Here is a 72,089-nt window from a genome sequence, read left to right as displayed (position 1 = left end):
AAGATCTTGAGAGGAACCAACATCTTCCTCCACGAGGACTTCTCTGAAGCTATGCGCCAGAGGCGGAAATAACTTATCCCAGCTATGAAAGCTGCCAGAGAGTGTGGGCACATTGCTTACATCCGCTAGGATAACCTCATTGTGTTCCCTCCCTTCCTCCCAAATGCCTTGGAGGTGTGAGAGAGCCAAGCTTCCAGGTCAGTAACATCAGCCCAACATCACACACATACACCAACTGACACTCACAAGTACCTGATTGACTGACTGTATTAGATAAACAATGTTTTTATTTTTTATTTTACTTATAAAAGACAAGAATGCCTAAGGGAGAGGTGTTGCTGTACATGTTTAGAGCCATATTCCTGTAAAGCTTAGAGAGGATCTCATGTCAAATGTTGTTGAAGTGTTGTGGTTGCTAATTCACCTGCCTCATCTAAAGCCTCTTCTTTTGGGGTGCTGCTATAGGCCACCAAGTGCTAACAGTCTGTATTTGGATAATGTGTGTGCAATGCTTGATAGTGTGTGTGATGTTAACAGAGAGGTCTATTTTCTGGGTGACATGAACATTAACTGGTTAGCAACTAGCTGGCCTCTCAAGAGAAAGCTTCTAACTGTGACTAATGTCTGTAATATGACCCAAGTTATCACTCATCCAACTAGAGTGAAGACCAATAGTGTTGGATCTGTGACATCCACTTGTATTGATCATATCTTCACTAATGCTGCAGAGATTAGTTCCCATTGGCTGTAGTGACCGTAACATTGTGGCAATAACAAGGAAAGCCACACATTTATGTAAAACATGTATGTTGGTCTGATGTGTATGAGGAGGTGAATACAGATGCAACACTGGAAGTATTTGTAAAATTATTCATGACAATTGTTGAGAATCATTCACCTGTTAAGAAATTAACTGTGAGAACTGTTAGAGCCCCCTGGAATGATGATTAATTAAAAAACATGTATGGAAATGATGCAAAAGATGATGCAAAAAAGGTGGCTAACAAGTCAGGCTGCTCAGCTGATTGGTTGACATACTGTAAACTGAAACATGTTGTGACTAAACTTAACAAAAATAATAAATAATAATATTACCAAACTAAGATAAATGACATAGAACACAATGGAAAAAGACTTTGGAGCACTTTAAACGATATCATCGGCAGGAAACCCAATTCATCTCCATCGTTCATTGAAGTTGATGGGTAATTTATAACAAAACCTTTCGATATTGGCAATAATTTAAATGACTATTTCACTAGTAAAGTGGAAAAACTTAGAAGGGAAATGACAACATTGAACAGTGAACCATCATCATTTTGTATAAAATATATATATTTTTATTTTGTATTATTTCACCTTTATTTTGACAGGGAGTCAATGCTTAGACCATGGTCTCATTTTCAGATGTGCCCTGTGTGAAAGACAATGATTGCTGTTTGAATTTGGTCAAGTTAGTGTGGGAGAGGTGGAAGAACTATTGGTATCCATCAATAATGGTAAGCCACCAGGTATAGACAGCCGTGATTGGTAGCAGACTGTGTTGCCACCCCTATTTGCTAAATCTTTAACCAAAGCCTAAAGGAGTGTGTGTGTCCACAGGCATGGAACAGTGGTGTAGTGGAGGGTATACGCCATATACCCACTTATTTTTCACATGCGAGCGGTTTCATGGACAGAGATGGAATTTTATCCATTAGAAATGTAGACAGAGGGGAGATTTAAAGATGCAACAACTATCATGGGTTGCTAATATGACTAGGATAATGCCTTTGGCTGCTAGACAAGAAAAGAAAGTTGAAAGAAAACCAGTAGAACAGGATGAGGAAGTCTTTATAAAATAATTGCCTCCACATTTCTATGGTGGGATTTTGGCTACAGGCTACTTTGAAGCAAGGTAAGACATGACTCATAATATAAAGTAAAACGTCCAGGTTTCAAACAATTAAGGAAAAGGAAAAATATAGCGATGCTAATGATAGACCTAACCGTCTTCTGGTAGATGGAAAGGCTTTCCCAAAAACCTTCTCTATTAAATGTTAACTACAAAGTAGCCTGATGGCAGAACGATAGCATGATTATTTGCATCAATCCAGTGGCCATTTGTTTTGTAAACTCCATCTCATGTGCTACAGAAACACCACTAACCAAACAAACAGCTGTGCACTTGAATTAAGGGGTTACTACACAAAAAATGCATATTTCTTAGATTTTTTCCAGACCTCAAAAGTGGTCTCCTGGTGTGGTTTAATCATTGTTATGGACTTAGAAAATCAAATGTTGTTGTTTTTCTATAAAAGTGTGACTTTGTAAGCAAAAACCTGAAAGAAATTGAAAAAATCAGAAACCTGTGAATTTCTGACTCAGTTGACAGCCTCATTTATCTGTTTCAATAGTAGGCCTACTATTAACCTACTGCACAGTACAGCTTGGGTTGGCCTGACTGTGAAAGACCAATATGGGATTTATCATTTTAGATAATTTAGAATGTATGTTAATGTTTTTCATATAATTTTTCACACAGGGCACCTTTCCTTCACCACCTTCACCAGGTGGGCCGTTTGGGAAATTTGAAAAAAATTGCAAAATTAAAAGTATACCCAGTTCTCCAGGCATCATTACACCACTGGCGTGGAAGGAAGCTAAAGTAATTCCACTGCCTAAAAATTGTAAAGCATCCTTTGCTGGCTCTAACAGCCACCCAATCAGTTTGCTGCCTGTTCTTAATAAACTGATGGAGTACAATGTTATTTTAAGAGAACAAGTTAACTACTGACTTTCAGCATGCATAAAGAGAAGGGCATTCAATTTGTATTGCACTGACTCATATGACAAATTGGTTAAAATAAATGGATAATAAGATAATAGTTTGAGCTGTATTGTTAGATGTCTGTTATAAAAAGATGTTCTGTGTTTTTTACACAAAAATCAATTGTACTAGTTATAATCAAATAAAATTCAGCTCAAACAAACATACATACCCCACAAGACATGCCACCAGGGGTCTCTTCACAGTCCCCAAGTCCAAAACAAATTCACAGCAATGCACAGTATTATACAGAGCCATGGTCACATGGAACTCCCTTTCATCAATTGCAAACATCAAAATTACCTTTAAAAAATTGATTAAACAACATCTCATGGAACGGCGGGAACTGTGAGGGGACACACACACAAACACACACACACAGACACACTCTTATCACACACATTAGTTTGTAGTTGTATTGTTTGTATTCTTTTTTGTTGTTGTAATGTTTGTATATTGTTGTATTTAAAATGTGTCTATCAGTGTATAGTATCAGTGTTTTGTTACTTGTCATGTTTTTGTGGATCCCAGGAAGAGTAGCTTCTGCAAAAGCTAATGGGGATCCAAATAAACAATTTACCTGAGTACATCTTTACAATTTTGTTATGCACATTTCAGTTATATTATTTGTCCCTCCTCTCTTATTAGCAGATAGAGTCCACACAGGCTACTTTAGGATACTTTCTGAATGGACAATAGTTTTTCCAAACTACCCCCTGTAATTCTATTTTTATTTTCATTCAATTGAGTCTATGACGGAAGCCTGGTTGTTTTTATTCTAGGCGTGAAGATATTTCAACACCATGTCTAGACGATAAAAGGCTGCACTGATCACTCGTGCTTGACTTCCAAATGTATAGGTGTCCCCATAGGCCTAATATTTAAATTGAGTAAATATGATGATTTTCATTATTTTAGCGCTCCACAGTAGACGTCCATCCTAATAAAAAGGCCCCCCATCCTGCTAATGTGAGCTGCTGGACAGCGCACTTGCACTTGATATGCGTTTATGGATGAGAAAGTGAGATTGACATTTCCTAAAATGACCTCAGTAGGGAATCTGGGATTTCCTGCTTTGAGATCTGTTGCCTATGTCAACAGCCAGGGTTTCATAAAAACATGAATGGAAGTATATAAGGAAGGAGTTTAGTGCCTAAAAAAAGGGGTTAAATATTTTTTTTTAAATAAAAAAAGAACACCGTTTCCTGATCTGATTATATCTCGCAGATATAGGACAGACACTTCAAAACAAACTTCCCTGTTTTGCATGTATACATCTGTTATTCAATGTGTTTCTATGGGCTAATAGTAGCATAGCCAAATTCAATGTTTTATCCCCCCCAAAAATATCTATATATATTTCTTGATACCTAAAGGGTTCCTAAAATTCAAAACCCACCCCCCTTGCTAAGACTCGAGAGGGTTAAACTGGTACCCGGCTACCTTCAGACAAGTCTTGTGAGGCTTGTACGTGTTCGTGAGAACACATGCACGTGTTCGTGAGAGTCTCATCTTTCCATACAGTGGTCATATTAGTTTGTAGATCAAACCGTTCGGACGCTACAGACGTTTTAGTAGGAATACCAATTTCCGGGATGTCTCATGGTCTGACAAACACTGCTGTAGCTTGGCCACCTTCCACCGCAGATGCGGAAGGCTGCCATTGGTGGATGTGGTGGATATAGAGACACAGCCCATGCAACAAACCAGATATCTCTAGTTTAGGGATGGATTGAAATGTACAGAATGGGTACCTGGAGGAAAATGGGACAGAGTCATGCTTTTTTATTTTCAGTCAAGGGGAGGGTTTATTTTATTTTATCTTGACCAGTGGAGGGTTATGTAATTTGTAATTGATGAAATTTCAACATTTCTGAGTGTTTCAGAATTAGTTGCTTAGGCTATGTGTGTCCGATGCCGCCCCTTATCGCTGATTCTCTGCTGGGCACGCAATATCAAGTGCGCCTATAGGCTATTTAGTGTGGTCTCAATCAAATGATCCATAGGCTATAGGCTATGAAGTGCATGCTAGGAGAAGCACAGAGCAAAGTTACAGTTGAAGTCGGAAGTTTACATACACTTAGGTTGGAGTCATTAAAACTTGTTTTTCAACCACTCCACAAATTTCTTGTTAACAAACTATAGTTTTGGCATCTACTTTGTGCATGACACAAGTCATTTTTCCAACAATTGTTTTCAGACAGATTATTTCACTTATAATTCAATGTATCGTAATTCCTGTGGGTCAGAACTTTACATACACTAAGTTGACTGAGCCTTTAAACAGCTTGGAAAATTCCAGAAAATGATGTCATGGCTTTAGAAGCTTCTGATAGGCTAATTGACATCATTTGAGTCAATTGGAGGTGTACCTGTGGATGTATTTCAAGGTCTACCTTCAAACTCAGTGCCTCTTTGCTTGACATCATGGGAAAATCAAAAGAAATCAGCCAAGACCTCAGAAAAAGAATTGTAGACCTCCACAAATCTGGTTCATCCTTGGGAGCAATATCCAAACGCCTGAAGGTACCACGTTCATCTGTACAAACAATACTATGCAAGTATAACCACCAGGAAGGAGACCCATTCTGTCTCCTAGAGATGAACGTACTTTGGTGCGAAAAGCGCAAATCAATCCCAGAACAACAGCAAAGGACCTTGTGAAGATGCTGGGGGAAACAGGTACAAAAGTATCTATATCCACAGTAAAACAAGTCTTATATCGACATAACCTGAAAGGCAGCTCAGCAAGGAAGAAGCCACTGCTCCAAAACCGCCATAAAAAAGCCAGACTATGGTTTGCAACTGCACATGGGGACAAAGATCTTACTTTTTGGAGAAATGTCCTCTTGTCTGATGAAACAAAAATAGCACTGTTTGGCCATAATGACAATCGTTATGTTTGAAGGAAAAAGTGGGTGCTTGCAAGCCGAAGAACACCATCCCAAATAGTGTAGCACGGGGGTGGCAGCATCATGCTGTGGGGGTGCTTTTCTGCAGGAGGGACTGGTGCACTTCACAAAATAGATGGCATCATGAGGAAGGAAAATTATGTGGATATATTGAAGCAACATCTCAAGACATCAGTCAGGAAGTTAAAGCTTGGTCGCAAATGGGTCTTCCAAATGGACAATGACCCCAAGCATACTTCCAAAGTTGTGGCAAAATGGTTTAAGGACTACAAAGTCAAGGTATTGGAGTGGCCATCACAAAGCCCTGACCTCAATCCTATAGAAAATGTGTGTGCAGAACTGAAAAAGCGTGTGCGAGCAAGGAGGCCTACAAACCTGGCTCAGTTACACCAGCTCTGTCAGGAGGAATGGGCCAAAATTCACCCAACTTATTGTGGGAAGCTTGTGGAAGGCTACCCGAAACGTTTGACCCAAGTTAAACAATTTAAAGGCAATGCTACCAAATACTAATTGAGTATATGTAAACTTCTAACCCACTGGGAATGTGATGAAAGAAATAAAAGCTGAAATAAATAATTCTCTCTACTATTTGTCTGACATTTCACATTCTTAAAGTGGTGATCCTAACTGACCTAAGACAGGGAATTTTTACTAGGATTAAATGTCAGGAATTGTGAAAAACTGAGTTTAAATGTATTTGGCTAAGGTGTATGTAAACTTCTGACTTCAACTGTATATTTCTCAGACAATGTACTTCCTTCTGCTGGGATGGTCTAAATCAGTGGTCACCAACCTTTCCTGAGTCACGATAAAAACAAATTGGAATGCAAGACTATTGTTGGGTTTTTTACAGAAATGTTTGGTGATCGACTAGGAATGCCTTCGCGATCGACCGGTTGGTGACCACTGGTCTAAATAAACTAGGCTGCATTACACACTGAAATGGATATTCCAACCCTGAGCCCCAGCCTGCTCTGCTCTTGCTAATCAAAATTGTGCTGTGTGCTGCCTAACCAATGTCTTGCTGTGTAGGCCTTCAGTGGCAGTTCAGGAGGAGAGTCAAAGAATTCTTAAATTTTTTTTGTTGTTGATTAGACATAATCCCCAAAATGCAATATCTATGTTCTGTTCTGTTTGAGAAGGAGAGCACAAAGATGAGAAGGAGGACCAGAGGTCAACTTTGATTTCTTTATAAAAACAATATGTTTTTTGCCCATGATATATTTATCAGAGTTATTGACCTCACAATAAGCCAAATTCAAGTAATTCAATTGTGGTGCTGAAACTTGAAGCAGCAGCCGCAGCTCAATCAATCGAAAATGGAGAGCTCATGGTGCTGAAAGTAGGCAAATCTTATTTTTAATTAGATGAACAACGAAAGGGCTTTGTGTTGGAGCCTATTTCTTCTTGTTTAAGAAAGAAGAGGTAGTCCTACGTGTTTGACAGACAAAATTAGGCTATAGGCTGCTACAGTGAGGGAAAAAAGTATTTGATCCCCTGCTGATTTTGTTTGTTTGCCCACTGACAAAGAATTGATCAGTCTATAATTTTAATGGCAGGTTTATTTGAACAGTGAGAGACAACAACAAAATCCAGAAAAACGCATGTCAAAAATGTTATAAATTGATTTGCATTTTAATGAGGGAAATAAGTATTTGACCCCCTCTCAGTCAGAAAGATTTCTGGCTCCCAGGTGTCTTTTATACAGGTAACGAGCTGAGATTAGGAGCACACTCTTAAAGGAAGTGCTCCTAATCTCAGTTTGTTACCTGTATAAAAGACACCTGTCCACAGAAGCAATCAATCAGATTCCAAACTCTCCACCATGGCCAAGACCAAAGAGCTCTCCAAGGATGTCAGGGACAAGATAATAACTTTCTTCTGAAACTTGTCAGTCTATTCTTGTTCAGAGAAATGAAGGCTATTCTATGCGAGAAATTGCCAAGAAACTGAAGATCTCGTACAAACTGTGTACTACTCCCTTCACAGAATAGCGCAAACTGGCTCTAACCAGAATAGAAAGAGTAGTGGGAGGCCCCGGTGCACAACTGAGCAAGAGGACAAATACATTAGAGTGTCTAGTTTGAGAAACAGGCGCCTCACAGGTCCTCAACTGGTAGCTTCATTAAATAGAACCCGCAAAACACCAGTCTCAACGTCAACAGTGAAGAGGTGACTCCGGGATGCTGACCTTCTAGGCATAGTTACAAAGAAAAAGTAATATCTCAGACTGCCCATCTTAATCTTTTATTTTTATTGGCCAGTCTGATATATGGCTTTTTCTTTGCAACTCTGCCTAGAAGGTCAGCATCCTGGAGTCGCCTCTTCACTGTTGACGTTGAGACTGGTGTTTTGCGGGTACTATTTAATGAAGCTGCCAGTTGAGGACCTGTGCCAGTTGAGGACCTTTGAGGCGTCTGTTTCTCAAACTAGACACTCTAATGTATTTGTCCTCTTGTTTCTGGCCATTTCTAGCCTGTAATCGAACCCACAATTGCTGATGCTCCAGATACTCAACTAGTCTCAAGAAGGCCAGTTTTATTGCTTCTTTAATCAGCACAACAGTTTAATCAGCTGTGCTAACATAATTGCAAAATGGTTTTCTAATGATCAATTAGCCTTTTAAAATGATAAACTTGGATTGGCAAATACAATGTGCCATTGGAACACAGGACTGATGGTTGCTGATAATGGTCCTCTGTACGCCAATGTAGATATTCCATTAAAAATCAGCCGTTTCCATCTACAATAGCCATTTACAACATTAACAATGTCTACACTGTATTTCTGATCAATTTGATGTTATTTTAATGGACAAAAAAATTGCTTTTCTTTCGAAAAACAAGGACATTTCTAAGTGACCCCAAACTTTAGAACGGTAGTGTATATTCAAGAAAATTAGCATCTTGCTCTTGCTTGCTGGATATAAAATAGGCTACAGCGTTCACACAGTGAACTGGCGGCGAAGTTTGAATGGCGAGAGCTTCTCTGGTGTGATATGATCACATTTGGCAGTACGTCCAACCGGCCTCACAACCGTGTGTAACTGCGCCAGCCCAGGACCTCCACATCCGGCTTCTTCACCTGCAGGATCGTCTGAGACCAGCCACCCGGACAGCTGATGAAACTGAGGAGTATTTATATCTGTAATAAAGCCCTTTTGTGTGGAAAAAACATTCTGATTGGCGCCCCTGCCCAGTCATGTGAAATCCATAGATTAGGGCCTAATTTATTTATTTGCATTTGACAGATTTCCTTATATGAACTGTAACTTTGTAAAATCGTTGAAATTGTTGCATGTTGCGTTTATATTTTTGTTCAGTATATATAAAACACAGGAAAATCACGTTTTTGCCTGCACTGGGCCTTGAAGTTAGAACGTTTTCCTATCAGTGTAGATTGCCAAAAGGCCAGTCTCTTTGGCAAATGAGTGGCAAGGAGTGGAATGTAATAGCTGAACAGAGACAGCAACCAGGCTACTCAACATGGTGGGTACCCCACATCTCAGAACATTGCCTTGAATGGAAATGTATTTTCACATGGTGGTGCTGTTCAGTTGGGTCCCTAGCCAGTAGCCACCATTCAGAAAACATAGGGAAAGATTGCCCTCATGTGGTGAGTTAATGCAACCGCACCCAAGCAGAGATGCCAGTTGTATGAGACCAGGCCATAGAGAGAGGGAGGGAAAAGAAAGAGCAGGAGAGATATGAAAGACAGATATGAAAAAAAGGTAATAAGAGCAGTGAAACCTTCCTTATCAATTTGGAGATTATTTGAATATGCTCCCAATAGCCTAAAACAAGGCTTTAATTTTCCTTGTGCCAAGACTATAAAATATACCAACTGTCCACATAATGGACAAATTGCAAATACCTTACTTGGTATTAAACTTGAGAGCTGTTACAAAGCAGCCTGTACCCTGTAAGGATCTTATTTTAAACCCTGTTTGCATTCAACTCATTTACAGATTATTAGTCTCTTTGCATAACAGGGACGGCGTCTGGGGTCTGGGTGTCACGATCGTCGGATACAGAGGACCAATGCGCAGCGTTGAAGGCGAACATACTTTTATTATTTAGAATGAACACACGAACAAAAACAACAAACGATAACGTGACGTCCTCGGTTCTAGCACAAACCTATACTGGAACAAGATCCCACATAAAACAATGCCAAACGGCTACCTAAGTATGGCTCCCAATCAGAGACAACGAGCTACAGCCGTCTCTGATTGGGAGCCACCCTGGCCAACATAGAAATACTAAACTAGAACAAAACCCAATGAAAACTCACACCCTGGCTCAACATACTAGAGTCCCCAGAGCCAGGGCGTGACACTGGGTTGAGATATACAGTGGGGTCCAGAATTATTGAGACCCTTGATAAAGATGAACAAAAATGACTGTATAAAATAAGTAATTGAAATACTGAGATATATTGTACGCAAAAAAAATAAGGAAATTATATTATTTTATGCTAATACAATTGAGTACCACATAATGAGTCAAACCTAGCGGTAAAACCCGGAATTGGTTCCAATCTTTTTTGCACCAATAATTTTTGTGTCTGAACATTTTAACTACTTCATATAAGGTCTGTGTCTTGTGTAGGCTTACCCCCTGCATGACACTTTGATAAACGTGCAAATCGCTCTCTGACAAGGTAACTTTTATCAATATATTCGCCTGTAATTACCCCCCGAAAATGAAATGCTAATTTAGCTGCTAAGGCCCATTTCTCCATGCAGTAACCTAGCAATTATGTAGATATTATAGCCTTTTTAGTTTGATATTGTGTATTTCTCGTGTGTATTCTTTTTAGCATTTTTCTAACTACCTAGCTTGCTACCTTAGCATTTTTTAATTAGTAGAATTACCCTCTGGCCTTTGTAGCGAACTAGCTAACCTTAGGTCTCTCCATTGATCTGAAACCAGCTGCCAGGATGGTTCTGTGCTATGTACCGGATTGTAACCACTACTCCGAAAAGCACACGTGCTCTGTAAACGACAGGCATCGCTGAAGCCGTGTGATAAGGTAAGCCCTGTTTGCTGGCTGCTAACAAGCTGTTTTGATTAGGTCAACGATCTGTGGGTAGCTAGGAGCTTATGAAAATTTGCTAGATAACCACCGACTGTAGTTACATGTATAACACACGTTACCTTCCTTACAAGTAAAAAGAAAACCAACATAAGCTAGCATAATGACTGTTAGTGAGCTAGCCAGCTAGTTAACGTTAGTTCACGGTTTGGTAGTCATACTTTTTCACATGGTGACATGCTAGCTAGCGTTACCCCACAAGGGTAGGCATATTTAGCTAACATTAGCTAGTTAACGTTAATGCACCATTTGTCTAGTCAGACTTGCTTGCTAATGTTAGGCCGGCACCATGGCAAGGATAGTTGGTTAGCTAGCATGTCACCACTTAAAAAAGTCTGACTACATGAACGGTGAATTAATGTTCACTAGCTAGCTACCTAAATATCACCTGGTGGGCTAGCTAGTTAGGCACCTTGGTTAGCTACATTAGCTAAAGTTGGCTAGCTAGCTCACAGAGGAGTTGTGGGCTCAATGTTTTCCCTATACAAAACACAAACTTATCAAATATGATAAAATATTGTGTAAAACATCGAATTTGTAGAATTTGACTTCATGTACCTTTCCTCCAAGTTTTAGACATGAGGCGTGACACGCGGAAACATCAGGCTCACCCCACGAGAAGCAGTGCATGATCAATGCCACCCTCAGCAAGGAGATCTGCTGGAATATCTTTCACTCTGGGGGTAAACATATTTTAAACATCACAGATATACATTTACATTTACGTAATTTAGCAGACACTCTTATCCAGAGCGACTTACAAATTGGTGCATTCACCTTATAGCCAGTGGGATAACCACTTTACAATATGTATATATATATATATATATATATATATATATATATTTTTTTTTTTTTTTTGGGGGGGGGGTGGTAAGGGGGGTAGAAGGATTACTTTATCCTATCCCAGGTATTCCTTAAAGAGGTGGGGTTTCAAGTGTCTCCGGAAGGTGGTGAGTGACTCCTCTGTCCTGATGTCGTGAGGGAGCTTGTTCCACCATTGGGGTGCCAGAGCAGCAAACAATTTTGACTGGGCTGAGAGGGAACTGTGCTTCCGCAGGTAAGGGGGCCAGGAGGCCAGAGGTGGATGAACGCAATGCCCTCGTTTGGGTGTAGGGACTGATCAGAGCCTGAAGGTACGGAGGTGCCGTTCCCCTCACAGCTCCGTAGGCAAGCCCCATGGTCTTGTAGCAGATGCGAGCTTCAACTGGAAGCCAGTGGAGTGTGCGGAGGAGCGGGGTGACGTGAGAGAACTTGGGAAGGTTGAACACCAGATGGGCTGCGGCATTCTGGATGAGTTGTAGGGGTTTAATGGCACAGATAGGGAGCCCAGCCAACAGCGAGTTGCAGTAATCCAGACAGGAGATGACAAGTGCCTGGATTAGGACCTGTGCTGCTTCCTGTGTAAGGCAGGGTCGTGCTCTCTGAATGTTGTAGAGCATGAACCTACAGGATCGGGTCACCGCCTTGATGTTAGCGGAGAACGACAGGGTGTTGTCCAGGGTCACGCCAAGGCTCTTCGCACTCTGGGAGGAGGACACAACGGAGTTGTCAACCGTGATGGCGAGATCATGGAACGGGCAGTCCTTCCCGGGGAGGAAGAGCAGCTCCGTCTTGCCGAGGTTCAGCTTGAGGTGGTGATCCGTCATCCACACTGATATGTCTGCCAGACATGCAGAGATGCGATTCACCACCTGGTTATCAGAAGGGGGAAAGGAGAAGATTAGTTGTGTGTCGTCTGCATAGCAATGATAGGAGAGGCCATGTGAGGATATGACAGAGACAAGTGACTTGGTGTATAGCGAGAATAGGAGAGGGCCTAGAACTGAGCCCTGGGGGACACCAGTGGTGAGAGCACGTGGTGCGGAGACAGATTCTCGCCACGCCACTTGGTAGGAGCGACCGGTCAGGTAGGACAATCCAAGAGTGAGCCGCGCCGGAGATGCCCAGCTCGGAGAGGGTGGAGAAGAGGATCTGATGGTTCACAGTATCAAAGGCAGCAGACAGGTCTAGAAGGACAAGAGCAGAGGAGAGAGAGTTAGCTTTAGCAGTGCGGAGAGCCTCCGTGACACAGAGAAGAGCAGTCTCAGTTGAATGACCAGTCTTGAAACCTGACTTGTTTGGATGAAGAAGGTCATTCTGAGAGAGATAGCAAGAGAGTTGGCTAAAGACGGCACGCTCAAGAGTTTTGGAGAGAAAAGAAAGAAGGGATACTGGTCTGTAGTTGCTGACATCAGAGGGATCGAGTGTTGGTTTTTTGAGAAGGGGTGCAACTCTCGCTCTCTTGAAGACGGAAGGGACATAGCCAGCGGTCAAGGATGAGTTGATGAGCAAGGTGAGGTAAAGGAGAAGGTCACCGGAGATGGTCTGGAGAAGAGAGGAGGGGATAGGGTCAAGCGGGCAGGTTGTTGGGCAGGCGGCCGTCACAAGTCGCAAGATTTTATCTGGAGAGAGAGAGGGGAGAAAGAAGTCAAAGCATAGGGTAGGGCAGTGTGAGCAGGACCAGCAGTGTCATTTGACTTAACAAACGAGGATCGGATGTCGTCAACCTTCTTTTCAAAATGGTTGACGAAGTCATCCACAGAGAGGAAGGAGGGAGGGAGGGGGGGAGGGGAGGAGGATTCAGCAGGGAGGAGAAGGTGGCAAAGAGCTTCCTAGGGTTAGAGTCAGATGCTTGGAATTTAGAGTGGTAGAAAGTGACTTTAGCAGCAGAAACAGATGAAGAAAATGTAGAGAGGAGGGAGTGAAAAGATGCCAGGTCGGCAGGGAGTTTAGTTTTCTTCCATTTCCGCTCCGCTGCCCGGAGCTCTGTTCTGTGAGCTCGCAATGAGTCATCAAGCCACGGAGCTGGAGGGGAGGACCGAGCCGGCCGGGAGGATAGGGGACACAGAGAGTCAAAGGATGCAGAAAGGGAGGAGAGGAGGGTTGAGGAGGCAGAATCAGGAGATTGTTGGGAGAAGGATTGAGCAGAGGGAAGAGATGATAGGATGGAAGAGGAGAGAGTAGTGGGAGAGAGAGAGCGAAGGTTGCGGCGGCGCATTACCATCTGTGTAGGGGCAGAGTGAGTAGTGTTGGAGGAGAGCGAGAGAGAAAAGGATACAAAGTAGTGGTCGGAGACATGGAGGGGAGTTGCAGTGAGGTTAGTAGAAGAGCAGCATCTAGTAAAGATGAGGTCAAGCGTATTGCCTGCCTTGTGAGTAGGGGGGGACGGTGAGAGGGTGAGGTCAAAAGAGGAGAGGAGTGGAAAGAAGGAGGCAGAGAGAAATGAGTCAAAGGTAGACGTAGGGAGGTTGAAGTTACCCAGAACTGTGAGGGGTGAGCCATCCTCAGGAAAGGAACTTATCAAGGCGTCAAGCTCATTGATGAACTCTCCAAAGGAACCTGGAGGGCGATAAATGACAAGGATGTTAAGCTTGAATGGGCTAGTGACTGTGACAGCATGGAATTCAAATGAGGAGATAGACAGATGGGTCAGGGGAAAAAGAGAGAATGTCCACTTGGGAGAGATGAGGATTCCTGTGCCACCACCCCGCTGACCAGATGCTCTCGGGGTATGCGAGAACACATGGTCAGACGAGGAGAGAGCAGTAGGAGTAGCAGTGTTTTCAGTGGTAATCCATGTTTCCGTCAGCGCCAAGAAGTCGAGGGACTGGAGGGTAGCATAGGCTGAGATGAACTCTGCCTTGTTGGCAGCAGAACGGCAGTTCCAGAGGCTGCCTGAGACCTGGAACTCCACGTGGGTGGTGCGTGCAGGGACCTCCAGGTTAGAGAGGCAGCAGCCACGCGGTGTGAGGCGTTTGTATAGCCTGTGCGGAGAGGAGAGAACAGGGATAGACAGAGGCATAGTTGACAGGCTACAGAAAATGGCTACAATAATGCAAAGGAGATCGGAATGAAATTAACTAAACATCTGGGAAAGGAGAGAGCGGGGCCTCCCTCACTTACGTTTCACTGAAACACCCAAATATAACTCTCCCAACTTCCACCTCAGAAACTATAATTGTTGTAAACTACAGCGGTTCAATGTTTTCTAGGAATAGACTAACTTAGTTTATTCAGCTAGCTAACTTGGTACAGTATTCTTCCGTGAAAATCGTCCAGGGCACCTAGTCATATGACGACACAGCCAACTAGCATGCAGGACTCCAACAACACGGTTTAGCACCAATACTCGGCCACAACAAACCACCAGTGTGTCAACACGCCAAGCAGATCATTCGTGTCCGTGTCTAACGTTGTGGGTTAGTCCCGACAGCTTGAGTGAGTCCGTCGTCAACTTATTCAGCCAGTTAGTTAGCTAGAATAGTTAGCATACTAGCTAGCCATTGCTTTCAGACAACGAAGAAACCCCTCCTCCCACAGCACGAACACACAGAGAGAGCCAAGCTAACGTTAACTAGTCACCCATGTCCCGAATTCCCTTGAACGACTCTGGCTACCAGTATGTAAAAACAAAACACAAATGTAGGTTATAACTTACCCCTAGCAGCTACTGTTAGCTAGCCAAGTGCAAAGCTAGCCACTGAATTGACTCAGCCAGTTCGCGTCTGTTCACTAGGTCGTTCCAGCTATTGTTTAGTAGCCATCCAGGTAGCAACAAGCTAGCTACATTTCAAGCACAGTAGCCACTTACTACCTAACGTTAACGCTTCAGACAATGAGGTTAGAAAAACAGCTGAATGGTAGGCATTATTGTATGTAATTATTGTAGGCAGCTAGCTGGTGTAATTACAGGTACTCTCAGGCGTGAAACAACTATCCACAGTTGCTAATAGTTACCAGTAGCTACCCGCTAGCTAGTCCAGGTAATGGGTTAGCTACCTTCGTGCTTCACCGGGCTCAGCCGAATACAATACTAACCTACAATAATTACATACAACAACCCACGATAACTACCTACAATACCTAAATACATAGTTTAAGCTTTACTCGACAAAGCCCAAACTATGTATATAAGCCATTAAAGCCAAGCTTACCTCCCGCCAGAGAGAGACACAACCTCACCCGACGACGACGACACCAATATACATTCCCACTGTGCCCATGATAAAATGCAATGTGGATTGTGTTGTACTACTGAATTAAACTGTGAGGAGATGCACTCAGACCAGCCTTTGTGATTGAACTTATGCTAACTACATTACTTTAGTTGGCTGCTTCGACCAAAACCTGAATGTAATATAACCTATTCTAGGAGTCTATTGTTTGCCTATGATCTGTATTCATTGTTCGCTTGTTTTTCAACAATGTCCGGTACAGACAGGGAGGGTAGCGTTGTTCTGGTTCAGGTTCAAGGAGTCTTGCCATTCCACTGAACCTGCCCCAGAGATGGTTCCTTAGCCACTAAATATCCTCCTCTGTGGGCTCTCGAGACAGAGGGTTGTAGTCTTCAGCCGGGTACAGGTCCTCCACTGACTGCACCAGGTTGGGCACGGCTGGCTTACTCCACTAGCGTTCCACATCCGTACAGCCGATATTGTGAACCGCAAAAAATATCCAATGCAGCCACATGGCTTCACCTAGAAACTCCATGGGGGCATTTGCATGTGCTAGAGAGAATCCCCTGGTCACCTATAGAGACCTGCCAAGAGGAAGGATGTTAAGTGCCACATGCCTTTCAATGCATGACTTTGAATACCTTGAAATACATTTGTTGTAATAAATGTGCTATATGAATAAATGTTGATTTGATTGATGACATTACAGCTGTAGAATATTTAATAAACTGTAATTTTCACATTAGGACAAGTGCAGTTTTTCCATAAACTTTTAATTGATAATTTGGGATTTTATCACTTGACATAACAATTATATAGTGGGAAGGATCATATAAATCAAGACTGTGTGAATGCATGTATGTCACGATCGTCTGATGAATGAACGGACCAAAGCGCAGCGCGTTGAGTGAACATGATAACTTTAATAAAGTAAAGCACGTAAATACAAAACAAACGACGATTCGTGAAGTCCTCTGCTAAACTGACAGAAACGGAACAATAACCCACAACCCCCACAGGAAAACATACAGAAATAAATATGGCTCCCAATCAGAGATAACGAGCCGACAGCTGACACTCGTTACCTCCGATTGGGAGTCATTGACCAAACCTAGAAATACAACACTTTGACACCCAACATAGAACAAAACCACATAGACTGCACACACCCTGGCTCAACATAATGAGTCCCAGAACCAGGGTGTGACAGTACCCCCCCCTAAAGGCGCGGACTGCGACCGCGCCTCAAAACCCCCAAACAGGGGAGGGCTGGGCGGGCATACCTCCTCGGTGGCGGTTCTGGCTCCGGCCTAGACCACCACCCCACCATCGTCACTACCCGCTTACGTAGGTTCCTCCAAATGACCCCCACCGGTTTAAGGGGCAGCACCGGACTAAGAGGCAGCACCGGACTAAGGGGCAGCACCGGACTAAGGGGCAGCACCGGACTAAGGGGCAGCACCAGACTAAGGGGCAGCACCGGACTAAGGGGCAGTACCGGACTAAGGGGCAGCACCAGGATAAGGGGCAGCACCTGACTCAATGGCGGATCCTGGCTGGCTGGCTCTGGCGGATCCTGGCTGGACGGCTCTGGCGGATCCTGGCTGAACGGCTCATGGCTGGCTGAAGGATCTGGCTGCTCATGGCTGGCCGACGGATCTGGCTGCTCATGGCTGGCCGACGGATCTGGCTGCTCATGGCTGGCCGACGGATCTGGCTGCTCATGGCTGGCCGACGGATCTGGCTGCTCATGGCTGGCTGACGGATCTGGCTGCTCATGGCTGGCTGACGGATCTGGCTGCTCCTGGCTGGCCGACGGATCTGGCTGCTCATGGCTGGCCGACGGATCTGGCTGCTCATGGCTGGCTGACGGATCTGGCTGCTCATGGCAGGCTGACGGATCTGGCTGATCCTGTCTGGCGGAAGGCTCTGGCTGATCCTGTCTGGCGGAAGGCTCTGGCTGATCCTGTCTGGCGGAAGGCTCTGGCTGATCCTGTCTGGCGGAAGGCTCTGGCTGATCCTGTCTGGCGGAGAGCTCTAGCGGCTCCGGTCTGGCGGACGGCTCTGAAGGCTCATGGCAGACGGGCGGCTTTGCAGGCTCAGTACAGACGGGCAGTTCAGACGGCGTTGGGCAGACGGACAGTTCAGACGGCGTTGGGCAGACGGGCAGTTCAGACGGCGTTGGGCAGACGGGCAGTTCAGGCGCCGTTGGGCAGACGGGCAGTTCAGACGGCGTTGGGCAGACGGACAGTTCAGGCCCCGTTGGGCAGACGGCAGACTCTGGCCGTCTGAGGCGCACCGTAGGCCTGGTGCGTGGTGCCGGAACTGGAGGTACCGGGCTGAGGCCACGCATCTCAGGGCTAGTGCGGGAAGCAGCAACAGGGCATGCTTGGCCCTGGGGACGCACATAAGGCCTAGTGCGGAGAGCAGCAACAGGGCATGCTGGACCCTGGGGACGCACATAAGGCCTAGTGCGGAGAGCAGGAACAGGCCGGGCTGGGCTGGCGACGCGCACCGTATCCCTGGTGCGAGAGGCCGGAACAGGCCGGGCCGGGCTGGCGAAGCGCACCGTATCCCTGGTGCGTGGAGTAGGAACAGGCCGGGCTGGGCTGGCGACGCGCACCGTATCCCTGGTGCGAGTGGCCGGAACAGGCCGGGCCGGGCTGGCGAAGCGCACCGTATCCCTGGTGCGTGGAGTAGGAACAGGCTGGGCTGGGCTGGCGACGCGCACCGTATCCCTGGTGCGAGTGGCCGGAACAGGCCGGGCTGGGCTGGCGACGCGCACCGTAGGCTTCGTATGAGGCTCAGGAACAGGCCGGGCTGGGCTGGCGACGCGCACCGTACACTTAGTGCGAGGGGCCGGAACAGGCCGTACCGTACTGGGGACACACACTACTGGCTGTACCTCGGGATTAGGAACGGGCCGGACCGGACTGGTTACACACCCCAGTACCTCTCGCCGTGCCTCTACACCTTCCTTCCCTGCCTTTCCCAGTCGCCCCCTTAACCTGGTAGCCTCCTGAATCCGTCCCTTCTCTGCCTCCGTCAGCCCCCTTAACCTGGTAGCCTTCTGAATCTGCCTTGTGGCAGCCTCCTGCTGCTCAGTCGCCCAAGCCATGTGCCCCCCCCAAAAAACTTTTTGGGGTTGCCTCTCGTCCTTCCGATGATGGCCCTGCCGATGCCGTTGCTCCTCTCCTGCCAGGTTCTCCCCCTTCATCGCCCTCCGGTACCGGACGGCCTCCTCCTGGGTAATATGTCCCCAGCCGAGGAGGACATCCACCAACGTTCTCTCCTGACCCGGCGCCTCCTCCCATGTCCAGACCCTTTGCTCCTGGACGCGCTGCTTGGTCCTTTTGAGGTGGGTTATTCTGTCACGATCGTCTGATGAATGAACGGACCAAAGCGCAGCGCGTTGAGTGAACATGATAACTTTAATAAAGTAAAGCACGTAAATACAAAACAAACGACGATTCGTGAAGTCCTCTGCTAAACTGACAGAAACGGAACAATAACCCACAACCCCCACAGGAAAACATACAGAAATAAATATGGCTCCCAATCAGAGATAACGAGCCGACAGCTGACACTCGTTACCTCCGATTGGGAGTCATTGACCAAACCTAGAAATACAACACTTTGACACCCAACATAGAACAAAACCACATAGACTGCACACACCCTGGCTCAACATAATGAGTCCCAGAACCAGGGTGTGACAATGTACCACCCCAAATAAATAAATACTGTGCCTTTGAAGATTTGTCCCTGGTCATGAAACTACAATACAGGCTGGATGTCTAAACAAAGTAAATTCTGAATGTCAATATATTTTTTGATTAATTCTCCTCAATGACAACATTCTAGAACTGAGTTATCACTCATCTAAGTCTGGTATCCGGGGTAATCTGTTGAATGTTTATATAATTGATTAAGTGGCTCTTTCATTGTAGAAAGTTGATAGCTGTATAGAACATTGTATTGCTAAGATGCTCAAACTTAACTTAATAGCTACACTCACCGAAACATGATAAACTTTATCCCTCATGATGGCCCTGACCAAACTGGCAAGTTGCCCCTAACTATAGCTGCACTTCTCCACATGGCCAGACTTATAGTGGTCTTCTCCCCTTTTAATGCTCTTATGCTCATCCTTGAAAAATGCCATAAGGTCTGAAATAGACACCAAAGTCGACATACTGTACAAACAGTTCTCTAGGCTAAGTAAAACCAAACAATGTTTTGATCTACTGCTCTGCTAACTAGATAACTAAAGTGTAGTCAGTGGCTAGCTAAGACAGAGGAAAGGGACGAAAGAAGATCATGGATTGGACACGGCTCTCTGATCGCGCTGGTGAACGGTAGTTGACAGTGTCGGCTAGAGATGACGTGCAGGAGCTTCCTGCAGGAATTTGTAGTCTTGCTTAGGTCTTCCCTGTTGGTAATTAGCATTTCAAATTTTTTAGAGTAAATTGAGGTGAATATATTGATAAAACTCACCGTGTCCGAGAGAGAATTACATGGCTATCAAAACACCATGCCAGGGTAAGCCTACACATAACACAGACCTTATATGAAGTAGTTCTAAAATCCCACATGCAAAAATTAATGGGGAAAAAATGATTGGAACCATTATTGGGTTTTACCGCTATGTTTTATGGGTATTATGACACGTCCACTGTGCCGACTATTGCTCAGACAAAGAGATTTTGTTTAACAAGTAATATTTTTTATTCAAAAAATGTTAGGGGTCAAAATTAATGACACCCCTGTTTTCAATACCTTTCAATACCTCACCTTGCGAGGATAACAGCACTGAGCCTTTTTTAAAAATGATTTGGAGGGATCTTAGACCATTCCTCCATACAGAAACCTTCCAGATCCTTGATATCCTTCGTCTGTGCTTACCCATATGAAAAAAACACAACATTTACAATATATATTTTTATACTTTTTTTAGGATACATGCAAAATATTGAAAATGTGGTTACGAACGCACCATAACACCGCTAACCATCCACTCTATAGCCGTATAATACAACTCATTGGAAGCATAAGACCTAGACCTACACTTTGACATATTGTGGAGCATTGTAGAATGTATAGTTTTTGTTTAAAAAATAAATAGGAAAATAAGAACAGCCTAGTGCCCGATCTCTCATTATTTAATTAAGCTGAAGAAAGGCACTTACTATAGACATTTTTTTTAACCTGTTGAGATGGGAAAACATGTTTGTTTTTTATATAGTTGAACATGTGCTCATTAAGACAGAATGTTAAAATTAATGTAATTAGTGTAATCCAACTGCTTTTTTTCTCACCATCACAATTTAAATGATGTCACTGCCAAAGTTTTGGCTTGGTGGCCCAACAAATTATCTCCATACAAATTATCTATATACACTACCATTCAAAGGTTTGGGGTCACTTAGAAATGTCCTTGTTTTTGAAAGAAAAGCAAATTTTTTGCCCATTAAAATAACATCAAATTGATCAGAAATACAGTGTAGACATCGTTAATGTTGTAAATGACTATTGTAGCTGGAAACGGCTGATTTTTTATGGAATATCTACATAGGCGTACAGAGGCCCATTATCAGCAACTATCAGTCCTGTGTTCCAATGGCACATTGTGTTTGCTAATCCAAGTTTATCATTTTAAAAGGCTAATTGATCATTAGAAAACCCTTTTTAAATTATGTTAGCACAGCTGAAAACTGTTGTGCTGATTAAAGAAGCAATACAACTGGCCTTCTTGAGACTAATTGACTATCTGGAGCATCAGCAATTGTGGGTTCGATTACTAGATTTTTTTTCATTATTGAATTAAGCTGAAGAGAGGCACTTACTAAAATAATTGTCTCCATTGATCAATACGTAAAGAGTCAAATTAGGAACCACTTTAGTCACCCTGTAGACTAGATGTCATAGCCATGCATTTCTGGAATACATTTTAAAGCATTACATGCATTTGAGCAAAGATCCAAATGTACAGAGCCTTCAGAAAGTATTCACACCCCTTTACTTTATCCACATTTTGTTGTGCTACAGACTGAATATAAAATGGATTAAATTGAGATTGTGTGTCAATAGCCTACACAATATCCCATAATGTCAAAATGGATTTTTTTTTTTAGAAATGTTTACAGATTAATAAGAAATGAAAAGCTGAAATATCTTGTGTCAATAAGTATTCAACCCCTTGTATTGGCAAGCCTCAATAAGTTCAGCAGTCACATTTAAAGTTGCATGGACTATAATAGTGTTTAATGTGATTTATTTATGGCTACCTCATCTCTGTACCCCACACATACAATTATCTGTAAGGTCCCTCAGTCGGCAGTGAATTTCAAACACAGATTCAATCACAAAGAGCAGGGAGGTTTTCCAATGCCTTGCAAAGAAGTGCACCTATTGGTAGATGACATTGAATATCCCTATGAGCATGGTGAAGTTATTAACTACACTTTGGATGGTGTAGTATCTATACATTCAGTCACTACAAAGATACAGGCGTCCTTCCTAACTCAGTTGCAGGAGAGGAAGGAAACCGCTCAGGGATTTCACCATGAGGCCAATGGTGACCTTAAAACAGTTACAGAGTTTAATGGCTGTGATAGGAGAAAACTGAGGATGGATCAACAACATTGTAGTTACTCCACAATACTAACCTAAATGACAGAGTGAAAAGAAGGAAGTCTGTACATAATACAAATATTCCAAAACATTCATCCTGTTTGCAGTAAGGCACTAAAGTAATACTGCAAAAATGTGGCAAAGAAATTAACTTTATGTCCTGAATACAAAGCATTATGTTTGGGGCAAATCCAACACTACTCTTCATATTTTCAAGCATGGTGGTGGCTGCACCATGTTATGGGTATGCTTGTCATCGGAAAGGACTAGGGAGGTTTTTACGATAAAAATAAACGGAATAGAGCTAAGCTCAGGCAAAATCCTAGAGGATAGCCTAGTTCAGTCTGCTTTCCAACAGACACTGGGAGACATTCAGCTTTCAGCAGGAAAATAACCTAAAACACAAGGCCAAATATACACTGTAGTTGCTTACCAAGACAACATTGAATGTTCCTCAGTGGCCTAGTTACAGTTTTGACTTAAATCAGCTTGACAATCTGTCTAGCAATGATCAACAACCAACTTGACAGTGCTTGAAGAATTTTAAAAAGAGACTTACCCACAAAGACTTGCAATTGTAATCACTGCCAAAGGTGATTCTAACATGTATTGACTAAGGGGTGTGAAAACATATATAAATGAGATATTTATGTATTTAATTAACAATAAATTTGCTAACATTTCAGAAATCCAATTTGAATTCAGGCTGTAAGACAACAAAACGTGGAATAAGTCAACGGGTATGAATACTTTCTGAAGGCACTGTATTGAAAGACTGTGAGGAAAAGAAAATGGAGGTGTGTATTCTGAGTTAGAATTATTATTTTGTTGACTACATGAAAAAGCTGAGTAGGCGACTGTGTAGGCTTCTGTGGGCATACTGTAATATGACCTAAAACAAGGCTAGGCACCGCACATCAAATCTTAATCGAGGCCTTCTTACCACAGATAGCTCATATGGAAATCCAAAGAGATCCACCATTGTAAAGATCTGATCACTACATAGTTTGCAGAATTACCATCTATGCCATCAGTCTCTTTGCATAGCTAGCCCTCTATGCACTATGCACTTGTGGAGATCTGAGAGGTAAAAGCACTTTGGCGGAAATTACACCTAGCCTATCAGTAGGGAAAGTGGACCTACATGAAATTGTAATACCTCCCCTCAGATCTCCACAAATGCATAGGGGATAGGGGCTATAGGGTTACATTTGCGATTGGTAGATGTTTCTCTCTGACCTCACTGCCGTTTTACTGAACACAACCCAGTGATGAGATAATCAATGGAAATTAAATGAAACAAAATACAATACAATGTTGATCTGCTTGGCTACTCATCTGGCTACTCTACCTTTTTTATTATATTAATACATGGGAAGTGACAATAAAGGAGCAGTGTTTAGGGTTTAATTGATGAATTGACATTGTTGATTAACAAACAAGCTAAGTGAATCACAGTTGTTTTTATTATGGGCAACCTATAATTGAGAATGAAAATCTCATTGTGAGGCGACACACATGTTTCAGTGGCAAAAGTAGCAGTCAGACAGGCAGACAGACAGACAGTTGATACAGTCAGGTACAAGCAAACAGACCCTCATTTATCGGGCCATCTGCCAATGAATCGTTCAGTCAAGACAGCCTCTTACTGGTGTCAGGATTGAGATAGCAGCTAATGTTAAAGAGATAGCGAACCAGAATATAATGAACAACTCCCACTTCCCATCCTTCCTTTCCCCACCCCTCACACTCTTCTCTGTCTTTGAATTGCTTTATAAAATGAATACTTTCTCTTTCCCCTTCCTCCCTCCCTCACCTCTCTCTCCCTCTTTGCAGACCCCCTCCCTGCCTCCCTTTCTGCAGAGCTACTCCATTCCTCCCTCCATGCCACCTCAATGCCCCACTCAGTGGCTCCCGATAGGCATGCGAGGCAGGCAGATGTAGGAGGAGGCGTACAGGTTGATGTTGACAGGGTTTCCATCCAGCCTGATGTCCTCCAGGGAGCGTCGTATGTAGTTACGGTCATGGCTGTTACAGAATGTGTCCACGTGAAGATTCTGGATGTTGTTGTTCTGGTGGGGAGAGGAGAGGGGGAGAGAGTGAGACAGAGAGAGACAGACAGACGGACAAACAGAGAGCGGGGGGGGGGGGGGGGTTGTGTGTTACTATGATGAGGTAATTAAACTGGATTAAGCAGAGACATGATGGCAGATGTCATTAGATTAATTCACAGACACCATTGAATCTGGAGAGTCGTTCTCTCATCCTGTCATTGCTCTAATTTGACTCTATGCTAGTTATGAATCCATTGACTGCATAGGGGAGGAGAGAGAAACTAGGTCGTCACTATCTGGCCAGGTTGCAAAGTCGGAAGCTCCTTCTAGTTCTACAATTTATCTTGTTAAATGTAGATTTTAAACCTAACTCTAACCCAAACCTTAACCACACTGTTAACCTTATGCCTGCCTAACCCTAACCGTAAATTAAGACCAAAAAGCTAATTTTTGTTTTCAGAAATGATTATGACTTTGCAGGCCATTTAGTGGGAATTCGAGAAACCAGGTTATACTGGGTCTGAAACAATATGGGGGAGAGCCTGAGGATTGGAGTAGAGCTGTGGGGGTGAAAAGTTAGTCTCCTCTATTTTCAGCCCTCAAAGAAGACTAGGTTTGAGACAGTGTCTGCAGCAATGTGTATGCTAATCTTGTTGTGCTGAGTGTGGGGAGTCCCACAGGAAAAAATATTTACGTATAATGTAGTAGTATTACTATATTTCTATACTATAGTATTCACTGTAGTGTTTGAGCAGTTTTTGCACAAAAACACTACAGTAAATACTGTAGTATTTAATGTAATGTTTTAACGGATATGACTAGTATACTGTAGTGTTTATTGTGGTGTTTTTTGCAGACATTACTGTAGTATTTACAGTAGTATTTTTGCAGACATTACTGCAGTATACTGTAGGACAGTATGCTGTATTATTTACTATAGCCTTTTATCTTATTTCTTTACTATATTATTTGGGCTTTCTCCATGAGGTAACCTACTGGACAAATACGTGGGTCAAGGATCAAAACGCAATTGGCTAACTTATTTCCCAACATGATTTTAATAAAAACAAACTTTAATAAACTAAAAGATAACAACAATAAGAAGTGAGAACTTTTAAAACAATCTTAGATGAGATTTTTTTTTAATTAAAGGAAAGAAGAGTGCCAATGTGATGAGTGAAACGTAGTTAGTGGGAGAGTAGTTAAAATAGTAAAGGAGTTTAGAAAAAAACAAGTGTAAAAAACTGTTAGTAGATGCCAGTAGTCAGTAATGTTTAGTAAGAGGGAGGGGAGGGGGAGGATACGGACCCAGATTAGGGTAAGGAGAGGGGGTAGGGGATAGGTTTCATGTTAATTGCGATTATGTTGTGTTTATAAATTAGGTACAGTGGGGAGAACAAGTATTTGATACACTGCCGATTTTGCAGGTTTTCCTACTTACAAAGCATGTAGAGGTCTGTCATTTTTTATCATATGTACACTTCAACTGTGAGAGACGGAATCTAAAACAAAAATCCAGAAAATCACATTGTATGATTAATAAGTAATTCATTTGCATTTTATTGCATGACATAAGTATTTGATCACCTACCAACCAGTAAGAATTCCGGCTCTCACAGACCTGTTAGTTTTTCTTTAAGAAGCCCTCCTGTTCTCCACTCATTACCTGTATTAACTGCACCTCTTTGAACTCATTACCTGTATAAAAGACACCTGTCCACACACTCAATCAAACAGACTCCAACCTCTCCACAATGGCCAAGACCGGAGAGCTGTGTAAGGACATCAGGGATAAAATTGTAGACCTGTACAAGGTTGGGATGGGCTACAGGACAATAGGCAAGCAGCTTGGTGAGAAGGCAACAACTGTTGGTGCAATTATTAGAAAATGGAAGAAGTTCAAGATGACGGTCAATCACCCTCGGTCTGGGGCTCCATCCAAGATCTCACCTCGTGGGGCATGAATGATCATGAGGAAGGTGAGGGATCAGCCCAGAACTACACGGCAGGACCTGGTCAATGACCTGAAGAGAGCTGGGACCACAGTCTCAAAGAAAACCATTAGTAACACACTACGCCGTCATGGATTAAAATCCTGCAGCGCACGCAAGGTCCCCCTGCTCAAGCCAGCGCATGTCCAGGCCCATCTGAAGTTTGCCAATGACCATCTGGATGATCCAGAGGAGGAATGGGAGAAGGTCATGTGGTCTGATAAGACAAAAATATAGCTTTTTGGTCTAAACTCCACTCGCCATGTTTGGAGGAAGAAGAAGGATGAGTACAACCCCAAGAACACCATCCCAACCGTGAAGCATGGAGGTGGAAACGTCATTCTTTGGGGATGCTTTTCTGCAAAGGGGACAGGACAACTGCACCGTATTGAGGGGAGGATGGATGGGGCCATGTATCGTGAGATCTTGGCCAACAACCTCCTTCCCTCAGTAAGAGCATTGAAGATGGTTCGTGGCTGGGTCTTCCAGCATGACAACGACCCGAAACACACAGCCAGGGCAACTAAGGAGTGGCTCCGTAAGAAGCATCTCAAGGTCCTGGAGTGGCCTAGCCAGTCTCCAGACCTGAACCCAATAGAACATCTTTGGAGGGAGCTGAAAGTCCGTATTGCCCAGCGACAGCCCCGAAACCTGAAGGTTCTGGAGAAGGTCTGTATGGAGGAGTGGGCCAAAATCCCTGCTGCAGTGTGTGCAAACCTGGTCAAGACCTACAGGAAACGTATGATCTCTGTAATTGCAAACAAAGGTTTCTGTACCAAATATTAAGTTATGCTTTTCTGATGTATCAAATACTTATGTCATGCAATAAAATGCAAATTAATTACTTAAAAATCATACAATGTGATTTTCTGGATTTTTGTTTTAGATTCCGTCTCTCACAGTTGGATTCTTTGCAGTCGGTTCATTTGTGGTGTGGAGACTGTGATCCAGTACTCGAAGAGTGATCTGATGTAGCTAAAATATACTTTTAAAATGGTTTCCGGTGGTGCTCCGTGTTTCCTTCCACAAAGTGGAAGTGAGTCGTCCACAACATGTTGCTCTTAAATGTAACACTTTTGAGGGTTATGGGTTTCTTTGGTTTGAGGTTTGTGTTTCTGGTGAATAGAATGCACTGTGTTTGAGAGTTTAGTTTCACTCGCCACTCATTTCACCACTTTTCTATCTGTTCTATGCACTTGTTGATTTTTCTGGAGGCTATTTGTGGACACTAAGAACTGGTCCAGTAGCATAAGTCGTCTGCAAATTGTGATACCTGTCCAACAGAGGGTGGGGGGTAGCAAATGTCTTGGATGTAGATTATGTAGATGTAGAAGTCGCCTGAGGACTGCACCTTGAGGGACTCCAGCTTCTGGAGTGAATGGTGGAGAGATAGCTGTGGAGACCTTGACTTTGATTTGGCGGTTATGGAGGAAGCTTGGAGGTTGTCTTCTGCTAGTCTGTGGTGCAGTCCATTGTGCCACATTTTATCTAATGCCTTTCTATGGCAATGAAAACAGCAATTTTTTCAAATTTTCTTTAAATGTTCTCTGATTGTCTTAAAATATTGTCTGTTGTTGATTTGTTTCTTTGGAAGCCTGGCTGGTGTACTCCAAGAAGGCCCCTGTCTTCTACATCGCAATTTATTCTGGCGGTGAGTACACTTTCAAATAGTTTCCCACATGGCTGAGGAGAATGATTGGTCGATAGCTTGAAACATTCTGTGGGTCTTTGCCAGGTTTGTGGATCATGGTGACGACTGCTGTTTTTCAGGGTTGAGGGAAGTTGCCGTGGGTGAGACATGAGGTGAAGAGGTTGGAGAGAAAGTGCAGGTATTCATCAGGTGCTTGTTTTTGTAGTATGGTGTCAATGTTGCCTTCCCCAGGTGCTTTTCTTTTCATTTTCTTTAGGTGAGTCCTGATTTCTGTGACTGTTACAGCTCGGATGAGTGGCTGATCTGCTGGTGCCGGGGGAAAGGTAAGTGTCGGTTGAAAGGTAGTGGGGGTTTTGGGATTGTTACAGCATGGATGAGTTGGTGGTCTGCTGGAGCCAGGTGAGTGGTGTTGCTTTTCGTATGTCTCTATCCACAATTTTTTTCCCATTCTGAGTCAAAGTTGGGGTCATTGTTTTTTTGTTTTAACAGTATGGCCTTTTCTTAGTTATTCTCTATGGGTTGACCCTGGGACCTTAGTGTCGGAATTGTGTTGTTCTTTGTGTTTCTATTAAGACTCTTTATTTTCTGCCAGAAGATGCGTGGGTTGGAGTCTTTGTCAAGCTGTTTGTAGAATGCGGTCCATTTATTCTGGTGGTGCAGGGTAAGTTGTTATTTGATGTGGTTCTGGAGCCGACTTATTTCTGTTTTGGTGTGGGGGGGGATCTGGTCTTGATTTATTCTCTCCTTAATTTTCTTTGGATAAGGTGGAGGAGGTGTGGAAGTTGTTGCTTTGGTGGCCTGACGGTGGTTAGAGAGATGGTATCCTCCCGGGCCTGGATGAGGACATTCTCCAGCCTCTCCACCAGCTGATCCAGCACCTGGGGGTTTTCTGTGACTTTAATGTTTGCTATGTTGCTTGCAACACAGAAGATATAGTCTATACTTGGCATGTATGTTTCTCACTCAAGGGTGGCACAAATTGGGATATGGGAAGGGGAATGGGCAGGGAATATGCTAATGTAATATTAGCATATCAATACAGTGTGTAGTATAGTATTCTACAGTATACTTCAAAATGATATAGTAAGCACTACTTGATTGAGGGATACTACAGAGTGTAGTATATGATTTTAAAGTATACTACAGTGGCTTGCGAAAGTATTCACCCCCCTTGGCATTTTTCCTATTTTGTTGCCTTACAACCTGGAATTTTTGGAGGGGGTTTGTATCATTTGATTTACACAACATGCCTTCCACTTTGAAGATGCAAAATATTTTTTCTTGTGAAACAAACAAGAAATAAGACAAAAAAACAGAAAACTTGAGCGTGCATAACTATTCATCCCCCCAATGTCAATACTTTGTAGAGCCACTTCTAGCCACTGGGATTTTTGCCAATTCTTCAAGGCAAAACTGCTCTAGCTCCTTCAAGTTGGATGGGTTCCGCTGGTGTACAGCTATCTTTAAATCATACCACAGATTCTCAATTGGATTGAGGTCTGGGCTTTGACTAGTCAATTCCAAGACAATTATATGTTTCCCCTTAAACCACTAAAGTGTTGCTTTAGCAGTATGTTTAGGGTCATTGTCCTGATGGAAGGTGAACCTCCGTCCCAGTCTCAAATCTCTGGAAGACTGAAACAGGTTTCCCTCAATAATTTCCCTGTATTTAGCGCCATCCATCATTCCTTCAATTCTGACCAGTTTCCCAGTCCCTGCCAATGAAAAACATCCCCACAGCATGATGCTGCCATCACTCCGAGATGGTGTTCTCGGGGTGATGAGAGGTGTTGAGTTTGCGCCAGACATAGCGTTTTCCTTGATGCCAAAAAGCTCCATTTTAGTCTCATCTGACCAGAGTACCTTCTTCCATATGTTTAGTGAGTCTCCCACATGCCTTTTGGCGAACACCAAACATGTTTGCTTATTTTTTTCTTGAAGCAATGTCTTTTTTCTGGCCACTCTTCCATAAAGCCCAGCTCTGTGGAGTGTACGGCTTAAAGTGGTCCTATGGACAGATACTCCAATCTCCGCTGTGGAGCTTTGCAGCTCCTTCAGGGTTATCTTTGGTCTCTTTGTTGCCTCTCTGACTAATGCCCTCCTTGCCTGGTCCGTGAGTTTTGGTGGGCGGCCCTCTCTTGGCAGGTTTGTTGTGGTGCCATATTCTTTCCATTTTTTAATAATGGATTTAATGTGCTCCGTGGGATGTTCAAAGTTTCTGATATATTTAAAGAACCCAACCCTGATCTGTACTTCTCCACAACTTTGTCCCTGACCTGTTTGGAGAGCTCCTTGGTCTTTATGGTGCCGCTTGCTTGGTGGTGCCCCTTGCTTAGTGGTTTTGCAGACTCTTGGGCCTTTCAGAACAGGTGTATATATACTGAGATCACGTGACACTTAGATTGCACACAGGTGGACTTTATTTAACTAATTATGTGACTTCTGAAGGTAATTGGTTGCACCAGATCTTATTTAGGCACTTCATAGCAAAAGGGGTTAATACATATGCACGCACCACTTTTCCATTATTTATTTTTTAGACTTTTTTGAAGCAAGTTATTTTTTCATTTCACTTCACCAATTTGGACTATTTTGTGTAAGTCCATTACATAAAATCCAAATAAAAATCCATTTAAATTACAGGTTGTATTGCAACAAAATAGGAAAAAACGCCAAGGGGGATGAATACTTTTGCAAGGTACTGTACAGTTTATTACAGAATGCTATAGTATTCTATAGTAACCTGTAGTATTTTGTGTGTGGGGTGTATGAGCGGTGTGTGTGAGATGCATGAGGAGTGTATGAGGGGTGTGTGAGCGGTGTGTGTGTGAGCTGTATGAGGGGTGTGAGTGAGGTGTATGAGGAGTGTGAGCGTTGTGTGAGGTGTATGAGTGGTGTGTGTGAGGTGTATTAGGGGTGTGTGTACAGTCGTGGTCCAAAGTTTTGAGAATGACACAAATACTAATTTTCACAAAGTCTGCTGCCTCAGTTTTGATGATTGCAATTTGCATATACTCCAGAATGTCATGAAGAGTGATCAGATGAATTGCAATTAATTGCAAAGTCCCTCTTTGCCATGAAAATGAACTTAATCCCCCAAAAACATTTCCACTGCATTTCAGCCCTGCCACAAAAGGACCAGCTGCCATCATGTCAGTGATCTCTCGTTAACACAGGTGAGAGTGTTGACGAGGACAAGGCTGGAGATCACTCTGTCATGCTGATTGAGTTAGAATAACAGACTGGAAGCTTTAAAAGGATGGTGGTGCTTGAAATCATTGTTCTTCCACTGTTAACCATGGTTACCTGCAAGGAAACACGTGCCTTCATTTGCGTTGCACAAAAAGGGCTTCACAGGCAAGGATATTGCTGCTAGTAAGATTGCACCTAAATCAACCATTTATTGGATCATCAAGAACTTCAAGGAGAGAGGTTCAATTGTTGTGAAGAAGGCGTCAGGGCACCCAAGAAAGTCCAGCAAGCGCCAGGACCGTCTCCTAAAGTTGATTCAGCTGCAGGATAGGGGCACCACCAGTGCAGAGCTTGCTCAGGAAAGGCAGCAGGCAGGTGTGAGAGCATCTGCATGCACAGTGAGGCGAAGACTTTTGGAGGATGGCCTGGTGTGAAGAAGGGCAGCAAAGAAGCCACTTCTCTCCAGGAAAAACATCAGGGACAGACTGATATTCTGCAAAAGGTACAGGGATTGGACTGCTGAGGACTGGGGTAAAGTCATTTTCTCTGATGAATCCCCTTTCCAATTTTTTGGGGCATCTGGAAAACATATTGTCCGGAGAAGACAAGGTGAGTGGCTGTGGTCGGGAGAGGTTGTGTTTTCTCTAGCAGGAGGTAAGCTTGGCTTCTTATATGGTGTTGAGTAAAGCTTAAACCATGTATTTAGATCGTAGGTAGGTAGTTGTAGTTAGGTATTGTAGGTAGTTTATTTAGGTAGTTATTTAGGTAGTTATTGTAGGTTTCCGTAGGTAATTATTGTAGGTAAGTATTGTTTACGGCGGAGCCCGGCGAAGCACGAGGCTAGCTAGCTAGCGGGTAGCTACTGGTAACGTTTAGCAACGGTGGAGAGTTGTTTCCAATGTTATTTCACGCTTAAGAGTACCTGTAATTAAGCCAGCTAGCTACCTACCATTCAGCCGTTTTTCTAACCTCATTATCTGAGCCATCAACGTTAGGTAGTTAGTAGCTACTGTACTTAATTACACCTATGGTGTCATAGTTAGGCATCGTGGGCTGTTGTGGGTAGTTATTGTAGGTTAGCATTGTTTTCGGCGGTGCCGGGTGTAGCACGAAGCTAGCTAGCTAGCCGTTTTTCGAACAGAGTCAACACAGTAGCCATTGTGTGCTGTACTGTGGCAGCTAAATACAATTTATTTGTGCTAGCTAGCCAACGTTTAATTATTGCTGCGTTATGAAAGGAACTAGACACGGACACGAATTATCTGTTTAGTGTGTTAACACACTATTGGTGGTTTGTTGTGACCAAGTGTTGGTGCTAAACTGTGTGTTATTGGATGCTAGCATGCTAGTTAGCTATGGTGTCATAGTTAGCTAGCTGAATAAAGTGGGTTGAGTCTATTCCTTGAAACATTGAACCGCTGTGGTTCACAACAATTCTGATTTCTAAAGGTGGAAGTTGGGAGAGTTTTTGTTCGGGTGGTTCAGTGAAACAATTATAGTTTCTGAGGTGGAAGTTTTGGTGAGGGAGGCCCTGCTCTCTCCTCTCCCAGATGTTTAGCTCATTTCATTCCGATCTCCTCTGCATTATTGTAGCCATTTGCTACAGCCTGTCAACTATGCCTCTGCCTATCCCTGTTCTCTCCTCTCTGCACAGGCTACACAAACGCCTCACACCGCGTGGCTGCTGCCTCTCTAACCTGGTGGTCCCTGCACGCACCCCACACCTGGAGTTCCAGGTCTCAGGCAGCCTCTGGAACTGCCGTTCTGCTGCCAACAAAGCTGACTTCATCCCAGCCTATGCTAACCTCCAGTCCCTCGACTTCCTGGCGCTGACGGAAACATGGATTACCACTGAAAACACTGCTACTCCTACTGCTCTCTCCTCGTCTGACCATGTGTTCTCGCATACCCCGAGAGCATCTGGTCAGAGGGGTGGTGGCACAGGAATCCTCATCTCTCCCAAGTGGACATTCTCAATTTTTCCCCTAACCCATCTGTCTATCTCCTCATTTGAATTCCATGCTGTCACAGTCACTAGCCCATTTAAGCTTAATATCCTTGTCATCTATCGCCCTCCAGGTTCCCTTGGAGAGTTCATCAATGAGCTTGACGCCTTGATAAGTTCCTTTCCTGAGGATGGCTCACCCCTCACAGTTTTGGGGGATTTCAACCTCCCTACGTCCACATTTGACTCATTTCTCTCTGCCTCCTTCTTTCCACTCCTCTCCTCTTTTGACCTCACCCTCTCACCGTCCCCCCCTACTCACAAGGCAGGCAATACGCTTGACCTCATCTTTACTAGATGCTGCTCTTCTACTAATCTCACTGCAACTCCCCTCCATGTCTCCGACCACTACTTTGTTTCCTTTTCTCTCTCGCTCTCCTCCAACACTACTCACTCTGCCCCTACACAGATGGTAATGCGCAGCCGCAACCTTCGCTCTCTCTCTCCCACTACTCTCTCCTCTTCCATCCTATCATCTCTTCCCTCTGCTCAATCCTTCTCCCTCCAATCTCCTGATTCTGCCTCCTCAACCCTCCTCTCCTCCCTTTCTGCATCCTTTGACTCTCTGTGTCCCCTATCCTCCCGGCCGGCTCGGTCCTCCCCTCCAGCTCCGTGGCTTGATGACTCATTGCGAGCTCACAGAACAGAGCTCCGGGCAGCGGAGCGGAAATGGAAGAAAACTAAACTCCCTGCCGACCTGGCATCTTTTCACTCCCTCCTCTCTACATTTTCTTCATCTGTTTCTGCTGCTAAGACCACTTTCTACCACTCTAAATTCCAAGCATCTGCCTCTAACCCTAGGAAGCTCTTTGCCACATTTTCCTCCCTGCTGAATCCCCCCCCTCCCCCCTCCTCTCTCTCTGTGGATGACTTCGTCAACCACTTTGAAAAGAAGGTTGACGACATCCGATCCTCGTTTGTTAAGTCTAATGACACTGCTGGTCCTACTCACACTGCCCTACCCTATGCTTTGACTTCTTTCTCCCCTCTCTCTCCAGATAAAATCCTGCGACTTGTGACTGCAGGCCGCCCAACAACCTGCCCGCTTGACCCCATCCCCTCCTCTCTTCTCCAGACCATCTCCGGTGACCTTCTCCCCTACCTCACCTCGCTGATCAACTCATCCTTGACCGCTGGCCATGTCCCTTCCGTCTTCAACAGAGCGAGAGTTGCACCCCTTCTCAAAAAACCAACACTCGATCCCACTGATGTCAACAACTACAGACCAGTATCCCTTCTTTCTTTTCTTTCCAAAACTATTGAGCGTGCCGTCTTTAGCCAACTCTCTTGCTATCTCTCTCAGAATGACCTTCTTGATCCAAACCAGTCAGGTTTCAGGACTGGTCATTCAACTGAGACTGCTCTTCTCTGTGTCACGGAGGCTCTCCGCACTGCTAAAGCTAACTCTCTCTCCTCTGCTCTTGTCCTTCTAGACCTGTCTGCTGCCTTTGATACTGTGAACCATCAGATCCTCCTCTCCACCCTCTCCGAGCTGGGCATCTCCGGCGCGGCTCACTCTGGATTGCGTCCTACCTGACCGGTCGCTCCTACCAAGTGGCGTGGCGAGAAGCTGTCTCCGCACCACGTGCTCTCACCACTGGTGTCCCCCAGGGCTCAGTTCTAGGCCCTCTCCTATTCTCCCTATACACCAAGTCACTTGGCTCTGTCATATCCTCACATGGCCTCTCCTATCATTGCTACGCTGACGATACACAACTAATCTTCTCCTTTCCCCCTTCTGATAACCAGGTGGCGAATCGCATCTCTGCATGTCTGGCAAACATATCAGTATGGATGACGGATCACCACCTCAAGCTGAACCCTGGCAAGACGGAGCTGCTCTTCCTCCCGGGGAAGGACTGCCCGTTCCATGATCTCGCCATCACGGTTGACAACTCCGTTGTGTCCTCCTCCCAGAGTGCGAAGAGCCTTGGCGTGACCCTGGACAACACCCTGTCGTTCTCCGCTAACATCAAGGCGGTGACCCGATCCTGCAGGTTCATGCTCTACAACATTCGGAGAGTACGACCCTGCCTTACACAGGAAGCGGCACAGGTCCTAATCCAGGCACTTGTCATCTCCCGTCTGGAATACTGCAACTCGCTGTTGGCTGGGCTCCCTGCCTGTGCCATTAAACCCCTACAACTCATCCAGAATGCCGCAGCCCGTCTGCTGTTCAACCTTCCCAAGTTCTCTCACGTCACCCCCCTCCTCCGCACACTCCACTGGCTTCCAGTTGAAGCTCGCATCCGTTACAAGACCATGGTGCTTGCCTATGGAGCAGTGAGGGGAACGGCACCTCCGTACCTTCGGGCTCTGATCAGTCCCTACACCCAAACGAGGGCATTGCGTTCATCCACCTCTGGCCTGCTGGCTCACCTTCCTCTGCGGAAGCATAGTTCCCACTCAGCCCAGTCAAAACTGTTCGCTGCTCTGGCACCCCAATGGTGGAACAAGCTCCCTCACGACGCCAGGACAGCGGAGTCACTCACCACCTTCCGGAGACATTTGAAACCCCACCTCTTTAAGGAATACCTGGGATAGGATAAAGTAATCCTTCTACCCCCCCCCCCCAAAAAAAAAACAAAAAAAAAAGTGTAAAGTGGTTTTCCCACTGGCTATAGGGTGAATGCACCAATTTGTAAGTCGCTCTGGATAAGAGCGTCTGCTAAATGATGTTAATGTGCCCTTGAGCAAGGCACTTAACCCTAATTGCTCCTGTAAGTCGCTCTGGATAAGAGCGTCTGCTAAATGACTAAAATGTAAATGTAAAATGTCAGTGCTACCATCAGTCCTGTATCATGCCAACAGTAAAGCATCCTGAGACCATTCATGTATGGGGTTGCTTCTCAGCCAAGGGAGTGGGCTCACTCACAATTTTGCCTAAGAACACAGCCATGAATAAAGAATGGTACCAACACATCCTCCGAGAGCAACTTCTCCCAACCATCCAAGAACAGTTTGGTGACGACCAATGCCTTTTCCATCATGATGGAGCACCTTGCCATAAGGCAAATGTGATAACTAAGTGGCTCGGTGAACAAAACATCGACATTTTGGGTCCATGGCCAGGAAACTCCCCAGACCTTAATCCCATTGAGAACTTGTGGTCGATCCTCAAGAGGCGGGTGGACAAACAAAACCCCACAAATTCTGACAAACTCCAAGCATTGATTATGCAAGAATGGGCTGCCATCAGTCAGGATGTGGCTCAGAAGTTAATTGTCAGCATGCCAGGGTGGATTGCAGAGGTCTTGAAAAAGAAGGGTCAGCACTGCATATATTGACTCTTTGCATAAACTTAATGTAATTGTCAATAAAAGCCTTTGACACTTATGGAATGTTTGTAATTATACTTCAGTATACCATAGTAACATCTGACAAAAATATATCATAACACTGAAGCAGCGAACTTTGTGAAGACCAATACTTGTGTCATTCTCAAAAAAACTTTTGACCATGGCTGTACATGCGTGTTGATACCTGTAGGTGTAGTACTCTGAGGCTCTCAGGTAGTGGGACGGGGATGTAGTCCAGCTTGTTATCAGACAGATACAGGAACTCTAGCAGGCTCATCTCCTGTTTAGGCCAGATGGAATAAAACAACAATGTGAAAAATCAATAAAAGCCACCAGAGGTAGCTCCATCTCTATTCAATCCAGAGAGGCTGTATCCTACGGTCCTGCTTCAAGTACTTTTTGAACTCATTGAAATATTTACTGTTCAATTATGTGGTAACAAGGAATGCCTTCTGGCATTTACTTCAAATAATTCATCACAATTATAGCTACTGTGTGTGTGTGTGTGCGCGCTTGCGTGTATGTGTGTACGTATGTGTGTGTGTGCACCTTGAACCCCTCTGTGTGTAGTCCATTGCTGATCAGTCTGTTGTTGCGCACATCGATGTATCTGAGGGTGGGCGGGAGCTCTGGCAGCGCCTGCAGGTTGTTATCAGCCAATAGGATGTTCTGGAGCTGTGGCAGGAGGCGGAACGCATCTTCATCCACCCCAGAGATCTGGTTCCCTGTGAGGTCGATGCTCTTCAGCTTGTCTGGAATGCACAGACCAGGGGGGTGAGGTGAACATATACTGTATCACACACAGTGTTGGGTAGGTTACTTTCTAAATGTAATCTGTTACAGTTACTAGTTACCTGTTCAAAATTGTAATCAGTAACATAATTTTTGGATTACCCAAACTCCGTAACATAAACTGATTACTTTCAGTTGCTTTTGCATTACTTGCATTATGCCCCCCACACACATGCCCCCCCCCCCCCCCCCCCCCCTTGCATTTTCCTAAATAAGTCTAATTAACACATGTATGTTAAAATTTCGATATAACGAACAGAATCTGTGTTATAAGCAGTTTTATGAGGACATTATTTTCCCTTAGTGACAAAAGGTGACTTTTTCAAATCCTCTTACAGAGTCACATGCAGGTAAGAAGTTTTGATTTCTATATATTTGATTTCTATATATAGTATCAGAAAGATCAGATGATGAGGTTTCCAAAATACTTACCATTGCCAAATAACTCTCAAACGTGAAGAGATGAGCTCTATTTCAAAATATAACTTTTTCCAAGATTAACCAGTGTTCCCATTCTACACATGAGCACATGGCAAAAGATAGCCTACAGCAGGGGTACTCAGCTCTTACCCTACCAGGTCCGGAGCCTGCTGGTTTTCTGTTCTACCTGATAATTAATTGCACACACCTGGTGTCCCAGTTCTAAATCAGTCCCCGATTAGAGGGGAACAATGAAAAAACTGGCTACAAGGTCCAGAGTTGAGTTTGAGGGCCTTGATGACCTTCTTAAAACAATTCCATATAGTTTAGTAAAACCCCCCCCTTTTCACAACGCTGCTTGTCTGTACTATTTGTACAGTGATCGTTTGCAGTTCACTGGTTAGTTGAGGCTGTATTTGAGGATCTTGGTGTGTCTTTGGGTTTAGTCGGCAAGTTGATCGTGGACCCTGTGTGGGGAGCTCTTTTGGTGAAGGAGCATGTGCTGGCTATGAATGACAGGTCCATGTCAGGCCAATAGCTGATTTTGTGTGATAAGATTTGAGCTGTCAATAATTGTATTTTTGTACAGTATTGTATGAAGTTGCTCCTCAGATTCCTTGAGCGTACACTGAGTATACAAAACATTAGGAACACCTATTATTCCCTCAGTTCGTCAGGGCATGGACTCTACAAGGTGTCGAAACCATCCACAGGGATGCTGGCCCATGTTGACTCCAATGCTTCCCACTGTTGTGTCAAGTTGGCTGGATGTCCTTTGGGTGGTGGACCATTCTTGATACACACGGGAACTGTTGAGTGTGAAAAACCCAGCAGCGTTGAAGTTCTTGACAAAAAACGGTACGCCTGGCATCTGCTACGATACCCCGTTCAAAGGCACTTAAATGTTTTGTCTTGCCCATTCAGGACCGAGTTTGGTAAACTCTGCTCTAGTGCAGTACATCTGTTTTTCACAGCATTGCTACCACCTTAATAAATTGATAATTTGATATATTTTATTTGTAATATTGTGTTATTCATATCATCAATTATTTATGTTAAACATTTACACAAACACTAGTATGTTGAAAGCTATATTTAAAAAAATACACTTGTAATAAAATACAAAAATATGTTTTTGGAATTTCTCAATAAAAGCAAAACTTAAATTGATGTCTTATGCTGGGCAACGGGTTTAATACAGAGTGTTGATGACTCCTTACTCCACCCACTCCAGTCATTGCAATACAATCAACTGTATATGTGCTACTTATTGGGTTGAAGAGAAAAAACTTCTGAAATATGACTTCAACTATTTGTTTTTTACCCTGGCTATACATGGCATCCTTGCACTGACTGCAATTTTGAGAGCATAAACTTTGAATGTGGATGAGATCATTGGCTAAGAAATTTGCAGGTAGTATTTCCTTCACAAAATATTCTATAATGTCACACATATCGCTGTTTTGAAGCCTCTGTTGAATCAATAGTTGTGTAGTCTGTCCTGTTTTCACTGCCTTTTTTTTTGCTTTGATTCCTTTACCTTTGCTGCAAATAAGCTCTCCCAACTATATGTTTGAAAATTCCTGACACTTACTTGGAGTTTCCTGCCTAAATCAATCCAAAGTTGCTTCTGTAACAAGGCTGGTTATGTTTCCACTTTCCACTGCAGAGATATGTATTCAATGTTTATGTATTCTAATTGATTGGTTCAAGTCAGATGTCAATAAGGTGTAACGTAATTGGCTACGCTTGCAGGAGGAGATCACAAATGTAAATTCTTCCCAGTCTGATATTGACATGGAAGCGGTAGGTCAAGTAATTAAAACTGTATTCTATTTTCATATTTACAATCTGTACGAGTTCACTATGTACATGTCCAGATGTGTATACAGTGGGGGAAAAAAGTATTTAGTCAGCCACCAATTGTGCAAGTTCTCCCACTTAAAAAGATGAGAGAGGCCTGTAATTTTCATCATAGGTACACGTCAACTATGACAGACAAAATGAGAAAAAAAATTCCAGAAAATCACATTGTAGGATTTTTTATGAATTTATTTGCAAATTATGGTGGAAAATAAGTATTTGGTCAATAACAAAAGTTTCTCAATACTTTGTTATATACTCTTTGTTGGCAATGACACAGGTCAAATGTTTTCTGTAAGTCTTCACAAGGTTTTCACACACTGTTGCTGGTATTTTGGCCCATTCCTCCATGCAGATCTCCTCTAGAGCAGTGATATTTTGGGGCTGTCGCTGGGCAACACGGATTTCAACTCCCTCCAAAGATTTTCTATGGGGTTGAGATCTGGAGACTGGCTAGGCCACTCCAGGACCTTGAAATGCTTCTTACGAAGCCACTCCTTCGTTGCCCGGGCGGTGTGTTTGGGATCATTATCATGCTGAAAGACCCAGACACGTTTCATCTTCAATGCCCTTGCTGATGGAAGGAGGTTTTCACTCAAAATCTCACGATACATGGCCCCATTCATTCTTTCCTTTACACGGATCAGTCGTCCTGGTCCCTTTGCAGAAAAACAGCCCCAAAGCATGATGTTTCCACCCCCATGCTTCACAGTAGGTATGGTGTTCTTTGGATGCAACTCAGCATTCTTTGTCCTCCAAACACGACGAGTTGAGTTTTTACCAAAAAGTTCTATTTTGGTTTCATCTGACCATATGACATTCTCCCAATCCTCTTCTGGATCATCCAAATGCACTCCAGCAAACTTCAGACGGGCCTGGACATGTACTGGCTTAAGCAGGGGGACACGTCTGGCACTGCAGGATTTGAGTCCCTGGCAGCGTAGTGTGTTACTGATGGTAGGCTTTGTTACTTTGGTCCCAGCTCTCTGCAGGTCATTCACTAGGTCCCCCCGTGTGGTTCTGGGATTTTTGTTCACCGTTCTTGTGATCATTTTGACCCCACGGGGTGAGATCTTGCGTGGAGCCCCAGATCGAGGGAGATTATCAGTGGTCTTGTATGTCTTCCATTTCCTAATAATTGCTCCCACAGTTGATTTCTTCAAACCAAGCTGCTTACCTATTGCAGATTCAGTCTTCCCAGCCTGGTGCAGGTCTACAATTTTGTTTCTGGTGTCCTTTGACAGCTCTTTGGTCTTGGCCATAGTGGAGTTTGGAGTGTGACTGTTTGAGGTTGTGGACAGGTGTCTTTTATACTGATAACAAGTTCAAACAGGTGCCATTAATACAGGTAACGAGTGGAGGACAGAGAAACCTCTTAAAGAAGAAGTTACAGGTCTGTGAGAGCCAAAAATCTTGCTTGTTTGTAGGTGACCAAATACTTATTTTCCACCATAATTTGCAAATAAATTCATTAAAAATCCTACAATGTGATTTTCTGGATTTTTTTTCCTCAATTTGTCTGTCATAATTGATGTGTACCTATGATGAAAATTACAGGCCTCTCTCATCTTTTTAAGTGGGAGAACTTGCACAATTGGTGGCTGACTAAATATTTTTTTCCCCCACTGTATACACTACCGGTATAATGTTTTAGAACACCTACTCATTCACGGGTTTTTCTTTATTTTTACTATTTTCTACATTGTAGAATAATAGTGAAGACAACAAAACTATGAAATAACACATATGGAATCATGTAGTAACCAAAAAGTGTTAAACAAATAAAAATATATTTGATATTAAAAATTCTTCAAATAGCCACCCTTTGCCTTGACAGCTTTGCACACTCTTGGCATTCTCTCAACCAGCTTCACATGGAATGATTTTACAACAGTCTTGACATGGTTCCCACATATGATGAGCACTTGTTGGCAGCTTTTCCTTCACTCTGTGGTCCGACTCATCCCAAACCATCTCAATTTGGTTGAGGTCAGGGGATTGTGGAGGCCAGGTCATCTGATGCAGCACTCCATCACTCTCCTTCTTGGTAAAATAGGCCTTACACAGCCTGGAGGTGTGTTGGGTCATTCTCCTGTTGAAAAACAAATGATAGTCCCACTAAGCCCAAACCAGATGGGATGGCGTATCGCTGCAGAATGCTGGGGTAGCCATGCTGGTTAAGTGTGCCTTGAATTCTAAATAAATCACAGTGTCACCAGCAACGCACCCCCATACCATAACACCTCCTCCTCCATGCTTTCAGGAGGGAAATACACATGCGGAGATCGTCCGTTCATCCACACCGCGCCTCACAAAGACACGGCGGTTGGAACCAAAAATCTCAAATTTGGACTCCAGACAAATTTCCACCGGTCTAATGTCCATTGCTCGTGTTTCTTGGGCCAAGCAAGTCTCTTCTTCTTATTGGTGTCCTTTAGTAGTTGTTTCTTTGCATCAATTCGACCATGAAGGCCTGATTCACACGGTCCCCTTTGAACAGTTGGTGCTGAGATGTGTCTGTTACTTTAACTCTGTGAAGCATTTATTTGGGCTGCAATTTTTGAGGCTGGTAACTCTAATGAACTTATCCTCTGCAGCAGTGGGAACTCTGGGTCTTCCATTCCTGTGGCGGTCCTCATGAGAGCCAGGTTCGTCATAGCGCTTGATCGTTTTTGCAACTGCACTTGAAGAAACTTTCAAAGTTCTTGAGATTTTCCGTATTGACTTACCTTCATGTCTTAAAGTAATGATGGACTGTCGTTTCTCTTTGCTTATTTGAACTGTTCTTGCCATAATATGGACTTGGTCTTTTACCAAATAGGGCTATCGCTGGATCTCCAGCGTAGTGCTCCGGAGGAGGTAAGCGGAGTAGGCTGGGAAGAAGCGCCACTGGTAGCGGGGTAACTGAAAGTCTGGTGGGTTACTGTTGTGGCTTGCTGACTGGTAGGTAATCCGCGGAATTGCTTCAGCAACACAGTGAAATTATGGTCATGGCATCCCACCAAGGTCTGGAGTCCTTCCATAAGGTTTTGAAGTAACTCATCATGTCTTCCAATTGCGGCTCCTTGGAAGGAGACAGCGTTGCGGAGCTGGTCTAAGTCTGCTGGGTCAGTCATGGCCAATTCGTACTATCACGACTCAGGATGAGACCCAGATGCAGACACAGGAGGCGGATGGTTCAGTTCTCAGATAATTTATAAATAACACGGGGGGCAGGCAAAGGGCAGGTCGAGGACAGTCAGAGGTTCGTAACCAGGACAGAGTCCGACAGGTACAGGACGGCAGACAGGCTCATGGTCAGGAGAGGCAGAACTTCATAAACCAGGTCAGAATCAAGCAGGTACAGAACGGCTGGCAGGCTCAGGGTCACGGCAGGCAGAAAGGTCAGTACCGGGAGAACTAGAAAACAGAAAATAGAGAGACTGGAAAACACGCTGATAAGACGTGGCAAGAAAAGATGAACTGGCAACAGACAAACAGAAAACACAGGTATAAATACACTGGGGATAATGGTGAAAATGGGAGACACCTGGTGGGGGGTGGAGACAAGCACAAGACAGGTGAAACAGATCAGGGTGTGACACAGCGGTGATTTTAGCATGTCAATCTTGGTGGGGCCCAAAAACAAAATTATGGGATGCATGCCAGCAAAGCCACAACACAACACTAAACAATACATTAATCGCACTATAACGGTGACAAATGGTGCCCACCAAACTGTTAGGGCTTACATAAAGCTGTCGCAGCAGCAGAGTCCCAACAGCAGTCCCAACACCTTACCACTGCTACACATTGCTATCAGCGGAGCCTTGTCTGGCAGCAAAACAGTTCATTCAGCCTCATTTACTGCCTTTAAAAAAAACATAGCTGATATGGCTGAATTGCTTAAACAAATATGGTTTCTACTGACAATTGAGATGTACAAACTAAAGGGACGACAAGCGGATGTTCTTACAGTGTTCTCCCTGTACGTCAAGTCAGAACCGTAGGATAAATAAAGGGGGCATATAAGCAGACAATGAAAGCTCTTACAAGATTACATTTCTCCAAAACAGGTTATAGGCTACATGTGCACCACCAAGTCAGAACAGTAGGCGAAATTGGGAGGGGAAAATATACCAAATTATTAGGGTGAGGCACATGGGCTACTAACAGCTTACTACACAACATACACTTAGTATTACATTCTTAGCTACAGTATACATATCTCCCTGGCTTATTACATCATTTATGCAGCAGCATACAATATATGTTTGGACTCACCTTGTTGTGCTGTGCTCACTTGAACAGGAAGGTGGCACGGTGGTCCTTCGTGGGCAGATTTTGTCATCAAACTTTGTCATCAAAGTCTGGCATTCTCTGGATTTATGGTGCTTTCAAGACAACTGGGAACTCGGAAAAAAACAAGATTGAATGATGATGAAAGAGGCCCGAGTTCCCGATTTACATTTCCGAGTTTGATGACCGTTCAAAACGTATTTTCCCAGTCTGAGCTCGTTTTTTCCCGAGTTCCCAGTTGTCTTGAACTCACTGAAGTCAGATTTCGCAGTTCCGAGTTAACAGTTGTTTTGAGCTCGGCACAAATCGTGCTTCATTGACAGCATGGCCAATGTTGAATGTTTATAATTTTAAGCTTGGAAAAGAGACCCTTAATCCCAGACTTGGGACCACACAGCCACGCGCTGAATAGCAGGCTAGTGATTGCTTTGCAATGCTTGCAGTTAGCCACTGATTCCTTCCAAACCCCTCATTTTTGAATTTGCCATTTCCAACTTGTTGTGTAATGTTTATGTCCAATGGCCGATTAGCCATTCATTTCTCTTCATTATTTCTCTTCATATGACAATAATTAAAAAGGATTTGCCAGTAGATTGTCAACTTGATTCATGATGATGACTGCTAGCTAAGATTTTGAAAGTATGACATTGACATGATCAGTCCAATCAAAGCTAGATATAACGTGCTTTGACGTCATTTTATCTGTGGCAAATGAACTTGAGCCTTCTTGGATGGGCACTTTAATGTAACTCTATGGCAGCACCCAAGGGGCTTGAATTTTCTAGCTCTACCCTTAGACTTGGCGGTGACGTAGTGTCCCCATGAGTGACAGAACACTAAGTCAATCACGGCGCAACTAGAGATCATTCCCAAACCCTACGCTCCGTATTTTCCGCATGCTGCCCCACCACCACCACAGAAAGTACTGAGCTAGGCTGAAACACCTGCATTTTGGAGCTGCCTTACTCAAGAACGCATTTTTGTATGCGGCTTTATTAACTCAATGAATATTTATTTTTTACACTGTTTGCAAACTGATATGTCACACGTATTAATGCCAAAATAACATGCTAAACAGGCAAACCCCTGTTATTTTATGCCCCACCTGCCCTGAATGATGGGTCGCCACTGCACTCAAGGACGTTCAGAGACTTGTCCTGAAGCCACTTCTGCGTTGTCTTGGCTGTGTGCTTAGGGTCGTTGTCCTGTTGTAAGGTGAACCTTCGCCCCAGTCTGAGGTCCTGAGAGCTCTGGAGCAGGTTTTCATCAAGGATCTCTGTACTTTGCTCCGTTCATCTTTGCCTCGATCCTGAATATTCTCCCAGTCCCTGCTGCTGAAAAACATCCGCACAGCATGATGCTGCCACCACCATGCTTCACCGTAGGGATGGTGCCAGGTTTCATCCAGACGTGACGCTTGGCATTCAGGCCAAAGAGTTCAATCTTGATTTCATCAGACCAGAGAATCTTGTTTCTCATGGTCTGAGAGTCTTTAGGTGACTTTTGGCAAACTCCAAGGAGGCTGTCATGTGCCTTTTACTGAGGAGTTGCTTCCGTCTGGCCACTCTACCATAAAGGCCTGATTGGTGGAGTGCTGCAGAGATGGTTGTCCTTCTTGGAGGTTCTCCCATCTCCACAGAGGAACTCTGGAGCTCTGTCAGAGTGACCATCGGGTTCTTGGTCAACTCCCTGACCAAGGCCCTTCTCCCTTGATTGCGGGCGGCCAGCTCTAGGAAGAGTCTTGGTGGTTCCAAACTTCTTCCATTTAAGAATGATGGAGGCCACTGTGTTCTTGGGGACCTTCAATGCTTGGGGACATTTTTTGGTACCTTTCCCCAGATCTGTGCCTCGACACAATCCTGTCTCGGAGCTCTACAGACAATTCCTTCGACCTCATGGCTTGTTTTTTGCTCTGATATGCACTGTCAACTGTGGGACCTTATATAGACAGGTGTGTGCCTTTCCAAATCATGTCCAATCAATTGAATTTACCACAGGTGGACTCTAATCAAGTTGTAGAAACATCTCAAGGATGATCAATGGAAACAGGATGCACCTGAGCTCAATTTCGAGTCTCATAGCAAAGGGTCTGAATACTTATGTAAATAAGGTATTTCTGTTTTTTTTTTGGAATAAATGTGCAAACATTTAAAAACCTGTTTTCACTTTGTCATTGTGGGGTATTGTGTGTAGATCGCAGAGATTTTTTTTATATTTAATCCATTTTAGAAAAATGCTGTAACGTTTAAAAAATGTGGGAAAAGTCAAGGGGTCTGAATACTTTCCGAAGGCACTGAATATGGCATGTAAGATGCTGCTATATAAATGTAAGATCGCAGAAAATAAGTGGTAGGAAACAAATTTCGCTCAGCATTTATTTCTTAGGACGTGCGCTTGCAGTCTGGCTGTATGAACATTCTAATATGGTACTGGTTAAACATGTATTGGTTAAACATGTATTGGGTAAACATACATTAGACAAAGACCACACAGAAACTTGGAATAATCAATATATGGCTGGTTAGATGTCAATTTGTAGAAGGCTGCAATATTATTTTAGAAAGCTGGATGTTTATTTCGGGAGTCTGCTTTCACGGAAAATAAAAAATAAATAAACCAAATATTAGCCACTTTCAATGTAACATACCGAAACAAAATGAACTATGCAAGACTTAGTATGCAAAACTAACTGTGCAAGATCTTTTTTTGTAGGCAGAGCGCATTGGAGTAGGATTCTATTGCATTGACATGCAGGACTCAGGGATCTACTCTACACAGACCAGTGCGCCATAACCAATCCGAGCTGCAGTTGGCCTATATGCAAATAACCATTGCCATATACAGTGAGGGAAAAAAGTATTTGATCCCCTGCTGATTTTGTACGTTTGCCCACTGACAAAGAAATGATCAGTCTATAATTTTAATGGTAGGTTTATTTGAACAGTGAGAGACAGAATAACTACAAAAAAATCCAGAAAAACAAGTCAAAAATTGTATAAATTGATTTGCATTTAATGAGGGAAATAGGTATTTGACCCCCTCTCAATCAGAAAGATTTCTGGCTCCCAGGTGTCTTTTATACAGGTAATGAGCTGAGGTAATCTACTAGCTACAGGTAATCTACTAATCTCACTGCAACTCCCCTCCAAGTCTCCGACCACTACTTTGTATCCTTTTCTCTCTCCCTCTCCTCCAACACTTCTCACTCTGCCCCTACACAGATGGTAATGCGCCGTCGCAACCTTCGCTCTCTCTCTCCCGCTACTCTCTCCTCTTCCATCCTATCATCTCTTCCCTCTGCTCAATCCTTCTCCCTCCAATCTCCTGATTCTGCCTCCTCAACCCTCCTCTCCTCCCTTTCTGCATCCTTTGACTCTCTATGTCCCCTATCCTCCCGGCCGGCTCGGTCCTCCCCTCCAGCTCCGTGGCTTGATGACTCATTGCGAGCTCACAGAACAGAGCTCCGGGCAGCTGAGCGGAAATGGAAGAAAACTAGACTCCCTGCAGACCTGGCATCTTTTCACTCCCTCCTCTCTACATCTGTTTCTGCTGCTAAGGCCACTTTCTACCACTCTAAATTCCAAGCATCCGCCTCTAACCCTAGGAAGCTCTTTGCCACATTCTCCTCCCTGCTGAATCCCCCCCCCCCCCCTCCCCCCTCCTCCCTCTCTGTGCATGACTTCGTCAACCATTTTGAAAAGAAGGTTGACGACATCCGATCCTCGTTTGTTAAGTCAAATGACACTGCTTGTCCTGCTCACACTGCCCTACCCTATGCTTTGACTTATTTCTCCCCTCTCTCTCCAGATAAAATCTTGCGACTTGTGACGGCAGGCCGCCCAACAACCTGCCCGCTTGACCCTATCCCCTCCTCTCTTCTCCAGACCATCTCCGGTGACCTTCTCCCTTACCTCACCTCGCTGATCAACTCATCCTTGACCGCTGGCTATGTCCCTTCCGTCTTCAAGAGAGCGAGAGTTGCACCCCTTCTCAAAAAACCAACACTCGATCCCTCTGATGTCAACAACTACAGACCAGTATCCCTTCTTTATTTTCTCTCCAAAACTATTGAGCGTGCCGTCTTTAGCCAACTCTCTTGCTATCTCTCTCAGAATGACCTTCTTGATCCAAACCAGTCAGGTTTCAAGACTGGTCATTCAACTGAGACTGCTCTTCTCTGTGTCACAGAGGCACTCCGCACTGCTAAAGCTAACTCTCTCTCCTCTGCTCTTGTCCTTCTAGACCTGTCTGCTGCCTTTGATACTGTGAACCATCAGATCCTCCTCTCCACCCTCTCCGAGCTGGGCATCTCCGGCGCTGCTCACTCTTGGATTGCGTCCTACCTGACCGGTCGCTCCTACCAAGTGGCGTGGCGAGAAGCTGTCTCCGCACCACGTGCTGTCACCACTGGTGTCCCCCAGGGCTCAGTTCTAGGCCCTCTCCTATTCTCGCTATACACCAAGTCACTTGGCTCTGTCATATCCTCACATGGCCTCTCCTATCATTGCTACGCTGACGACACACAACTAATCTTCTCCTTTCCCCCTTCTGATAACCAGGTGGCGAATTGCATCTCTGCATGTCTGGCAGACATATCAGTATGGATGACGGATCACCACCTCAAGCTGAACCTCGGCAAGACGGAGCTGCTCTTCCTCCCGGGGAAGGACTGCCCGTTTCATGATCTCGCCATCACGGTTGACAACTCCGTTGTGTCCTCCTCCCAGAGTGCGAAGAGCCTTGGCGTGACCCTGGACAACACCCTGTCGTTCTCCGCTAACATCAAGGCGGTGACCCGATCCTGTAGGTTCATGCTCTACAACATTCGGAGAGTACGACCCTGCCTTACACAGGAAGCGGCACAGGTCCTAATCCAGGCACTTGTCATCTCCCGTCAGGATTACTGCAACTCGCTGTTGGCTGGGCTCCCTGCCTGTGCCATTAAACCCCTACAACTCATCCAGAATGCCGCAGCCCGTCTGGTGTTCAACCTTCCCAAGTTCTCTCATGTCACCCCGCTCCTCCGCACACTCCACTGGCTTCCAGTTGAAGCTCGCATCTGCTACAAGACCATGGTGCTTGCCTACGGAGTTGTGAGGGGAACGGCACCTCCGTACCTTCAGGCTCTGATCAGTCCCTACACCCAAACGAGGGCACTGCGTTCATCCACCTCTGGCCTGCTGGCTCCCCTACCTCTGCGGAAGCATAGTTCCCGCTCAGCCCAGTCAAAACTGTTCGCTGCTCTGGCACCCCAATGGTGGAACAAGCTCCCTCACGACGCCAGGACAGCGGAGTCACTCACCACCTTCCGGAGACATTTGAAACCCCACCTCTTTAATGAATACCTGGGATATGATAAAGTAATCATTCTACCCCCCCTCCTTTACTCCAAGCCACCCCCCCCCCCAAAAAAAAAAATTTAAAAAATTTAAAAAAAAATAAAAAATTAACTAACAAACAAATTAAAAAATATTAAATAAAAAAGACAAAAATAAAAAAAAAACTTTGCAAAAGTGGTTATCCCACTGGCTATAAGGTGAATGCACCTATTTGTAAGTCGCTCTGGATAAGAGCGTCTGCTAAATGACGTAAATGTAAATGTAAATTAGGAGCACATTCTTAAAGGGAGTGCTCCTAATCTCAATTTGTTACCTGTATAAAAGACACCTGTCCACAGAAGCAATCAGATTCCAAACTCTCCACCATGGCCAAGACCAAAGAGCTCTCCAAGAATGTCAGGGACAAGATTGTAGACCTACACAAGGCTGGAATGGGCTACAAGACCATCGCCAAGCAGCTTGGTGAGAAGGTCACAACAGTTGGTGTGATTATTCGCAAATAGAAGAAACACAAAATAACTGTCAATCTCCCTCGGCCTGGGGCTCCATGCAAGATCTCACCTCGTGGAGTTGCAATGATCATGAGAACGGTGAGGAATCAGCCCAGAACTACACGGGAGGATCTTGTCAATGATCTCAAGGCAGCTGGGACAATAGTCACCAAGAAAACAATTGGTAACACACTATGCCGTGAAGGACTGAAATCCTGCAGTGCCCGCAAGGTCTCCCTGCTCAAGAAAGCACATATACATGCCCATCTGAAGTTTGCCAATGAACATCTGAATGATTCAGAGGAGAACTGGGTGAAAGTTTTGTGGTCAGATGAGACCAAAATGGAGCTCTTAGGCATCAACTCAACTCGCCGTGTTTGGAGGAGGAGGAATGCTGCCTATGACCCCAAGAACACCATCCCCACCGTCAAACATGGAGGTGTAAACATTATGCTTTGGGGGTGTTTTTATGCTAAGAAGACAGGACAACTTCACCGCATCAAAGGGACGATGGACGGGGCCATGTACCGTCAAATCCTTCCCTCAGCCAGGGCATTGAAAATGGGTCGTGGATGGGTATTCCAGCATGACAATGACCCAAAACACACGGCCAAGGCAACAAAGGAGTGGCTCAAGAAGAAGCACATTAAGGTCCTGGAGTAGCCTAGCCAGTCTCCAGACCTTAATCCCATAGAAAATCTGTGTAGGGAGCTGAAGGTTCGAGTTGCCAAACGTCAGGCTCAAAACCTTAATGACTTGGAGAAGATCTGCAAAGAGGAGTGGGACAAAATCCCTCCTGAGATGTGTGCAAACCTGGTGGCCAACTACAAGAAACGTCTGACCTCTGTGATTGCCAACAAGGGTTTTGACACCAAGTACTAAGTCATGTTTTGCAGAGTGGTCAAATACTTATTTCCCTCATTAAAATGCAAATCAATTGATAACATTTTTGTTTTGTTGTTATTCTGTCTCTCACTGTTCAAATAAACCTACCATTAAAATTATAGACTGATCATGTCTTTGTCAGTTGGCAAATGTACAAAATCAGCAGGGGATCAAATACTTTTTTCCCTCACTGTATGGATCTGTGCATGAGCGGTCGAGAGTAGATGCACTTGTTTTGAGATCAAAGCGAGAGCTGCATGTAGCCACCTGTGCACATTTGTTTATATTATTTGCTATTTAGTGAGTTATTAGCCCAGTTATAGCTCATTTGTAGTCAACAGTGCAGGAGTGGTTGCTTCCTACAAGAGCACAAAATCTTTGGTAAACAGCTTTTATATCTTATATCAGGCAAGTCAGGTAAACAGCTTTTATATCTTAAAGGGGCAGTGTTGTATTTTGAGACTGTCTTAAATAAGCTAAGTAGCCAATAGGCAGAGGGTAACATAATTTGTCTGATTCTCTGTAATAATGGTATGGCAATAATAATGATTTTTATTTTGTAAAGTGGTTTCTTGCATCAGACAACACAACATTTTCAGTCACCGCCTTGTCTGAAGGACAAGTGGATAAACAGGTTAATATCAAGCCGTGCATGTTTTTTTTCAAAAGTCTCATGGTAGGCCTACATTGAACACCACACATTTGCTGCTACTGTAGGCTGAAAGATAGAACAGCTATTTCTATGCTAAAATGTTAGGGGATGCATTTTTATCCATTGTTTTTGATGGTAGGCCACTCTGGTAGGCCTACATAATGATCAAATAGCCACAGCAGCTGACTTGGCCACTATTAAACCCGTAACTTAAAGCGGGTACATCCTCAGTGTTCACAGTAAACACCCGCGGGAAGTTGAACAGAAATTTCACAATGTTCAAGTTTGCGCTCAGCAGACCTGAAATTTGTTCAGTGCCGAAAAAATGAGAGAGAACATTGGGTAGGACCACCTTAAAACAAATCCATGTTAGCTTAGTAGAACTCCCACCCCCACCACCCCAACGGCTTAGAGGTTAACAATTTAAAAATGCTCTTATGCACAATTTAATGTGTGCATGTGTGCATGGCTGCGTAAATGTGTTTGTGTTTGTGTGTGTGTGTGTGCATGCCTCCGTGCCTGTGTGTGTGCATGTATCTTACTGAGGTTGATGAAGTCAGTGTTCTTGACGTGTCTGATACTGTTGAAGCGACCGTAGAAATGTGTGGTGTCTTTAGGCAGTGGAGGAATCTGCTCCAGGTCAGCATCATCACAATACACACTTCCACTGATGCACACACACAGCAAACATGTAGGCATACCTGCACAGAGACAGAGAGAACATTACACACACACACGCTGGTATGCATGCATGACTGTAAGTCACTTTGGATAAAATGTCTGCTAAATGGCATATATTATTATTATTATTATTATTATTATTATTATTATTATTATTATTATTATTATTATACACACAGCAGACACGGAGGTATACCTGCACAGAGAGAGATGACATTTCGTGCACGCATGCACACACACACACACACACTCACACATGGCTCACCTAGGCCAGTGTCAGGTCCAAACAGGCCTGGTCCTTTGAAGTCCAGAGTTACTGGAGCCAGGGGAGGGATCGGCCTGGGGGGCAGGGTCACCTCCTCCTCATACTCAGGAGGGGGCACGTTGGCCGGGGGAGGGGTCTCAGGAGCAGGGGGGGCCACCGTCCCCACCTCGATCTGCTCTCACAGAGAAGAGTACATTAGTAGATTGACCAATTCACCTCTCTCAGCCACTCTTTCTCCTTTCCCTTCTTCCACACCCATTATTCCTTCCCTTCCCTCTCACACCCATTCCTCTCTCCCCTATTGTCCACTCTTAATTTTCTTCTCTCTTTATCTTGCCTCTCCTCTCTCGTTCCTTCCTCTTCTTTCTCACCCTCTGATAGTCTCTCCCCTCCTCTCTTTCTCACCTCTTGGTCTAGGTCTTCATAGTCATAGTTTTCTCCATTGAGGTCCAGGTTTTCCCAGTCTGTCTCTCCATTCATATCAAATTCATCCAGGTCATAGGGCTGTTCGTCTGGCTCCGGCCCCCCCTGAGGGGCACACACACTGGGGCAGGGGCCTTGCAGAGTCAGGGCAAAGGCCACAACCACACACAGCAGCGCCATTCTCAGGCTACACATGGAACTACCTGTGATAAGAGATTGTCAGTCAAAGGGTTAAATTCAGTAGCCTCTGGTTAGGGTTAATGCTAGCATCTAAAATGCACCAAATCATCTTACAAATACAGCACTTGGTTCCAATTTATATCGCAACCATGTCACCTCAGAGGATGATCAGTTGTGATAAAGCGAAGGTTGTGTATGAATTCTGCATGGTCACAATCTGCGGTATTAACCTGTTAGATTTTTTGGTTAGTAAACCCCATCTGCATGGTAATTTTAACAAGGTCATTAGTCCAATGTTTGCCTGACCTCTAGTGTCCACCTCTCCCTACCGCCTCCGGCCTGTCTAGCCTGAGTACAGCTGGAGACGTCTGTGTTCACACGCACACACAGACACACATCTCCAGCTGTCCACTGCCTCAGACACAATCACCTCCAAGGGCAAATTAAATGCCACTCTGGATATTTCAAACGATGTACAGCCTTCTCCACATTTCCCTGTTCTCCGAATGGGACCCTGTAGGTTTTTGGTGTTTGTTTCTGCACCTCAGATCTGACCTCAGATCAGACCTAAGGTTGCCCAGGGGTCACATCTAGGATCCCTGTTGCTTTGCAACCAAGGGAGTATTGTTGAGTTTGTTGGTAAGAATGCAGATGGAATGTTTGCTCAGTAAGCAGACATGGGTGTGTGAGTCTGGCTTTGGGTTTGTCTGGTGCCAACAGAACTTAACACAAGTCACACACATAACAGGATTAAGCACCAAAAGTTCTATATTATTTGATGACCTATTGAATAGATATTGAGATAACCGATATTATCAACATACTGAGTGCTGATATTGTACTAGTCAAGCCATAGCTACAGAAACATCAGGAATGAGTTTCAATGGATGTCAATTGAATGACTTAAACATGTGCATATGTAGGAATTACATTGTATGTAATGAGTCAGCAAAATAACAGTAACGTTGTCGCCAATCAGACAAATATCCAAATCACAATCTGGGACATGACATTAACAAAAGTGTCATTACACCCCTTTATGATGATGTGTACCGATTGACATTACCAGTTTTATTGTAGTCCACTCTATTCGTCCCCTAATAAAACCAAACCCCATTGGCCCTTGAGTCATTCTCTAGTGGCAGTGGGGTTTAGCAGCACAAGAGTATGCTTAGAGAGAAAACCAATTTCCAAATACACTGTGTAGTAGTCATGAAATAGAACTTACCAGTGTCAGAAGTTAACTAATCCCCTTTTCGTCTTCTCCTTTAGAGTGCTGGTCTAGCAGGGTTAACTAATCCCCCTCTCCTCGTCTCTCCTCTACTGTCTTCCTCTTTAGAGTGCTGGTCTAGCAGGGTTAGCCAGTGGAGGAATGGACCCCTGTTGTCCAGTTGGCTGGGGAGGGACATGGCCAAAATAATGGGTCATTATTAGGAGAGGTACATGGGAGGGGGGAGAAAAGGGTGAGTTTGAAGGAATGCAAGGTCATTTAAGTCAACATGTACTCAGCTGTTACTAATTCCCCCCCCCCCCCACCCCCCACATACACACACACACACACACACACACACACACATACCTACTTCTCCCAAACCCCTCCTCCTCTAGTCTTTTTGAAGGCCTGATTCCTCAAGCTTACAGCACAATGTAACGTTGGAATAACACAGTGATTATATGGTTTATATGAACAATTCTAGAACAATCAAAAACATTCACCTTCCCAGAATGGTTCTATCCATCTTTATCCAACTTACGTCAACAAAAAAGGTACCACATGGGAGTTATGGTTAGAGTTTTAATAGGATTCTTGGACTAATTTTGCATTGGGAGATGCCCTACCTTGGCTGAAATCGGCTGGGATCTAACCTGGAGCTCCACATCCAAGGCATTTCATCCGAGGCACCAGTTACAGTGTCTTCAGAAAGTATTCACACCCCTTGACTTTTTCAACATTTTGTTGTGTTACAGCCTGAATTTAAAATGGATTAAATTGACATTTTGTGCCACTGGCCTACACACTATACCCCATAATGTCAAAGTGGAATTATGTTTTTATATTTTTTTTACAAATTAATTACAAATGAAAATGTAATGTCTTCAGTCAATAAGTATTGAACCCCTTTGTTATGGCAAGCCCAAATAATTTCAGGAGTAAAAATGGGCTTAACAAGTCACATAATAAGTTGCATGGACTAACTCTGTGTGCAACAATAGTGTTTAACATGATTTTTGAATGACTACCTCATCTTTTTACCCAACACATACAATTATCTGTAAGGTCCCTCAGTCGAACAGTGAATTTCAAACACAGATTCAAGACCAGGGAGGTTTTCCAATGCCTCGCAAAGAAGGGCCCCTATTGATAGATGAGTAAAAATGTAAAAAGCAGACATTGAATATCCCTTTGAGCGTGGTGAAGTTATTAATTACACTTTGGATGGTGTATCAATACACCAAGTCACTACAAAGATACAGGCGTCCTTCCCAACTCAGTTGCCGGAGAGGAAGGAAACCTCTCCGGGATTTCAACACGAGGCCAATGGTGACTTTAAAACAGTTACAGAGTTTAATGGCTGTGATAGGAGAAAACTGAGGATGGCTCAACAACATTGTAGTTACTCCACAATACTAATATACTGTAAATGACAGAGTGAAAAGAAGGACACATGTACAGAATAAAAATATTCCAAAACATGCATCCTGTTTGCAATAAGGCACTAAAGTAAAACTGCAAAGAAATTGGCAAATAAATTACCTTTATGTCCTGAATACAAAGCATTATGTTTGGGGCAAATCCAACACAACACATCACTGAGTACCACTCTTCGTATTTTCAAGCATGGTGGTGGCTGCATCATGTTATGGGTATGCTTTTCATCGGCAAGGACTAGGAAGTTTTTTAGGATAAAAGAAAATTGAATAGAGGTAAGCACAGGCAAAATCCTAGAGGAAAACCTGGTTTAGTCTGCTTTCCAACAGACACTGGGAATCAAATTCACCTTTCAGCAGAACCTAAAACAAAAGGGCAAATATACACTGGAGTTGCTTACCAAGACGACATTGAATGCTCCTGAGTAGCTTAGTTACAGTTTTGACTTAAATCGACTTGAAAATCTATGGCAAGACTTGAAAATGGCTGTATAGCAATAATCAACAACCAACTTGATGGAGTTTGAAGAATTTAAAAAATAATATATTATATTGTACAATCCAGGTGTGCAAAGCTCTTAGAGAAAGACTCACAACTGTAATTGCTGCCAAAGGTCATTCTAACGTATTGACTAAGGGGTACAAATACTTTTGTAAATGACATATTTTGCTAACATTTAAAAAAAATACGTTTTCACTTAGTCATTATGGGGTATTGTGTGTAGATGGATGAGAAAAAAATAAATTTCATACATTTTGAATTTAGGCTGTAACACAACAACATGTGGAGCAGGTCAAGGGGTATGCACTGTATAGATATTGTCCTGTGGATGATAACATTCTTGGACATCCTGGATCACAACAGGTGAATGGTAGTCCATCTCTGATATAAAAACTTTTATTCTAAGCGTTCTATCTACCCAAATTTGTTGCAATGGGTTAGAAGATGACATTGAACAACCTCTTGGAGGTTTCAAATGTACTATTCAACATTATGTTTTTCTAAATGTCCCATCTTTCCAAATGTTTTAAAGGTGACCACAGGCATCCTCCCAAGGATTAGGGTAAGAGTGAGGGTTAAGGTTACACTGAATGACCTGAATCTGTTTCAAAACATCTCTCCCCGTGAACATGACCCAGGTCACCAGCCTAAGGAACTCTAGCCAAACAGAACCCTTCTCTCATTCTCTTTGAGAAAACTAATGGATGGCATTGGAAGCGCAGTGGATGGCAGTGCATGAGGTGATGTCCCCCTCTTTCAATATAATGCACTTTGAGCTCTTGGGAAAAACATGAGCTTTATGTATTTTACCCAATGGAGTTGTGAAAGCTAAACTCTCAAGCCTTGTACCCCGTATAAACCTGCTTCTCTTATCCCCAGATTCTCCTGTGGTCACTGGTCAAAGGGCTTGGCATTAAGTTCCAAATACATTCATCTACAGTATGTCAGACACTATGATGTGTGATTTGATTCATTCTTTCAACTTTACTTTGTTTTCAACACACTCCATTTAGTTTTCTGTCTCAGTTTCTGCTTCACAACACCTTTCAGTTCTTCTTTGCGTTCCATCTTTTGGCTGCCGTAACTCGCAATACACTACCTCTGCATTCCCTCATGATCCCACTAGGATTACCATACAAAAGGAATTACTTACGAATCCAGTACTCACCTGTCACATTGATTGCTTAAGAATATTCCAGTTATTCCTTACGATATTTCTGGTGGACTCGAGTTCTGACAGAGAAAGTGTGTGTGTGTGTGTGTGTGTGTTTTTGTGTGTGTGCTTGCGTGCATGCATGTGTGCGTACGTGTGTGTGTGTGTTTGGCTGGATTACTCAAAGAATGTACTCAGCCCCCTGGCAGCAAAGAAAGCTGTGAACAAATTAAAATATAAATGGGCCAATATGGCATTATGAGGAGAGGGAGATTGAGAGAGACTGTGTCAAGGGCTACACTGATTCAGGAAATGTACTGTTACTGATTTCATCAACTATTTCAAGAGGGTATCAAATACACAACTATTACCAGTGGTTTAAAGTACTTAAGTAGTTTTAGGGGGTATCTGTACTTGTACTTTTACTTGATTACATTCTTAAAGAAAATATGTACTTTTTTCTCCCATACATTTTCCCTGACACCCAAAAGTACTTGCTACATTTCGAATGCTCAGGCAGGACAGCAATATGGTCCAATTCACGCACCTATCAATATAATGCGTTGTCATCCCTACTGCCTCTGATCTGGTTGACTCACTAAACACAAATGCTGTGTTTGTAAATTATGTTGGAGTGTTGGAGTGTGCCTCTGTCTGTCCGTACATTTTAAAACAAGAAAATAGTGCCGTCTGGTTTGCTTAATATAAGGAATTTGATGTATAGCATTTACTTTTACTCAAGTATGACAATTTAATACTTTTTCCACCACTGTACTTACAGTGAGGGAAAAAAGTATTTGATCCCCTGCTGATTTTGTACGTTTGCCCACTGACAAAGGTTTGTTAGGTTTGTTTGAACAGTGAGAGACAGAATAACAACAAAAAAAATTGGGTCATTGTCATGCTGGAATACCCATCCACGACCCATTTTCAATGCCCTGGCTGAGGGAAGGAGGTTCTCACCCAAGATTTGACGGTACATGGCCCCGTCCATCGTCCCTTTGATGCGGTGAAGTTGTCCTGTCCCCTTAGCAGAAAAACAAACCCAAAGCATAATGTTTCCACCTCGATGTTTGACGGTGGGGATGGTGTTCTTGGGGTCATAGGCAGCATTCCTCCTCCTCCAAACACGGCGAGTTGAGTTGATGCCAAAGAGCTCCATTTTGGTCTCATCTGACCACAACACTTCCACCCAGTTCTCCTCTGAATCATTCAGATGTTCATTGGCAAACTTCATTCGGGCCTGTATATGTGCTTTCTTGAGCAGGGGGACCTTGCGGGCGCTGCAGGATTTCAGTCCTTTACGGCGTAGTGTGTTACCAATTGTTTTCTTGGTGACTATGGTCCCAGCTGCCTTGATTGATTGATTGCTTCTGTGGACAGGTGTCTTTTATAGAGGTAACAAGCTGAGATTAGGAGCACTCCCTTTAAGAGTGTGCTCCTAATCTCAGTTCGTTACCTGTATAAAAGACACCTGGGAGCCAGAAATCTTTCTGATTGAGACGTGGTCAAATACTTATTTCCCTCATTAAAATGCAAATCAATTTATAACATTTTTAACATGCGTTTTTCTGGATTTTTTTGTTGTTATTCTGTCTCTCACTGTTCAAATAAACCTACCATTAAAATTATAGACTGATCATTTCTTTGTCAGTGGGCAAACGTACAAAATCAGCAGGGGATCAAATACCTTTTTCCCTCACTGTAAAACCAGATACTTTTTGACTTTTACTCAAGTACTATTTTACTGGGTGACTTTCCCTTTTACTTGAGTCATTTTTTATTAAGGTATCTTTACTTTTTCTCAAGTATGACAATTAAGAACTTTTTTCAGCACTGCTACTTTCCAGACTATAACCCTCAGGATACCTCTCCTGACCTGGGGCCGTATTTACATTTACATTTTAGTCATTTAGCAGACGCTCTTATCCAGAGCGACTTACAGTTAGTGAATACATTTTTATACTGGCCCCCAGTGGGAATCGAACCCACAACCCTGGCGTTGCAAACACCATGCTCTATCAACTGAGCTACATCCCTGCCGGCCATTCCCTCCCCTACCCTGGACGACGCTGGGCCAATTGTGCGCCGCCCCATGAGTCTCCCGGTCGCGGCCGGCTGCGACAGAGCCTGGATTCGAACCAGGATCTCTAGTGGGACAGTTAGCACTGCGATGCAGTGCCTTAGACCACTGCGCCACTCAGGAGGTATCCAAAAAGCATCTCAGAAAAGGTACTACACTCTTAGAAAAAAGGGTTCCTAAAGGGTTCTTCAGCTTTCTCCCATACACTGTAAACCCCAAGGCATTTTTAACTCAAATACGTCTAGGAAATGTAACTCAAAGTCAATGAAAAGTCATTATTACTTAAAATGTGTAGTACTGACTCAAAACTAAATGAGAAGTCACATCAGCTAAATCTTTTAAAGATATGATAACAAATTAACTTTTTTCCCCCAGCATGCTCTACTTGCAGGCAGATAAAAACAAAAAAAAATGGTATCTGTGTTTTTGTATGTACATTGAGTGATTGATTAATATTATACTACACAAAAGTAAATAACATACATTTTTCAAAACTAATCCAGTCATTTAGTTAGATTTTTTGCACCCGTTACTGAAATGGTTGTTCCAGTTTAAATGGCATGAGTAGTCTCCCCATACAGTTCATAACCCTGGTAGTTGTTATGAATGCAGGTTGTGGGTGAATAAAACATTTCAACTGTTGGATATCCTAACTCTGACTGGATTCCAATAGGAATTACACATCACTTTGCAAGCCAGCATAATGTGACTTGCAGGTAGTGATGTTACGTTTGATGCCAGAGCTCCGAGGCGTGCGTCGAAATCGCTAAGCAGCTAACTTCAAAGCAGTGTGCCAATGCGTGAATGAATTTATCAGAAGTACGATCACATATCCGTGCCCAACCCAGCTCCTGTGCACTCTTTCGCCGGTTACGGGAAGCTACTCAAAGAGAGAGGGCAGCCATATTCGGTTGGTGAACCCCCGCCGCCTGTGTCTGCTCGGTCAAGCACCGCATGCCTCTCTTCCCAAACTTGTTAATGAAGGGTCCGGTTCCATCTCGGTGATCCAGTCCTACGTGGATTTTCGAGACCGGTCTAGCTAAACAAGCTCTGCATAGCATGCTAGCCAGGTTTGCTATCTTGCCGAGGTGAGCTAGCTATTACTAACTATTCCTGCCTCCCCATGGTGGAGTTGCTGGGGTAGCTCTCTTGTTTAATATACGTAGTGTTAAGTCCCTTGTTTATTCTAAATGGACCGTGCTGTGGTCAAAGAGTCTAGCTAGCCTAGCTTAGGCTAAAAAGCCTCCTGGTTAACGTTGGCTAGCATGCTTAACTTCCGGCGAGTGAAACATACTAGCTTTCCCCTGGCGTTCTGGCAACCCCATTCTTATTTTCAATTCCTTGAGTTGGAGGGAGTGAGGGAAGCGGGGTTTGCGTGCACCTCCGATGAAGAAGCAGCCCCCAAAAAACTTGGCTGGGGTAACCCCCGGAGCGAGGTGCCTTGGCACAGGTTTGAGTGACAAGTGCGCCCCTTCGCAAAAACATTACTGTGACAACAGTGCCCCCACGTTTGGCAAACGGCATACTATGTCAGCCATTGCCAGAGCACCCTGTGCATGTATACAGAGCGCCCTGTGCCCGTATACAGTCTCACGGAAGCACAACGAATGTTGGAAGCTTGTCCATGTTTAATGCTCTCCCCTCTGTTAGCCCGCGTTCCACGGTGTTCACAGGGTTCAAGGGGTATATCAATCTCCCCAGGGTGAGAGTGAGCAATTGGGTCACTGTCAACAAGGGGGCCCCTACCCCATATGTGGCTCATTACTGGGACTCATTGTGGATTCCTGCCTGTAGCTCATTAGTCCCTATGAGGTGTCTAGTGATACAGGTTATGGGTCCTATAGGCGATTAGTAGCGGAGTCGAGGGACCAAACAGGGTTCGACAGGACCACACTATTATCCCACACGCAGTCTCTGTGGGTCATATGAGAATTTTCCCACACACAGTCTATGTGGTTCATTTGAGACTCCAAAGGAGATGTCTGTCTCCAGTTCAACACTTTTCGCTCCAGGGAATTAGATTCAATTACGAATTGCCCCTGTCATTTTTCAGAGCTGTCTGTCCCATTCCCAGCTAGGTTACAAGGTGCTTTGTCGCAGGTACCTATGACTGGTCGGTAACCTCCATGATAAAGTTTTTTCCCTGTGTCTATTTTTAATGCATGTGGGATAATAACGTGGCGTGTCCAACCCTGCTCATTCTCTTGACTCCGCTATCAACAACTAATCGCCCATAGTACCCATAACCTGTATCACTCCTCATAGGGGCGACGTTAGCCAGGAGGCTTTTTAGCCTAAGCTAGGCTAGCTAGACTCAGCACGGTCCATTTAGAATAACAAAGGGACTTAACGGACTTAACGCTACGTATACTAAACAAGAGCGCTATCCAGCAACTCCATCATGGGGAGGCAAGAATAGCTAGTAATAGCTAGCTCACCTCAGGGAGTGAGCCAACCTGGCTAACATGCTATGCAGTGCTTGTTTAGCTAGACCAATCTCGAAAGTCCACGTAGGACTGGATCACCGAGGTGGAACCGGACCCTTTGTTAACACATTTGGGAAGCACTGGATGCCAGTCGGTTACAGGAACACATCTTACCGCATAAACCGAGTGAGGCTCGTTGTGACAACAGTACCCCGAAGTGGCACTTTGTTCCACAGTGTTCACAGGTGTTAAAAGTATTGTCTCCCGCATGGGAGTTCGATTAAAAGTGTCCCTTCTCCATTTTCGGACACACGGTTGTGGTGGAAATGGAAGAAGAACCAATCTCTCCCAGTCCACAAGGTGGCGTCCCGCCACTTCAGCTCACACTTCACGGGAGTCTCGCTGTCTGTTGCGACCAATGGCTCACATGCGCAGTGTCACCCTGGATCATGCGAACAGTGATGTCAGGGAACAGGCTACAATTTGTTGTCTGTGCCCCACGCTTCTGCAGCGTCATCACGTCGACTGTTCGCGAGGCCTCAGTAAATATCCTCCCATCTCCAGAAGCAGGCAATGTCGAAGATCTGGGACGGCTGGTACAGCCGATATTCCTTGCTACAAAAAGTGACTGGACTTTGTGTCCCATTCTAGACCTACGTGCCCTCTTCAAGGACCTCAGAGTTTACAAACTCAGAACGCTCACGAGCCGCCGGCTATTACAGCAATTGGCTGGTGGCGGCAGAGTCGAGGGGGCAAGCAGTGTTTTACACATCCATGCTACTGTCCCGTATTAAGTCTCTAGGTTTCATAGGAAACAAGAAAAAGAGCTGTCTGACTCCATCTCAGCGCATTTCGTTTCTGGGTCTCGAGCAAGACTCACTCGCGTATTGAGATTTTTCTATATCCACGGAGGGTGTCTGGGTTCCTGCTCTGCTTAGACAAATTTCGTCTGGGTCACAGTGCGTTTTCACCAGTGCCTATGCCTACTGGGGATGATGGCTTCTGTGAGGGAAGCTATTGTTGGTGAGGGCCTTCCAGCTCATACTTGAGTAAAACTACAAAGTTAAAGTAAATGCTATACTGTATATCAAATTCCTTTTATTAAGCAAACTAGACAGCATGATTATTATTTTTATTTATTTTTACCGACATTAACACTCAGACATCATTTACAAACACAGTATTTGTGTTTAGTGAGACCGCCAGATCAGAGGCAGTAGGAGTGACAATGCGTTATATTGATTGGTGCATGAATTGGACCATATTGCTGTCCTGCCTAATCATTAGAAATGTAACTAGTAATTTTGAGTGTCCAGGAAACTTAGTAGAGTAAAAGTAAAAGTTGTCAAAACTATAAATAGTAAACAATATGTCAGTGGTGGCGTGCAGCCACAGATGGGGAGAGACTCTGTCTCTCGCCCTCCTAAACTTGGCTCACTCCCTATTGCTGGGGAGCAGTGGACACATGCTTTCGCTTTGGGCAACACATGTCCCCGGTTGCCTCAACTCGGGTGAGGATCTTTTATCTCTCTCAGGAGTGTAGACCAAAACATTTCGGGAGGGACGATGTAGATCTTTACCTATAGCAAGAAAACACTCAGTGTCATCTATTTTTCTCGATGAGGGACCCGAGTGCCCCGTTTGGGAACGGACTCTCTGGCGCACCAGTGGCCTAGGAACTTCCTTTACGAGTTTCCGCCAGTGGTTCTGATTCAGCCCACCTTGGAGAGGGTGCGCCACGAGGGCTTACCATTGATTCTTGTGGCTCCCAGTTGGCCCAGGCAGCCTTGGTTCACACAGGGCTTCCAGCAAGGAGCTGATTTCATTGGCCTTGTCAGGCGTGATTGTAGATCCTTCAACTGAAGTCGCGAGAGTACGACTCCCCATAGTATGTTGTACCTTGTTTCCCTACTTCAGGGAACAATAGCTATAGTCATAACATCACGTTCTGGCACCTAACATCTTTAACACAGCCATCAATTTCATATTTTTTATTTTTATTTTTATTTCACCTTTATTTAACCAGGTAAGCCAGTTGAGAACAGGTTCTCATTTACAACTGCGACCTGGCCAAGATAAAGCAAAGCAGTGCAATAAAAACAACACAGAGTTACATATGGGGTAAAAAACATAAAGTCAAAAATACAACAGAAAATATATATACAGTGTGTGCAAATGTAGCAAGTTATGGAGGTAAGGCAATAAATAGGCTATAGTGCAAAATAATTACAATAGTATTAACACTGGAATGCTAGATGTGCAAGAGATTATGTGCAAATAGAGATACTGGGGTGCAAAAGAGCAAAATAAATAACAATATAGGGATGAGGTAGTTGGGTGGGCTAATTTCAGATGGGCTGTGTACAGGTGCAGTGATCGGTAAGGTGCTCTGACAACTGATGCTTAAAGTTAGTGAGGGAGATAAGAGTCTCCAGCTTCAGAGATTTTTGCAATTCGTTCCAGTCATTGGCAGCAGAGAACTGGAAGGAATGACGGCCAAAGGAGGTGTTGGCTTTGGGAAAGACCAGTGAGATATACCTGCTGGAGCGCAGACTACGGGTGGGTACTGCTATGGTGACCAATGAGCTAAGATAAGGCGGGGATTTGCCTAGCAGTGATTTATAGATGGCCTGGAGCCAGTGGGTTTGACGACGAACATGTAGTGAGGACCAGCCAACAAGAGCGTACAGGTCACAGTGGTGGGTAGTGTATGGGGCTTTGGAGACAAAACGGATGGCACTGTGATAGACTACATCCAATTTGCTGAGTAGAGTGTTGGAGGCTATTTTGTAAATGACATCGCCGAAGTCAAGGATCGGTAGGATAGTCAGTTTTACGAAGGCATGTTTGGCAGCATGAGTGAAGGAGGCTTTGTTGCGAAATAGGAAGCAGATTCTAGATTTAACTTTGGATTGGAGATTCTTTATGTGAGTCTGGAAGGAGAGTTTACAGTCTAACCAGACACCTAGGTATTTGTAGTTGTCCACATACTCTAGGTCAGACCCGTCGAGAGTGGTGATTCTAGTCGGGTGGGCAGGTGCCAGCAGCGTTCGATTGAAAAGCATGCATTTAGTTTTACTTGTGTTTAAGAGCAGTTGGAGGCTACTGAAGGAGTGTTGTATGGCATTGAAGCTCGTTTGGAGGTTTGTTAACACAGTGTCCAATGAAGGGCCAGATGTATACAACATGGTGTCGTCTGCGTAGAGGTGGATCTGAGAGTCACCAGCAGCAAGAGCGACATCATTGATATACACGGAGAAAAGTGTCGGCCCAAGAATTGAACCCTGTGGCACCCCCATAGAGACTGCCATAGGTCCAGACAACAGGCCCTCCGATTTGACACACTGAACTCTATCTGAGAAGTAGTTGGTGAACCAGGCGAGGCAGTCATTTGAGAAACCAAGGCTATTTAGTCTGCCAATAAGAATGCGGTGGTTGACAGAGTCGAAAGCCTTGGCCAGGTCGATGAAGACGGCTGCACAGTACTATCTATTATCAATCGCGGTTATAATATCGTTTAGGACCTTGAGCGTGGCTGAAGTGCACCCATGACCAGCTCGGATACCGGATTGCATAGCGGAGAAGGTACGGTGGTATTCGAAATGGTCGGTGATCTGTTTGTTAACTTGGCTTTCAAATAGTTTCGAAAGGCAGGGCAGGATGGATATAGGTCTGTAGCAGTTTGGATCTAGAGTGTCACCCCCTTTGAAGAGGGGGATGACCGCAGCAGCTTTCCAATCTCTGTGGATCTCAGACGTTATGAAAGAGAGGTTGAACAGACTAGTAATAGGGGTTGCGACAATTTCGGCGGCTAGTTTTAGAAAGAAAGGGTCCAGATTGTCTAGCCCAGCTGATTTGTAGGGGTCCAGATTTTGCAGCGCTTTCAAAACATCAGCTGTCTGAATTTGTGTGAAGGAGAAGCGGGGGGGGCATGGGCAAGTTGCAGCGGAGGGTGCAGAGTTGGTGGCCGGGGTAGTGGTAGCCAGATGGAAAGCATGGCCAGCTGTAGCAAAATGCTTGTTGAAGGACTGTTGCCCGAAGCATGTGTGGTACCAGCTACGGCAGCCTCAGCTTCACTGGCCTGAACTATGCAGTCGACGTGGCAATCCTGGCCGAGCTCTTGGACATCATACACCTTTCCCTTGAGATCATGAATGAGGAGACCCACCCACTCGGCCTCATGATCAGCTGGGACAAGAGTAAGATCCAGTCTTTCAGCGATTTCGAACCCCCTCCAACCAGTCCTGTTGTGGACACCCACCATGTCGCTGTTGTTCCTAAATTCTGCTACCTTGAAAATACATTAAACACCTAACTGCAGGAGCAATGCCGACATCCACCTATGCATCGGCCGGGCAGCCTCAACCATGACCAACCTAAACATCATCTGGAAACAACAATCTCACTTTCTGAAAACAAAACCTTGCATATACAATAGCCTGGTCATCTCCATCCTGGTGTATGGATCAGAGTCATGGACCATCACCCTGGACCTCACACGTCGTATGGACGCCATTGACTCCAAGGGCCTCGGCCACATACTGGGCATCACATGGCTCAACCGCATCCCGAACTCCACAATACGGAATGAGACGGACCAACCCCTTGTCTCCTCCCTGTTCAGAGCCTCCCGCATCTGACTGTTCGGTCACCTGGTCAGATCAAACCCACCTCTGGAGCCTGCCCTTATCCTCAAGGAGCCTTCCCCCAACTGGCCACGTCCAAGAGGAAGACCGAGAGCCAGGTGGTCCGACCAGTTGAAAGACGACCTACACTCTTAGAAAAAAAGGTGCTATCTAGAACCTAAAAGGTTTCTTCGGCTGTCCCCATAGGAAAACCATTTAAAGAACCCTTTTTGGTTCCAGGTGGAACCCTTTCCACAGCAGGTTCTTATTGGAACCCAAAAATGTTCTACCTTGAACCAAAAAGGGTTCTCCTATCAGGACAGCCAAAGAACCCTTTTTTCTAAGAGGGTACACAACCTGGGACTCACCACCACATCAGCCTGGGACCTGGCCCAGAATAGGACGGGGTGGAGATCCATTTGTCGAGGTGCTATGCTCCGTGGAGTGAGCAAAGATGAGTGAGTGAGTGAGTGAATAAATGCATTAGGCCCTAATATATGGCCTTCACATGACTAGGAATACAGATATGCATCTGTTGATCACAGATACCTTAAAGAAAAGGTAGAGCGTGGATCAGAAAACCAGTCAGTATCTGGTGTCACCACCATTTGCCTCATGCAGTGCGACACATCTCCTTTGCATAGAGTTGATCAGGCTGTTGATTGTGGTCTGTAGAATGTTGTCCCACTCCTCTTCAATGGCTGTGTGAAGTTGCTGGATATTGGCGGGAACTGGAACACGCTGTCGTACACATCGATCCAAAGCATCCCAAACATGCTCAACGGCTGACATGTTTGGTGAGTATGCAGGCCATGGAAGAACTTGGCCATTTTCAGCTTCCTGGAATTGTGTACAGATCCTTGCGTCATGGGGCAGTGCATTATCGTGCTGAAACATGAGGTGATGGCGTCGGATGAATGGCACAATAATGGGCCTCAGGATCTCGTCACGATATTTCTGTGCATTCAAATTGCCATTGATAAAATGCAGTTGTGTTTGTTGTCTGTAGCTTATGCCTGCCCATACCATGACCCCACCACCACCATGGGGCACTCTGTTCACAATGTTGACATCAGCAAATTGCTTGCCAACACGACGCCATACACGTGGTCTGCGGTTGTGGACATTCTTGCTCTGGTGGACATTCCTGCAGTCAGCATGCCAATTGCACACTCCCTTAACATTTGAGACATTGTGTCGAGTGACAAAACTGCAAATGTCAGAGTGGCCTTTTATTGTCCCCAGCACAAGGTGCACCTGTGTAATGATCATGCTGTTTAATCAGCTTCTTGATATGCCACACATGTCAGGTGGATGGATTATCTTGGCAAAGAAGAAATGATCACTAACAGAGATGTAAACAAATGTTTGCACACTATTTTTGAGAAATAAGCTTTTTGTGGGTATGGAACATTTCTTGGATCTATTATTTCAGCTAATGAAACATGGGTCCAACACTTTACATGTTGCGCTTATATTTTGTTAAGTGCAACGGGTTTTCTCAAAAGTTTTGAGTAATGACAGCACTTTGAGGTTTAAAGTGTAGGAAAATATTTTGTTTTTCATGTAGAACCCTATGTAGAAAGGGTTCTACATGGAACCCAAAAGGGTTCTACCTGGAACCAAAAACTGTTCTTCAAAGGGACAGCCGAATATCCCTTTTAGGTTCTAGATGGCACTTTTTTTCTATGAGTGTAGGAATTCTGTTCAAATCTGTTTTAATTAATTTTCACAGAACACAATCAAAGTTAACACAGGCCTTAAATGCTTTCTATTGCCCAACTCATACACAGTATAAAATGTCCTGTGTTTTTACAGTAACACTGCCAGTTACCTGTAAGTTACTGTAAATAAAGAAACAGTATGTTACTGTACAGTATTTTATGGTATCCAATACTTTTACTGTAGTCATTTTACAGTAACAAATAATTTTACAGTAAAGCATTATTTGCATATTTCCCAGAGTGCCTTGCCTTTGGAGTGAATTATAACGTTACCACACATTACTGTTTTTGTTAGTGTCAAAGACATTACAAGTTTATGCATTCATCCATGTTCAGTCCTGTGGCCTTCACCAGGTGAGATCCTAAGTCAATATATTATAATTAAAATAAAAATGTTTAACACAATACAATACGTATTTCATAAGGCCTTATTTTGAGGGCCGGGTTTTACCCTAATGCAGTGGCCTGAAACGCATGGTTTACAGGCCACATCAGGCCAACAAGCAAAATTCCCAGATTTTCCAGAAATCTTGGTTAAAGGATTCTGGATTTCCTGCTTATTTCCTCCCTTTTCCAGGAATATTCCAATCGGGATTTTTGCAACGCCTGGGAATTTTGGGAAAGTTATCTGAATTTTGCAACCCTTCCTGCAAGTCACATTATGCTGACTTGCAAAGTGATGTTTAATTCCTACTGGAATCCAGCCAGAGTTAGGATTTCAAGATGGAATTTTTTTATTCACCCGTAACCTGCGTTCAGAAAGAGTGTCAGGGCTAGGAACATTGTGACGTGACTACCTAAGCATTAAAACTGGAACAACCATATCAGTAACGGTTGATTTTTTAAACATTTGATTAGTTTTGAAAAATGTATGTTATTTATCTTTGTGTATCATAAGATTAATCAATCTATCGATGTACATGCAAAACACAGATATGACAAACAATTTTAAAATATCAACCTGCAGTACAGCATGCTGGGAAATATGATATTTTTTTACAGTTATTTTACAGTAACTTACAGGTAATTTGCTGCCAGTAAATTACCGTAAATAAAACAGTTTTACGGTACCAATGCTGTTACTGTAATCCATTGATGGCACTCTTACTGGTACTGTAATCTATTGTAAGGGATGGGGGAGAGTTGTTTGAATTCAGGCTATGTGATGTTGAAATGTGCGTAATTTCCACAAGGGGCCTTAGCTCCTACAGTATTTTGTGTATGCTTGGTTTACAGTGGATAATTATTTATTTGTATGAGGTGCCTTTCTGATTGTATGTTTTTTCTAAAATATAAAACAGCACTGCCACAAACAAAGCTATGCATATAAATAACAAAACAGGTACCAATTAACTAAGAATAAAATATACCACTTATAATAATAATTAGCAAAAACTTTTTCTCTCTTGTTTCAGAGGATGTGCTTAGATTTTGTTGCCCATGTGTTTTTTGTGTGGCATTGTATTTTGAATATTCACAAATACAGTAAGTGAACTGTTACTGTGTTTTACGTAGCATTTTTTAAGGTAATTTCCAAAATACATCAAATATTTCCCGGACTTGTTCCCCACAGTGCAATGTAATTTACGGTAATCTAATGTATTCAGTTTATACAGTATGTTACAGTTTCTTGAACAGTAATTTACAGTGACAATTACAGGATTAATTTTCCTAGTATAGGCATGCCCAATTTAGGCATCATTTTTAACAATGTGATATTGTGCTCCAAAGGGATAACTTGAAAAAAAACATGATGTTGGATAATCAGGGGTGGACTGTGACCAAAAATTGTCCCTGACATTTCTAACACACCAGACCATTTCATTTATTGAGGTCCCCACAATGGCACATTTTTTGTTTGAACCAAGTTAGACAGGCCCACTAGAATCAAAATGGATCAGCCCATCTGCCATTATCCCCTGAGTTTAAGGACATAATAACATTTAAAGAATGTGATGATTTATTAGCCTAGTAGTATTTAGGCATAACATGTGAATTCGGCCTTGTGAAATCATTGTTAAAAGAACAAGATATAGCCTGCTGTTGCAGGTACGCTACCAGACAAAAGTTTGGACACACCTACTCATTCAAGGGTTTTTCTTTACTTTTACTATTTTTTACATTGTAGAATAATAGTGAAGACATCAAAACTATGAAATAACACATATGGAATCATGTAGTGACCAAAAAAGTGTTAAACAAATCAAAATATATTTTATATTTGAGATTCTTCAAAAAGCCACCCTTTTATGATAGCTTTGCACACTCTGTATCTTTGTGAGATGAGGTGTGGGTGAACGTTTGATCTCCGCTAGTGTAGTTCCCACCGTAAAACATGGAGGAGGAGGTGTTATGGTGTGGGGATGCTTTGCTGGTGACACTGTCTGTGATTTATTTAGAATTCAAGGCACCCTTAACCAGCATGGCTACCACAGCATTCTGCAGCGATACGCCATCCCATCTGGTTTGGGCTTAATGGGACTATCATTTGTTTTTCAACAGGACAATGACCCAACCCACCTCCAGGCTGTGTAAGGGCTATTTTACAAAGAAGGAGAGTGATGGAGTGCTGCATCAGATGACCTGGCCTCCACAATCCCCCGACCTCAACCCAATTGAGATGGTTTGGGATGAGTTGAACCACAGAGTGAAGGAAAAGCAGCCAACAAGTGCTTAGCATATGTGGGAACTCCTTCAAGATTGTTGGAAAAGCATTCCAGGTGAAGCTGGTTTAGAGAATGCCAAGACTGTGCAAAGCTGTCATCAAGGCAAAGGGTGGCTATTTGAAGAATCTCAAATATAAAATATATGTAGAAAATTGTAAAAATAAAGAAATACCCTTGAATGAATAGGTGTGTCCTTAATTTTGACTGGTACTGTAGGTCTACATTATCTATGAGTTGATCATATAGAAATATCAAAACATTCTTTCAACAACTCCAAGCAATTGCCTGTCTATAACCACGTTTCCATCCACAGTATTTCTGTGAGTAAAGTCGTACCGTATAAATCGTATACCAAGTCAGCTGTGAATGAAACAGAAAATGTGTTTGTCAGACATGGTGAAAACTTTTTGTGTCCTTAAAATGCCTTTAAGCGCACATATTGATATAATAACCATCATTTCGAAGTAAACTTGTCAGGCGATTATATGGTGTGGTCCTCCCACTACAACTCAGAAAACCATGCATTTTATTAGGCTACAGATGAAATACATTTTGTTTAACTTCACAGCATGATTAAAGTGCACAGTGATTTGATGCTCATGTCCAATAAATATTGACAGTCTTATTCTGGTGACATGATGATTAATGCTTGACTGCCGTTTTGACAAATAATAATCTCATAATGTAGACTAGCCTACCTGCACAGCCTACCCATACTGTATTTGCTAGCTGTTGGCTAGAGCGCACGTACCAAGACCAGAGTAGGCGCATTTGCTATTTAATGCAACCGTTTTTGTTTAAAACTATTGGTAGAGTTGAAAGTGTGATGGACACACAGTGAATTTAAGATTTTTATTATTAAATGAAAAAGTACATTTTGTGTGCACTACGTCATCACAAGTCTGTTTGGTGGAAACACCACTGGTGGGAAAATGTGCATATTTTCTTTGAAGATTTGAGAATAGCAATGCCCACTTCCGCTCAACTTCCTACCCGATACATAGCTTCCTCTCCTGATAGCGTCCTGTCAACCTGATTGTAGCCATACTAGCCTCGAAGTTGCTAGTTTTATCATTAATATACTGAGGTAATCTGTATATTAATATAATCATATTTCTATCATATTTCTATTTATTGTGTTCTGTGTCTTTTTTGTCTCTTAGCTAGATAGCTATTAACGCGCTAACTAGTAAGGTGGCTAGCAATTAGCCAACGCCCCCCTCCCTTACCAACCATGGCACTGTTTTACACAAGGTGCTTGCAAGAGCTGCCAAAGATAACAGTGACGGATGTACATCGTCTGGCCAAGACAAGTAGCAAAGCACCGACTGAAAAGTTACCTTTTCAACTAT

General features: G+C 43.8%; 1 protein-coding gene across 1 annotated transcript; it reads right to left on the bottom strand.

The window, feature by feature from the left end:
• Positions 1 to 24,298: 24,298 nt before the first annotated feature.
• LOC311138145 (epiphycan-like) lies at positions 24,299 to 54,221 on the bottom strand. Its single transcript, XM_084172814.1, has 7 exons — positions 54,138 to 54,221; positions 52,712 to 52,932; positions 52,307 to 52,478; positions 51,903 to 52,061; positions 37,190 to 37,392; positions 36,825 to 36,920; positions 24,299 to 24,520 (listed from the first exon to the last, which is right to left on the bottom strand). Exons 2-7 carry the CDS (start codon positions 52,922 to 52,924, stop codon positions 24,353 to 24,355), a joined length of 1,011 nt encoding a protein of 336 aa, XP_084028940.1. The 5' UTR covers positions 52,925 to 52,932; positions 54,138 to 54,221; the 3' UTR covers positions 24,299 to 24,352.
• Between the last annotated feature and the right edge of the window lie 17,868 nt (positions 54,222 to 72,089).

This window comes from Coregonus lavaretus (genome assembly GCF_964263955.1).
Source record: "Coregonus lavaretus genome assembly, chromosome: 12".
NCBI classification, from domain to species: Eukaryota; Metazoa; Chordata; class Actinopteri; order Salmoniformes; family Salmonidae; genus Coregonus; species Coregonus lavaretus.
The sequence above is the reverse complement of the archived record's forward strand: the minus strand, read 5'-3'. Positions and strand labels throughout refer to the sequence as shown.

Excerpts from the sequence above, each read along its gene's own strand:
- LOC311138145 (XM_084172814.1), bottom strand. The coding sequence starts at position 52,924 with ATGTGTAGCCTGAGAATGGCGCTGCTGTGTGTGGTTGTGGCCTTTGCC. Across the intron at positions 52,479-52,711 it reads ATGAAGACCTAGACCAAGAG|ATCGAGGTGGGGACGGTGGC; the intron begins GTGAGAAAGAGA and ends CTGTGAGAGCAG. Across the intron at positions 37,393-51,902 it reads CACTGACTTCATCAACCTCA|ACAAGCTGAAGAGCATCGAC; the intron begins GTAAGATACATG and ends TGTGCATTCCAG.